General features: G+C 54.6%; 1 long non-coding RNA gene across 1 annotated transcript; it reads left to right on the top strand.

The window, feature by feature from the left end:
- Positions 1-6,284: 6,284 nt before the first annotated feature.
- On the top strand, positions 6,285-16,232 carry LOC118476194 (uncharacterized). The gene is made up of 3 exons (XR_004855669.1): positions 6,285-6,753; positions 8,875-13,991; positions 16,054-16,232. It is a non-coding gene; the product is annotated as an uncharacterized lncRNA (long non-coding RNA).
- Positions 16,233-67,058: the final 50,826 nt, after the last annotated feature.

The raw sequence follows: 67,058 nt of genomic DNA on the forward strand, positions 1-67,058 counted from the left end.
TCCAGTTAGGATATCCAGCGAGTGCTCGACGACATCCCTCGGTATGCAGGCATGTCTGAGGGACTCCACGCAAAAACTTCGGCGTTTGCACGGAGAAAGTCGATGAGCACTGCTTCCTATTTGGGGTCGAGCTCGGAGCCGATCCGGACTTGCTTGGAGGCGTCGTTGCTGGGGTCGAGAGGGACGGACTTAACCGCCTCTACTGGCTCGAAGTTGCCGGCGTGGCGCTTCGCATCTGGCGCCTCCTTGGAGAGGCTCTCCAGGTCGGCGATGAGGGCCTTGGATTCGGCGAGGGCCTCAGCGTACTCCACGCACTCCACGTCGCATTCATACGCGTGTCGGTACGTGGAGCCGACGGTGATGACCCCGTTGGGGCCCGACATCTTGAGCTTGAGGTAGGTGTAGTTGGGGACGGCCATGAACTTGGCGTAGCATGGTCTCCCCAGCAATGCGTGGTAGGTTCCTCGGAACCCGACCACCTCGAACGTGAGGGTTTCCTTTCGGAAGTTGGAGGGAGTCCTGAAGCAGACGTGCAGATCGAGTTGCCCAAGGGGCTGGACGCGCTTCCCAGGGATGATCCCGTGAAAGGGCACCGCGCCGACCCGGATCGTGGACAGATCGATCTGTAGGAGCCCGAGGGTCTCGGCGTAGATGCTGTTGAGGCTGCTGCCTCCGTCCATGAGGACCTTGGTAAGCCTGACGTTGCCGATGACGGGGTCGACAACGAGCGGGTACTTCCTCGGGCTCGGCACGCGATCGGGGTGGTCGCCCTGGTCGAAGGTGATGGGCTTGTCGGACCAGTCTGGGTAGACTGGTGCCGCCACCTTCACCGAGCAGACCTCCAGGCGCTCTTGCTTGCGGTGTCGAGTCGAGGCGTTCGCCACTTGCCCACCGTAGATCTTGAAGCAGTCGTGGACCTCGGGGAATTCCTCTGCCTTGTGATCCTCCTTCTTGTCATTGTTGTGGGCTCTGCCACCTTTCGCCGGGGGCCCGACCTTGTGGAAGTAGCGTCGAAGCATGACACACTCCTCAAGGGTGTGCTCGACGGGACCCTGATGATAGGGGCACGACTCCTTGAGCATCTTGTCGAACAGGTTGGCGCCTCCAGGAGGCTTCCGAGGGTTCCTGTGCTAGGCGGCGGCGACAAGGTCTACGTCGGCGGCGTCGCGTTTCGCTTGCGACTTCTTCTTGCCCTTCTTCCTCGCGCCGCGCTGAGCAGACGCCTCGGGGGCGTCTTCCGGCTGGCGCCCCTGGGGCTATCTGTCCTTCCGGAAGATGGCCTCGATCGCCTCCTGACCAGAGGCAAACTTGGTGGCGATGTCCATCAGCTCGCTCGCCCTGGTGGGAGTCTTGTGACCCAGCTTGCTCACCAGGTCACGACAAGTGGTACCGGCGAGGAACGCGCCGATGACATCTGAGTCGGTGATGTTGGGTAGCTCGGTGCGCTACTTCGAAAATCGCCAGATGTAGTCCCGCATGGACTCTACCGGCAGCTGGCGGCAGCTTCGGAGATCCCAGGAGTTCCCAGGGCGCACGTATGTGCCCTGGAAGTTGCCGGCGAAGGCTTTGACCAGGTCGTCCCAGTTGGAGATCTGTGCAGGAGGCAGATATTCCAGCCAGGCTCGGGCGGCGTCGGAGAGGAACAGGGGAAGGTTGCGGATGATGAGGTTGTCATCGTCTATTTGACCCAGCTGGCAGGCCAGCCGGTAGTCCGCGAGCCATAGTTCCGGCCTTGTCTCCCCCGAGTACTTGGTGATGGTTGTCGGGGTTCGGAACCGGGTCGGGAACGGCGCCCGTCGTATGGCCCAGCTGAAAGCTTGCGGACCGGGTGGTTCGGGCGAGGGGCTCCGATCCTCCCCGCTATCGTAGCGTCCCCCACGCCTGGGGTGGTAGCCTCGGCGCACCTTCTCGTTGAGGTGGGCTCGACGATCGCGGCGGTGGTGCTCGTTGCCGCGGCGACCCGGGGCCGCAGGCGCTGTGTCCCGCGTGCGCCCGGTGTGGACCGAGGCTTCCCGCATGAATCGGGAAGTCGCGTCGCGATGCTCCGGGGGGTACCCCTGCCTTCGGGAGGTAGAGCTTTCGGCCCGTCGGACCGCGACATCTTCCAGGAGATTCTTGAGCTCTCCCTAGATACGCCGCCCCTCGGTGGTGGATGGTTCCGACATCGCTCGGAGTAGTATTGCTGCTGCTGCCAGGTTCTGGCCGACCCCACATGGAAGCCGGGGGCAGCCTTGCCCTGGCATCGTCGTCGATGCGGTGCTGGACGTCCTGGGCCAGATGACGCGCTTCTCCGGCCGGTGCTCGGCCTGCCCACTCCTGCCCGATATTTTGCCAGAGCTACAGAAGTGGTCCCGTTTCCTCGTCGAGCCTGGCCTGCATCTCGCGGATTTGCTCGAGCTGTGCGTCCTGACCCCCCGCAGGGACTGGGACCACAGCTAGCTCCCGAAGGATGTCAACGCGAGGCGCAGGCCTAGGGGGATCGCCGTTCTCCGGCATACCAAAGTGGTTGCCTTCGCCGAGACCCCCTAGATCGACGTGGAAACATTCGCGACTTGGGCCACAGTCCTCGTCGCCGAGGCTGTGGCTACCATCGGAGCAATCGAAGAGGCAGTAGTCACATGCGGTCATGAAGTCCCGCATGGCACTGGGGTTATCGAGCCCAGAGAAATCCCAACCATAGCCGGGCTCGTCATCTTCCTCGGAACCCGGGGGCCCGTAGGTCGAGACGGCCGTCAGTCGGTCCCAGGTTGACCACATATGATACCCCGGAAGGTTCGGATATGCCTTTATGAAAGCATCCACCGAAGCGGGGTCGCTTGGTGGGTCGAAGCTGAATCTAAAAGGCACAGGATGAAAAACGGACGGTACCTCTTGATCGACGGATGGTGATGAAGTCGCGTCGGGGACGGACTGCACCGTCATCTCAGGTATGAGGCTAACGCCCAGCAAGTCCTTCGCGAGCGTGCTGGCGTCATCCGTCTGCTTGGGGTTGGCGTGTTGCGGGGAAACGACGCTCGTCTTCGTCTCAGACGCGAGGTCAACGCCCGACGTGTCCCCCGTTGGGGCGCCGGCGCCGTTGACTCGCTCGACAGCCGACGAGGTGCCGCCTCCTGCTTGGCCATGGTTGCCCCGCCTTCTCCTCCGTCGGTGGGGAGAGTGACGGGACAGACCCGAATGTTGCTCTTCCGCCACGTGGGGAAGACGTCGTCGATTCCGCCACCGGCGGGCGGGCTGACGGCTGCCATTGTCATTGTCGCGCGGCGGAGGAAGGAGTACATTGTCGTAGCTGCCGTCGAGGGACATGAACTCAAGACTCCCGAAACGGAGCATCGTCCCGGGTTGGAGAGGTTGCTGGAGACTACCCATCTGGAGCTTGACGGGAAGCTGTTCGTCAACACGCAGTAGTCCCCTACCTGGCGCGCCAACTGTCGGCGTTTCGACCCCGGGGGGTCCCTGGACCGACGAGTAAATTGTTGCTGCGTTTCCCAGCCCAGATGGGTCGGCGCGAGACGGAACACAAGGGGGGGAAACAGTAAGGGGAAACTGCGGCCTCGTGTTGTCTTTCGCCCAGGGCGGATGCACTTGCAGTAGGGGGTTACAAGCATTCGCGTGGGAGAGAGAGAGAGCGAGAGCCTTGTGAGTCGGCCCGTTCTCCCGCGCGGCCACCTTCTCGTACGAGAGCCCTGGACCTTCCTTTTATAGATGAAAGGAGGGGGCCCAGGTGTACAATGGGGGGTGTAGCAATGTGCTAACGTGTCTAGCAAAGGGGAGCCAGAGCCCTATGTACATGCCGTCGTGGCTGTCAGAGAGGTGTTGCTGCCCTGTTCATGTGATGTCGTGGCCATCAGAGGAGCGCTTGAGCCCTGTGGAAGTACAGCTGTCGGGGCTGTCGGATCCTTGCTGACGTCTCCTTGCTTCCGTAAGGGGCTGAGAACCGCCGTCGTCATGGAGCACGTAAGGTGCCATCATTACCTGTTTTACCGGGGCGAGCCAGATGAGACGCCGGTCTTGTTCCCCTTAGCCTGAGCTAGCTAGGGGTAGGGTAATGATGGCCCCCCTGTGACGTGGTCGGTCCAAGCCCGAGGTCGGGCGAGGCAGTGACTCCTCCGAGGTCGAGGCTGAGTCCGAGCCCTGGGGTCGGGCGAGGCGGAGACCGTCTTCTGAGGTCGAGGTGGAGTTCGAGCCCTGGGGGCGGGCGAGGCGGAGTTCGTCATCCGAGGTCGAGGTTGAGTCTGAGCCCTGGGGTCGGGCGAGGCGGAGACCGTCTTCCGAGGTCGAGGTTGAGTCCGAGCCCGGGGGTCGGGCGAGGCGGAGACCATCTTCCGAGGTTGAGGTCGAGTCCGAGCCCTGGGGTCGGGTGAGGCGGAGTTCATCTTCCGAGGTCGAGGTTGAGTCCGAGCCCTGGGGTCGGGCGAGGCGGAGTCCGTCGTCCGAGGTCGAGGCGGGGGCCGAGCCCTGGGGTCGGGCGAGGCGGAGATTCCTATGGCGCCCGAGGCTGGACTTAGCTGCTGTCGGCCTCACTCTGGCGAGTGGCACAGCAGTCGGAGCAGGGCAGGCGGTGCTGTTTCCTGTCAGGTCGGTCAGTGGAGCGACGAAGTGACTGCGGTCACTTCGGCCTTGTCGACTTAGGAGCGTGCGTCAGGATAAGGTGTCAGGCGATCCTTGCATTGGATGCTCCTGCGATACGGTCGGTTGGCGTGGCGATCTGGCCAAGGTTGCTTCTCCGCGAAGCCTGCCCGAGCTGGGCCTCGGGCGAGTCGAAGGGAGTGTTACCATCAGGCCTTTGCAGCTTTGTGCTGATGGGGGTTACCAGCTGAGATTAGGAGTCTTGGGGGTACCCCTAATTATGGTCCCCGACAGTAGCCCCCGAGCCTCGAAGGGAGTGTTAGTACTCGCTTGGAGGCTTTTGTCGCACTTTTTTGCAAGGGGACCGGCCTTTCTCGGTTGCATTTCGTTCCGGTGGGTGCGCGCGAGCGCACCGCCGGGTGTAGCCCCCGAGGCCTCGGAGAAGTGGTTTGACTCCTTCGAGGTCTTAATGCCTTTCGTGATGCCTCAACCGGTCTGGTTGTTCCCTCATGCGAACTGGTCGTTGCCCGGGTGCATAGTCAGGTTCCAAGTTCTCGGGCTGGTATGTTGACGCTGTCAACGGTTTGGCCGGAGCCGAGTTTGCGAGAGCAGCCCCCGAGCCTCTACATAGAGCGAGAGGACGGTCGAGGACTGACTCGGCTTTTATCATACGCCCCTTCGTCGCCTGTCCGCAAGGAGGAGGGGGGAGAGCGCCATGTTGCCCTCGGAGGGCGCCGAACATGGTGTCTCCAGTGAGTTGCTAACGGGTGATCCGAGTGGACGCCCGTGCCCCGTTCGATAAGGGTCGGCTAGTGGCCCAGAGGCGCGCTCCAAAAGTACCTGTAGGTGATTTGCCAGACCCGGTCCCGTTCGATAAGGCTCGGGCGAGGCAAGATCGTGTCCCTTGAGTGGACGGAGCCTTGACCGGAATCACGCCCATCAGGCCTTTGCAGCTTTGTGCTGATGGGGGTTACCAGCTGAGATTAGGAGTCTTGGGGGTACCCCTAATTATGGTCCCCGACAAATATGTATTGGTACAACACGGTCAATGAAGTGAGCGATTAGAAAAGAGTTCACAATGAATGACTGAACGAACGAAGATTATAAAATGAGATAATTCCACCATACAGAGGTCAAATAAGAGAAAATTTGTGAGTTCAAGTTTCTAAAATAAGTCACGTAAACTCAAACTTATAAAAAAGATATATCAAAATATAGAGTGATTGCTAAAGTCAAGCATCAATAAAAACTGCATGCGCTCCATATAAATTATGCTACTTCGTAGCAATTACTAACGTTTAAAATCAACAAATAACCTTTCATTTTACTGTTAGTGTGACAAATCATTGTTGCTCCATCCAATTCAGCAACCTCAAACACCATGGAGACCATTGCTGTAACACCCTGATTTTAGGGGTATAAAATTTCTTTTTAAATATCCACCAAATTCATGTGTTACTCTCTCAGCTCTTCGCTCTTCTTCTCTTTTTCCTAAAAGTGGAGAATTATTTTGTTTAGGCATTAACTCAGTGAAATAAAAGCCTAGCTAGAGAAGCTTTGATTGTTGTATTCATGTCGTTGCATATTGTTTATGGGTGTAAAAGGTTTTCGAAACATAAAAAGATTATCTCGATAGTGTTTTTAGGGATTGCTGGGACTTTCGAAATGTTTCTCCGAGTATTAAAATATAAATTTTTAGTCTTTCTAATATTAATTAAATACCAAAAATGTAGTAGTTGCAAAAACTATAAGTTTTTTTGGAAACTCGATAATATGTATATATATTTCTCTTCCTCTCGTCGATCCGTTCCCGATCTCGTGCTCTTTTTCATGAGATCATCGAACTGCTTCTTCTCGCGAACGGCATGCTGCTCGCGTCATCGACATAATCCTTGTCTATCCCCGTCTACCCCTTCGCCTTCCACCCGTCATCTCGGATCCGCGAGCCAGCTCTAACCATTTTCGTCTAATTTTATCTAACCCTTTCTACCATCCGTCTGACTCAGCCTCCGTCGTACACTGTATCGCGCAACTCGTCGCGTGACCATCTTTTTTCGCTCGGCCATGACGCGGCATGCGACAAATTTTACAACCGTCTTCCACATCCTCTCTCTTCTATAAATACATCCCTAGCCGTCAGAAAGCTCCTCGTCTCACCCCAGATCCATGAAGGGCAGCGGTTACCAGGTACGCAGGACCCTCTCCTTCTCCCTCTCTTCCTCGTAGACCCCTAAGCTCGCGGTAGCGACGACCTGCGCGCGCAGATTAGGCCACCAGCATGCGCGGCACCTCCGTCATGCTCCTCATCGCGACGCGTTACCTTCCTAGAGCCGAGCGCGTGTGAATCCTGGCCGGAACCCCCGCTCGACTTCTTGACCAGGACGCGAAAACACCTCCAGGCAAACGACCGCGTCGCGGCAAGGCAAGGCGATGCCCCTGCGCGTGCTATAGCTTGGCCGGCCAGGAGGCCATGGCGCGCGGCAGCCGGCGCGGCGGCCTGACGGCCAGCCAGCGCGGCACGCGGCCAGCCCGGCGTTCCTGCAAGCAGCACAGCACCCTGTGACCCGCCCTGACGCGGCCATGGCTAGAGGCCAGTTCTCCTCTTCAGCGGCCGAGCTCGCTCCTGCCCAAGTGTTTTTCGGGTGCGGCAACCATGCGCGCGGCCAGCCGCCGCGAGATCCACCCTGGCCAGCGAGCCACCATCGCTCGGAGTCTCTGCGCTCCGCGTTTCGCGTAGAAGAAACCACCGTGTGCGTTTTCAGCCAAGGAAGAAAGTAGAAATGACGTGGGGTCCACTCTACATGGCCGCATGCACGCAAATCCCACCACCGTACACACATCGTGCAACAACCGCATGCATGAGCCCCTTGCATGTGATGCAAACGACACCTCCGTATGTGCTTGCAAATTGCCTGGCCCCACCCACATGCATCCACGAGATCCTAGAAACCAGCCCTCACAATGGATCCCACATCTTCTATGACCGTTTTTCATGTGGTCCATCGTATGGTTAGCCTTCCACCAATAGAATCGTGCCACGTAGTCTAAATTCAAGAAACACTAGTTATTCAATATATATGTTGCGCTGCGAGTCCGTCTCGACTCGTTTCAGTCGTAGCAACTTCGTAATAACCTCAACTACATGTTAGTAATATTATTTGGTCGTAACGCATGTTTTCGTTAATTAGGTAGTTAAACTGAGGTTTATTTGAACTTAAAATTAAGGTATAGTTTTAAATGGTGATTTTATAGATGCAAATTAATGTGGTTAATGCCGACTCAGATGTTTTCAACTAATATTTGTTTAATGTAAATGTAACGTCTGTTTAGCTTTTCTCGCGTATCGCGCGTGTCGTTCGCGCGTGTCGTGCGTGCTGTTTCACACGTGTTGTCCGCACGTATCGCGTGTGAGGATCGTGCGTGTTCGCACGTCGTCGCGCATTGTTCGCGCACTATCGCTTTGCTCGCACGTTGCCGCGCGAGTGTTCGCGTGTCATTCGCGCGCTGTTTGCGCGTCGTTGTCACTTCCTTCGCGCGTTCGTGTCGCACGTCTAGTTCGTGTGTCGCGCGGCGTCTGCGCGTAATAAATTGTTGTCACTTGTAAACGCTCATGTTAATAACGTTAATTCGTCAGGTCACATATTTTGGATAATTAACTTAAAGTCTGCTCGACTAATATGTATTAGATTAATATTCTAATTAGATTAAATATGTAGTGTTCAACTCGTGCTTGTAGAATAAACATTAACATGGATAATATTAACTTAACTACTTATTAAATAATTATTTAGTATAAACGCGTCACGTATTTAGTCTTTCTCGCCTGTTGCACGAGTTGTTCCGCACGTGGTGTCGTGCTGATTCGCGCGTCGTTCGCGCTGGTCGCACACACTGTTTCGTGTGTCGTCAGTGTGCTATGGCGCACGTGTCCGCGTGTCGTTCGCACGCTGCCGTGATGTTTCGCTCATCGTAAATTCGCCTCGCTTAGAATCTCTCGTTTTAATTAAATTATTGGTTTAATTGATAGCTGCTAGTGTAGCAGGTTAAGCGAAACTAAATATTAGATATAACTTATATTGGGTAATATCGAATTAAATGTTATAATTGATATTGATTTAGCGTAAACACGATATCTTCCCGACCGTAGCTTCGAGTTCGATAATTCTTTTTTCCTCGCGTGACCGTAGTAACGCACTCTATTTCGTTTTGCATATTTTATTATGTTCTTATTTTAATGGTGTAATGTTCTTATGCATATATATATATGTTTGTTTGTACCTGTTTGTATTCGTTGTGCGTCGCGAATAGATTGCGATCCGTTTCTGAGCTTTGAGGGATCAAAGATCAAGAGTTGGCGACCAAGTGATCTGGTTCTTCGAGTTCTACGAGATTCAAGACCCTGAGCATCTGTTTGGTGAAGACAAGTGTCCTCTGACCCATTATGTCTCATTTACTTTATAATACACTGTCCCGCATACTATGAACAACCTAAGGATTTACTAGCTTTCTATTTACCTTGTCCTTGATTTACCTTTTGGGTTAGTATGGTTAGCTACATGCTAGCGCTTTACTTTAATCAATGAACATGATGAGATACAATGATGATACTATGATTTTATTCTGGATATGATGATATACTTGTGGCATTTAAGGGGACTAAGGCTGTTTCCCGAGTACCTCTCCGTAAGGACCTGTTCGTTGAGAGACCACCTGGGATAACAGTGCAATCATGAGGGTGAAATGGGATGCCCTTAGCTAATTAATTAGAGGAACTAGAGGTGTAGTTGCTTCGCCGTCGTGCCGTCAATGGGGTCCAGGCACAGTGCTTGCTCTACCGAGGCTGAGTGCCGAGGTTCTTTCGTTTTGCTTTTGTTAGTCACCCTCCTGCGGGGAGAGGTACTGTGTTTATCAAACTGGAGAAACCTAACGGGCGGCTATGACCTCTAGTGAATCTTTGTAAAAGCTACGTAGTGATACCCTGCCGGACCACCTAGGAAGTGATCAATGGGGAGTCATGATCCCCGGGCAAAACGGGAATCACGGCTCATGGGTAAAGTGTGCGACCTCTGCAGAGGATTAGAAACTGATATATCAGTCGTGCTCACGGTTATGAGCGGCCTTGGGATCCTCTTTGATTAGAGATACATATGATCGAGATACAATGGTTCTATTTATGGTTTTGGTCCGATGATGATAATGATGCTTCCTCGATGAGGAAATGGTTCACGGGTTGGTTATGTGATAAAACTTGGCTTCCACTAATAATAAACACCTGGCCAACTAAAAGCAACTGCTTGAGCTTAACTCCACATAAAGCTAGTCCACCTCAGCCAAACAGGACATTTGCTGAGTACGTTGATGTGTACTCACCCTTGCTTTCACAAAACACCAGGATGCCTTTGGTGCAATCTATGCACAGGTAAAGAAGAAGGCGTCGAGGCGGTTCTCCAGGAGTTCCAGGACTTCGACGAGTTCGAGGATTAGGCTAGCGACCTCCCCCAGTCAGCTGCCTGTGGTGGGTTTATTTACATTGGCTACGTTTCGATTCTGTGTACTTTGATTCATATTATGTAAATGACTCTAGTCTTTAATATCATTATTTATTCTTTATTGTTATTCGAAGCATTGTGCTATGATGAGTCATTTATGTAATCGCTGTGTACGTGAATTTCTGATCCTGGCACGTACATGGTTCGCATTCGGTTTACCTTCCAAAACCGGGTGTGACATAAGTGGTATCAAAGCCAGGCTGACTATAGGACCGCTGACCTAGAGTAACATTGACCGTTTTAAGGACTTATTGACTTTTACTTCACCCCATCCTTGATGCTGCTTCAAAATATTAGTCACCTCGACTAATTCTATGTTATGCTTCTATATATCACCTTGCCAAATGTATTTTGTTCTAATATTGTCTATGCTTCACCTATTCATTCTATTAGATCTGATCTCACTCTTGTGCTTGCGACATCTTTGTAGATGCCCCCTGATCATAACCTTCTTGTCTTTTGGGATTCTTTTTGTCTTCCATTATTAAATTGCTACCATTTGACCATATCTATTCCATTGGTATTGACTTGCTGCATCTTTTGGATTCTTCCATACCCTTATCCCTTAATTCAAATACTTAACCCTGAAAACTCTGTTGCCCATATAAACATTCTAGTTTATATTTTCATGCCCTTCCTGTCTTTTGAGATCCCTTTCTATTCTGTTGTTAAGTCATTATCTTTCGATAATTTCTATGCCCTTGGTCTTAGTATGCTCGTATCCTTGGAGTCTTACATACTCTTATATTCTTATGTATGCTTATTTTCATACCCCAATAACTGTTCAAGACATTTCAGTTAACATGTCCTTGACCACCCCTGTTTCTTAACGGTCCATGAGCGATCATTTTATGTTGCCCATCCTTGGTGATCTCATTGTTCCTTTATAACTTCTCTCGATAATGAATTCTTACTTCAACCATTCTATTGCACCCTCACCTATCTTACCTTGATTATTTTGTCCACTTCGCCATTTCGCGAGTCTTGCCTTAACTCTATCCTTTGTTATGCCTTTCATTATTATCACATTCATCTTTGACACCTCTATACCTTACCTTGATGCCTATCTTATACCTGCGCTCCAAAACCTTCTCTCTTTCGTCACAATTTTAAACATTGAAGGTTACCTATTTTCCCTCAGTTTGTATCCTATTCCTTGTCGCTTGCGAGTTTTTAACTCCATCCTTTGTTATCTGTTACTACCTTTACCTTCGCCGTCTCTCCATCTTACCTTGATGACTATCTTATGTCTGTTATTTAAAGTTCCCTCTCTCATCTCAATTCGAGGGAAGTGTTTTACTTATCCTGCCCTTGGTCGGAACCTCGTCTTCGCTAGGTGTGAGTCTTATCTTAACTCCATTCTTTGTTGTACTCATACCACTGGCTCTTTTATGCCTTCATCTTTTCTCATATACCCTTGTCTGTTATCGCCTTTGACCCTTGCGATATCTATGTCTTCTACCTAAATGCTTACCTCGAGCTTATCTTTTAAAAGCCTCCCCTTTCCTTCAGCCCAGTTTGAGAGTTGTGGGTTACCTATCTCTCCCTTGATTTCTTTTCACTTCTTGTCGCCTTACGAGTTTTGCCTTAATTCCATCCTTTGCTATGTGTTTTATTTGCTATCACCATCTCCTTGTCATCCATCGATCTTGCCTTGATACTCATCTTTATGCTGGCTCTTTAAAATCTCCTCTCTTCCACCTCAATTGGAGAGTGGCAATTTACCTATCTGGCCCCTGGACGTACCCTCTCCTTTTCCATTCGCATGTCTTGTCTTAACTCCATCCTTTGTGGTATTTATATTCTTGGTTCTTATGCACATTTACCTCCTCTCCTACATCCTTGCCCGTTATCACCTTTAAACCCTCGTGGTACCTATGCCCTTGCCCACATGCTTATCTTGAACCTACCCTTTAAAGCCACCTCTTTTTCATCGCTGTCGGAGGATAATACCTCACCCACTTCACCATTGATTGCTTTCCCTTCTTTGATGCCTCACAGGTTTTTTTTCTATATACATCATTTGTTGTGTGTTTGTCCGTTATCACCTTAACCCATGTCATCCTTCGATCATTACTTTGATGCTTGTCATGTACCTGCATTTTAAAGCCGCCTCCCCCATTTCATTTCAAGAGTGTTGTCATACCCCTCCCCGCTCTTGTTCGTTCCCTATTCCTATGTCGCGTTGCAAGTCTTAGCTTTTGTTTGATGTCGCCCTTACCTTCCTAATATCTAGATCTTTCCATGATGCTTCTCCTATGCCTACCTTTTGAAACATCACCTTTCCCATCTCGATTTGAGAATGGTGTTTACCTACCCTGCCCTTGGTTGCATTTTCTCCCTTGTAACTATGATCCTTGCTTTAGCTCCATCCTTTATTATGCTCATGCCCCTCCATGTCTTATTATTCCCCTTGCCTTTTATTGGCCTTAGAGTAGTTTCCCTTTTTAAGGAAAGACCACCATTTAATTAAAAGTTACGTATAGCAATGAGATGTTTGTTGTTGTATGCTTGTGCTGTTTGTCTTTGTGTTATGACTGATTTGCTTCTTTGTGATGAGTGTTGGTGTGTTGTGGCCCTGGGTCCGCAATGACATCAGTTTACCAGGTAAGTGCCATATAGTTAATTAGTTGGGTTCTCCCCCTACTCTCTCTAATCCGTCTATACTTACCTTTTCTCGCTACCCTTTCCTCTTGCACCTGTCCGGTCGGCATCCTCCAACTCCTTCAAATCAGTCAAGATCAGAGTCGGTAGCATCTTCATCAAGTGTGTATCAACGCTCCTGTTAAGGGGGTTAGCCGCTAACCCCAATGAAGACAATGTGATCCACGTCAACCAACAAGATCAGAGTGGCGCAACGAAAGCGTGTGTGGGTCCAACCCACAGGTCAAAGAGATCTTCATGAATTGCATCAATCGGTCTCAAGCACCTGAAGGTCAAAGCAACCAGTCCGCAAGTTAAAGCTGACAGAGTCAAAGCTGGGTTAGAAGAAGCTATGAAACACTAATAAACCAATCTCATTTTCTTGCTAGCCTCTTCTTGAATCTCGAGGACGAGATTCTGTTAAGGGGGTTTGATCTGTAACACCCTGATTTTAGGGGTATAAAATTTCTTTTTAAATATCCACCAAATTCAGGTGTTACTCTCTCAGCTCTTCGCTCTTCTTCTCTTTTTCCTAAAAGTGGAGAATTATTTTGTTTTATATAGGCATTAACTTAGTGAAATAAAAGCCTAGCTAGAGAAGCTTTGATTGTTGTATTCATGTCGTTGCATATTGTTTATGGGTGTAAAAGGTTTTTGAAACATAAAAAGATTATCTCGACAGTGTTTTTAGGGATTGCTGGGACTTTCGAAATGTTTCTCCGAGTATTAAAATATGAATTTTTAGTCTTTCTAATATTAATTAAATACCAAAAATGTAGTAGTTGCAAAAACTATAAGTTTTTTTGGAAACTCGATAATATGTATATATATTTCTCTTCCTCTCGTCGATCCGTTCCCGATCTCGTGCTCTTTTTCATGAGATCATCGAACTGCTTCTTCTCGCGAACGGCATGCTGCTCGCGTCATCGACATAATCCTTGTCTATCCCCGTCTACCCCTTCGCCTTCCACCCGTCATCTCGGATCCGCGAGCCAGCTCTAACCATTTTCGTCTAATTTTATCTAACCCTTTCTACCATCCGTCTGACTCAGCCTCCGTCGTACACTGTATCGCGCAACTCGTCGCGTGACCATCTTTTTTCGCTCGGCCATGACGCGGCATGCGACAAATTTTACAACCGTCTTCCACATCCTCTCTCTTCTATAAATACATCCCTAGCCGTCAGAAAGCTCCTCGTCTCACCCCAGATCCATGAAGGGCAGCGGTTACCAGGTACGCAGGACCCTCTCCTTCTCCCTCTCTTCCTCGTAGACCCCTAAGCTCGCGGTAGCGACGACCTGCGCGCGCAGATTAGGCCACCAGCATGCGCGGCACCTCCGTCATGCTCCTCATCGCGACGCGTTACCTTCCTAGAGCCGAGCGCGTGTGAATCCTGGCCGGAACCCCCGCTCGACTTCTTGACCAGGACGCGAAAACACCTCCAGGCAAACGACCGCGTCGCGGCAAGGCAAGGCGATGCCCCTGCGCGTGCTATAGCTTGGCCGGCCAGGAGGCCATGGCGCGCGGCCAGCCCGGCGTTCCTACAAGCAGCACAGCACCCTGTGACCCGCCCTGACGCGGCCATGGCTAGAGGCCAGTTCTCCTCTTCAGCGGCCGAGCTCGCTCCTGCCCAGGTGTTTTTCGGGTGCGGCAACCATGCGCGCGGCCAGCCGCCGCGAGATCCACCCCTGCCAGCGAGCCACCATCGCTCGGAGTCTCTGCGCGTCCACGTTTCGCGTAGAAGAAACCACCGTGTGCGTTTTCAGCCAAGGAAGAAAGTAGAAATGATGTGGGGTCCACTCTGCATGGCCGCATGCACGCAAATCCCACCACCGTACACACATCGTGCAACAACCGCATGTGTGAGCCCCTTGCATGCGATGCAAACGACACCTCCGTATGTGCTTGCAAATTGCCTGGCCCCACCCACATGCATCCACGAGATCCTAGAAACCAGCCCTCACAATGGATCCCACATCTTCTATGACCGTTTTTCATGTGGTCCATCGTATGGTTAGCCTTCCACCAATAGAATCGTGCCACGTAGTCTAAATTCGAGAAACACTAGTTATTCAATTTATATGTCGCGTTGCGAGTCCGTCTCGACTCGTTTCAGTCGTAGCAACTTCGTAATAACCTCAACTACATGTTAGTAATATTATTTGGTCGTAACACATGTTTTCGTTAATTAGGTAGTTAAACTGAGGTTTATTTGAACTTAAAATTAAGGTATAGTTTTAAATGGTGATTTTATAGATGCAAATTAATGTGGTTAATGCCGACTCAGATGTTTTCAACTAATATTTGTTTAATGTAAATGTAACGTCTGTTTAGCTTTTCTCGCGTATCGCGCGTGTCGTTCGCGCGTGTCGTGCGTGCTGTTTCACACGTGTTGTCCGCACGTATCGCGCGTGAGGATCGTGCGTGTTCGCACGTCGTCGCGCATTGTTCGCGCACTATCGCTTTGCTCGCATGTTGCCGCGCGAGTGTTCGCGTGTCATTCGCGCACTGTTTGCGCGTCGTCGTCACTTCCTTCGCGCGTCTGGTTCGTGTGTCGCGCGGCGTCTGCGCGTAATAAATTGTTGTCACTTGTAAACGCTCATGTTAATAACGTTAATTCGTCAGGTCACATATTTTAGATAATTAACTTAAAGTCTGCTCGACTAATATGTATTAGATTAATATTCTAATTAGATTAAATGTGTAGTGTTCAACTCGTGCTTGTAGAATAAACATTAACATGGATAATATTAACTTAACTACTTATTAAATAATTATTTAGTATAAACGCGTCACATATTTAGTCTTTCTCGCCTGTTGCACGAGTTGTTCCGCACGTGGTGTCGTGCTGATTCGCGCGTCGTTCGCGCTGGTCGCACACACTGTTTCGTGTGTCGTCAGTGTGCTATGGCGCACATGTCCGCGTGTCGTTCGCACGCTGTCGTGATGTTTCGCTCATCGTAAATTCGCCTCGCTTAGAATCTCTCGTTTTAATTAAATTATTGGTTTAATTGATAGCGGCTAGTGTAGCAGGTTAAGCGAAACTAAATATTAGATATAACTTATATTTGGTAATATCGAATTAAATGTTATAGTTGATATTGATTTAGCGTAAACACGATATCTTCCCGACCGTAGCTTCGAGTTCGATAATTCTTTTTTCCTCGCGTGACCGTAGTAACGCACTCTATTTCGTTTTGCATATTTTATTATGTTCTTATTTTAATGGTGTAATGTTCTTATGCATATATATGTTTGTTTGTACCTGTTTGTATTCGTTGTGCGTCGCGAATAGATTGCGATCCGTTTCCGAGCTTTGAGGGATCAAAGATCAAGAGTTGGCGACCAAGTGATCCGGTTCTTCGAGTTCTACGAGATTGAAGACCCAAAGCATCTGTTTGGTGAAGGCAAGTGTCCTCTGACCCATTATGTCTCATTTACTTTATAATACACTGTCCCGCATACTATGAACAACCTAAGGATTTACTAGCTTTCTATTTACCTTGTCCTTGATTTACCTTTTGGGTTACTATGGTTAGCTACATGCTAGCGCTTTACTTTAATCAATGAACATGATGAGATACAATGATGATACTATGATTTTATTCTAGATATGGTGATATACTTGTGGCATTTAAGGGGACTCGGGTTGTTTCCCGAGTACCTCTCCGTAAGGACCTGTTCGTTGAGAGACCACCCGGGATAACAGTGCAACCATGAGGGTGAAATGGGATGCCCTTAGCTAATTAATTAGAGGAACTAGAGGTGTAGTTGCTTCGTCGTCGTGCCGTCAATGGGGTCCAGGCACAGTGCTAGCTCTGCCGAGGCTGAGTGTCGAGGTTCTTTCGTTTTGCTTTTGTTAGTCACCCTCCTGCGGGGAGAGGTACTGTGTTTATCAAACTGGAGAAACCTAACGGGCGGCTATGGCCTCTAGGGAATCTTTGTAAAAGCTACGTAGTGATACCCTGCCGGACCACCTAGGAAGTGATCAATGGGGAGTCATGATCTCCGGGCAAAACGGGAATCACGGCTCATGGGTAAAGTGTGCGACCTCTGCAGAGGATTAGAAACTGATATATCAGTCGTGCTCACGGTTTTGAGCGGCCTTGGGATCCTCTTTGATTAGAGATACATATGATCGAGATACAATGGTTCTATTTATGGTTTTGGTCCGATGATGATAATGATGCTTCCTCGATGAGGAAATGGTTCACGGGTTGGTTATATGATAAAACTTGGCTTCCACTAATAATAAACACCTGGCCAACTAAAAGCAACTGCTTGAGCTTAACTCCACATAAAGCTAGTCCACCTCAGCCAAACAGGACATTTGCTGAGTACGTTGATGTGTACTCACCCTTGCTTTCACAAAACACCAGGTTGCCTTTGGTGCAATCTATGCACAGGTAAAGAAGAAGGCGTCGAAGCGGTTCTCCAGGAGTTCCAGGACTTCGACGAGTTCGAGGATTAGGCTAGCGACCTCCCCCAGTCAGCTGCCTATGGTGGGTTTATTTACATTGGCTACGTTTCGATTCTGTGTACTTTGATTCATATTATGTAAATGACTCTAGTCTTTAATATCATTATTTATTCTTTATTGTTATTAGAAGCATTGTGCTATGATGAGTCATTTATGTAATCGATGTGTACGTGAATTTCTGATCCTGGCACGTACATGGTTCGCATTCGGTTTACCTTCCAAAACCGGGTGTGACAATTGCGCCAATGTGGTCTCAGAAACGACCTAATGCTTGCAATAGCCAAGAACGTCGTGCCATGTTTGGGCTGTAGCCTCAGCCCGTAGTGCTAGCCCGGCCCGACAAAAAAACGTATATACAACTTCACCCAATGTATCCCGCCCTTCTTCCATCAGAGCGGTTTGAACCCCACCTCCTGCACTGTTTTTTAACATTTTACGCTAATTTAATCAAATGGACTGAGGGGCTAGCGGGCGTCTGGCCCGTGTCGGGCCGCCGTTTGGCCATGTATAGGCGTGCAGCGGATTAATTCAAAATATTTGTGAGAGGTTATTTGTAAAAAGATAACACGGGACGACCGTTGAAACTGATGCTTTAAATATAGTAAAGATAATAGTTTTGAATGTAATAGAGCTAATAATTAGTTGTTAAAATTAGCTAAAGACACTCAAACAATTTAGCTAATAGTTTAAATATTAGCTATTTTTTAGCAAATGAGCTAATGGTTAGCTAACTAATTGCACTAGAATTTTTAGCTATCTAACTATTAACTCTGTTACATTCAAACGTCCCTCAACAGAGATTATAGATGCGGGATGATTATATAGTGGATAGATAAGTTATATATATAAAAACAATGAAGACAATAAAAGATAACGTACTTACATTTATTTATTAAAGGTTGGTTTGGAATGCTTGAGAAAAAGATATAATCCAAACTCCAAACCCTACCGGCCCCGCCGCTGCCATCCCCGTCGCGCGCTGCTTTGGCCATCCACCTATAGGTGTACATTTGTGCTGTGCCTAATAAATCGGCCCAAAGCACATAATTTTTGGCACGATACAGATCTGGCACGGCCCAACCTAATTGTGGGCCTGGTCGGCACGACCCAATATGTGGGCCGTGCCTGGGCCTCAAGTCAAGCCCATGGGCCGGCCTGGCACGACCCATTTAACTAAGGCCCATCGAGACCCACTAAATATAGACTTAGTATTTAACTAAGGCTTGTTAAAGCCTACATGACTAGCACAATTTGGAGAATCTAGAGCTTCAATAGGCCTTCGGAGAACTAATACCTATATGGGGATAGTAAATAGTGATGATGATCATTGTATATGTATTCTGTATGGTTGTATAGTACATAGTTAAACACTGAAAGAGAACTGAATATTATTTCTAAGCTAGTTGTAATATTTTTTCTTTCTGACCAAAGGTTTTTAATATGCATCCACAAAACATCTTAGTTTTATTTTGGTCATATATATTCTATACGTTTTGTTTTTATATTACTGTTGTATGTATATTGTCGGCGTTTCGACCCGGGGGTCCCTGAACCGACGAGTAAATTGTCGCTGCGTGTCCCAGCCCAGATGGGTCGGCACGAGATGGAACACAAGGGGGGAAAAGGGAACCGTGGCTCGTGTTATCCTGCGCCCAGGGCGGATGCGCTTGCAGTAGGGGGTTACAAGCGTTCGCGAGAGAGGGAGAGAGCCTGTTCGTCAGCCCATCCTCCCGCGCGGCCACCTTCTCGTACGAGGGCCCTAGACCTTCCTTTTATAGATGTAAGGAGAGGGTCCAGGTGTACAATGGGGGGTGTAGCAATATGCTAACGTGTCTGGCAAAGAGGAGCCAGAGCCCTATGTACATGCCGACGTGGCTGTCGGAGAGGTGCTAGTGCCCTATGCATGTGATGTCGTGGCCATCGGAGGAGCGCTTAAGCACTGTAGAAGCACAGCTGTCGGGGCTGTCGGGACCTTGCTGAAATCTCCTTGCTTCCGTAGGGGGCTGAGAACCGCCGTCGTCATGGGAGCACGTGGGGTGCCATCATTACTTATTTACCGGGGCGAGCCAGATGGGACGCCGGTCTTGTTCCCCGTAGCCTGAGCTAGCTAGGGGTAGGGTAATGATGTACCCCCCTGTAGCGTGGTTGGTCCGAGCCCTGGGGTCGGGCGAGGCGGAGATTCCTCCAAGGTCGAGGTTAAGGCCGAGCTCTAGGGTCGGGCGAGGCGGAGACCATCTTCCGAGGTTCAGGTCGAGGCCGAGCCCTAGGGTCGGGCGAGGCGGAGACCGTCTTCCGAGGTCGAGGTTGAGGTCGAGCCCTGGGGTCGGGCGAGGCGGAGACCGTCTTCCGAGGTCGAGGCGGGGGGCGAGCCCTGGGGTCGGGCGAGGCGGAGCTTCCTATGGCGCCTGAGGCTGGACTCGGCTGCTATCAGCCTCACCCCGGCGGGTGCCACAACAGTCGGAGCAGGGCAGGCGACACTATTTTTCCTTTCAGGTCAGTCAGTGGAGGGGCGAAGTGACTGCGGTCACTTCGGCCCTGCCGATTGAGGAACGCGCGTCAGGATAAGGTGTCAGGCGATCCTTGCATTGAATGCTCCTGCGATACGGTCAGTTGGCGAGGCGATCTGGCAAGGTTGCTTCACTGCGAAGCCTGCCCGAGCTGGGCCTCGGGCGAGTCAAAGGTGTGCCCGTTGCTTGAGGAGGCCCTCGGGCGAGGCGTTAATCCGCATGGGTCTACTGTTCCTGCCCGAGGCTGGGCTCGGGCGAGGCGAGATCGTGTCCCTTGAGTGGACGGAGCCTTGACCTGAATTGCACCCATCAGGCTTTTGCAGCTTGTGCTGATGGTGATTACCAACCGAGTTTAGGAGTCTCGGGGTACCCCCCTAATTATGGTCCCCGACAGTAGCCCCCGAGCCTCAAAGGGAGTGTTGGTACTCGCTTGGAGGCTTTGTCGCACTTTTTTTGCAAGGGGACCGGCCTTTCTCGGTTACATTTTGCTCCGGTGGGTGCGCGCGAGCGCACCCGCCGGGTGTAGCCCCCGAGGCCTCGGAGGAGTGGTTTGACTCCTCCGAGGTCTTAATGCCTTTCGTGGTGCCTCGGTCGGTCTGGTTGTTCCCTCATGCGATCTGATCGTAGCCCGGGTGCATGGTCAGGTTCCGAGTTCTCGGGCTGGTATGTTGACACTGTCAACGGTTTGGCCGGAGCCGGGTTTGCGAGAGCAGCCCCCGAGCCTCTGCACAGAGCGAGAGGACGGTCAAGGACTGACTCGGCTTTTATCATACGCCCCTTCGTCGCCTTTCCGCAAGGAGGAGGGGGGAGAGTGCCATGTTGCCCTCGGAGGGCGCCGAACATGGTGTTTCCAGTGAGTTGCTAACGGGTGATCCGAGTGGACGCCCGTGCCCCGTTCGATAAGGGTCGGCTAGTGGCCCAGAGGCGCGCTCCAAAAGTACCTGCAGGTGATTTGCCGGACCCGGTCCCGTTTGATAGGGTCCGAGGGCTCGATGCCTCCCTCTGATGGGATTCCGTTATAGAATCGTTCATGCCGGTCTCGGAAATGTCCTAGGGTACCTCGGGAGCGTAGCCCGAGCCTCGATCATGTATCAGACGTACCTAGAGTCATCCCTCGCTCTGCGCGTTCTGGGGCGGCTGTCGAACCCTTTGGGGGCCAGCCTGCGAACCCCTGATCAGTAGTGGACGCGGAGCCCGAGTGGTCTGAGGCGACTGTCGAACCCTTCCGAGGGGCCAACCTTCGAACCTCTGATTAGTAATGAGCCTGAAGCCCGAATGCTCTAGGGCGACTGTCGAACCCTTCCGAGGGGCCAGCCTTCGAACCCCTGATCAGTAGGGGGGCTCGGGGCTCGCTTCCTTCGCGGAGAAGGATCCCTTTTGAAGTATCCCCTTTTCGGTCCCTGTAGCAAGAGAGAGAAAGGGGAAGAGGAAACGTATACGAAATTAAATGATGTGGCGCACCTTTTTTGACGCGGTCATCATGGCAGAGGTGAAACGTCGCCCGCTTCATCTGCCAAAGGTGTCGCCTGCCCTACCGCGAAGTTAATGCGACGGGACGGATGGTTCGTGGTGCAGCCGTTGTGCGTGCGCGAGTCGTTCGAGGAACGGGCGTTTCGCCTTCGAGTTTGAATTTCACGGTGGGTTCGGGCGAAGTGTTGAACGGGTCTTGCCCGGGCCTTTATATATCCGGAAGAGGGACCGGTGGCGGTTCTTTACTCTGCTGCTCGCCTCCTGCTTTGGTTTCCGCATCCCAAGGGAATAGCCAGAGAAAGAAAACCACGCACCTTGTCCGCTCCGCCGCCACCCCCTTCGCTTGGCGATGGCCGACCGGGTAACCGTCGTTCCGCCGCGCGACCCGTGGCCTTTCTCCACCGTCACGGTGGACGATCTGGAGGCCCTTGTCGCTGATGGCTTGCTCTATCCCCTTTCCGGTGACCCGCAGCCGGAGTGGATGGTCCCTCTGAGCAGGGCCGGCCCGACCCCGCCGCCTGCATGCGGTTTCATGCGGGCGCTCCTGCATTACTACGGGGTGGAGCTGCACAATCTCAACCCCAACTCCATCGCGCAAGCGGCCATCTTCGCGGTGGTTTGCGAAGGCTTTCTGGGGATTGACCCCCACTGGGATCTGTGGACCCATCTCTTCTCCATGGAGCCTTTTGCCTTGACGACGGGGGAAAAGAAGGTCCACATGGCGGTGCGGGCCGGTGGCTGCATCCTCCAATTGAGGCAGGCGCGCGCGCAACAGTACATCCCCGCCATCCTTGTGTCTTCGAACAAGGGGTGGCAGCGTCGCTGGTTTTACCTCCGGAATGACGATGGGAGGCTCCCGTCGTTTTCTCAACGAGTGGTGACTGCCGCCGGCAGCAACTGGCGCTATGGGGCCGCGCGCGAGAAACACGAGAAACTCGAGCCCCTTCTGGAGGCCTTGCAGGAGCTGCGAGATGGAGGGCTTACCGCCACGGGGGTGGTTGCCGCCATCCATCGCCGGAGGGTGCTTCCCTTGACAGAGCGGCGGTTGCCGCTTTCGGAGATGATGCCGGGGGTCGACTTGGAGGGTTCACAGATGTCCTCGGTCCCCCTCTCCGCCGATGACCTCCGCAAGCGGGTAGCGGGCACGGTAGGGAGGCTGGACGCCGACGCCCTTGCCCAGCCCTTGATGCGTCCCGAGCGTGGGTGCATGTCCCTGGTGAGTGTCTGCTCCTTCTTCTTTCTTGTGTTAGATTGCCCTTGGTTCTCACAGTCGGGATTTCCGTCCGTCTCCAGGAGTTGGGGTGTTACAAGCCTTCCCTGCCACCAGTCCCAGAGGACGCGGTGGACCGAGCCGCGCGGATCTGATGACAAAGACGACGATGATGACGAAGACGACGACATGACGGCCCGCCTTGGCCTCAGCCCGGATCTGAGGCTGGGCCAGGGGTCATCGAGCCAGCCCCTGAGTGGGCTGGCGCCGTCGGTATCTGGGGCCGGGACATCAGGGTCCCAGTCCAAAGAACAGGGGCAGGCTGAGGGGGTACTTGACCCCTTGGCCGAGGTAGTTGAGGTGACCCCGGGGAGTCAGGTCGACCCGTCTGTCCCCCAAGAGCAGTCGCCCGTGCCGGCCGCACAGGAGGTCGATCCTCGGGTCGTCGTGACTACGCCTGGGCGGACCGTCCCTTCGGTGCCCCGGGCGCCCGAGGCGGGGACGGTGCCGAAGCCGGCAACGGGGCAAACTTCGGTAGTGCCTGCGGGGACCGAGGCCCGAGGGGCCTCCCCGCAGGCACGATTGGCCTTGGTCCGGAGCGGGTAAGTATCTGAGGATACCTCTGTCCTGGCTCCTTCTTCGTGTGTCCTGATCCTGCTTTTCCTTTTCCTCCCAGCAAACGGAGGCACGGTTCGGCTGGTCTGGCCCCCCGGAAGGCCCTTAAGACGGTGCTGGCTTCTGCAGCTAGTGTCGCACCGTGCCACGTCGGTCGGCTGGCCTCCACACAAGATGCCCCCAAGCGGGGGGCTCAGGCGGCACGAGTTGCCATGGGGCGAGCTCCCCAGGCTAACCCCTCCGTCGAGGCGGCCGTCGTGCCGGGGGAGACTGCTGGCGCGGCCGCGGCCTTGAGCCCACCTGACGTGTTGCTGGCGCCGGCACCAGCTTCTGCCGAGGCTGTTGCCGTTCTGCCCGTGGAGCCACACGCCGCCGCCGATGCTGAGATGGCTGAGGCGCCGCTACTCGAGGTCGGTGATCGGAAGTGTGCCTCCTTAGCCGAGGAGGTACCCGATGCGTCGACTGCAGGGGGTCCCAACGCCTTGGAGGAGGAGGGGCGCAGAACCGCGGCCCGTCCTGGGGAGCGGCGACCTCATCCCCGCGCGGCGCGATCCCAATGAGCGGTGAAAGGGATTTAGGCTTACACCTATTTCCTAATTGATTTTGGTGGTTGAATTGCCCAACACAAATAATTGGACTAACTAGTTTGCTCTAGTCTATAAGTTACACAAGTGCCAAAGGTTCACAAAAAGCCAATAAAAAGATCAAGAAAAGGGTTCAACAAAAAGGAGCATGGGATAACCGAAGTGCTCCCTGGTCTGGCGCACCGGACTGTCCGGTGTGCCACCGGATAGTGTCCGGTGCACCAGGGAACTCCAAGCTGAATTCAACACCTTCGCGAATTCTCAGAGGCGCTTCGCTATAATTCACCGGACTATCCGGTGCACCACCGGACAGTGTCCGGTGCCCCAAGGAAGAGCGACTCTGAACTCGCCAGCTTCGGAAATCCGCTCCGCTATAATTCACCGGACATGTCCGGTGCACACCGGACTGTCCGGTGAGCCAGCGGAGCAACGACTACTTCGCGTGCAACGGTCGACTGCAGCGCATTAAATGCGCGCCTGCGCGCGCAGAGGACAGAGCACGCGCGGGTGGCACACCGGACAGTCTACAGGACTTGTCCGGTGCACCACCGACAGCCAGGCGGGCCCACATGTCAGAGCTCCAACGGTCGGAACCCAACAGCCTGGTGACGTGGCTGGCGCACCGGACAGTGTCCGGTGGCGCACCGGACTGTCCGGTGCGCCATGCGACAGTAGCCTCCACCAAACGACTAGTTTGGTGGTTGGGGCTATAAATACCCCAACCATCCCTGCATTCAAGTCATCCAAGTTTTCCACCTTCCAACTACTTACAAGAGCTAAGCATTCAATACAAGACACACCCAGGTGATCAAATCCTCTCCCAATTCCACACAAGGCTTTAGTGATTAGTGAGAGAGATTTGTTGTGTTCTTTTGAGCTCTTGCGCTTGGATTGCTTCCTTCTTTCATTCTTTCTTGCGAACAACTCAATTGTAACCAAGGCAAGAGACACCAATTGTGTGGTGGTCCTTGCGGGGAAGTTTTGTTCCCGTTTGATTGAGAAGAGAAACTCACTCGGTCCGAGGGACCGTTTGAGAGAGGGAAAGGGTTGAAAGAGACCCGGTCTTTGTGACCACCTCAATGGGGAGTAGGTTTGCGAGAACTGAACCTCGGTAAAACAAATCCGCGTGTCACACTCCTTATTTGCTTGCGATTTGTTTTGCACCCTCTCTCTCGGACTCAATTATATTTCTAACGCTAACCCGGCTTGTAGTTGTGATTTAGTTTGTAAATTTCAGATTCGCCCTATTCACCCCCCTCTAGGCGACTTTCAATTGGTATCAGAGCCGGTGCTTCATTAGAGCCTAACCGCTCGAAGTGATGTCGGGAGATCACGCCAAGAAGGAGATGGAGACCGACGACAAGCCCACTACAAGCCACGGGAAAGCTTCATCGGAAGAATCCCACAACAAGGGGAAGGGGAAGGAGAAGAAATCTTCTTCCCACAAGTCGCATCGGAGTGGCGACAAGAAAAAGAAGATGAGGAAGGTGGTCTACTACGAGACCGATACTTCACACCTTCCACCTACGGCTCCGACGTGCCATCCGTCACTTCTAAGCGCCATGAGCGCAAGAAGTTTAGTAAGATCCCCTTACGCTATCCTCGCATTCCTAAACATACACCTTTACTTTCCGTCCCATTAGGCAAACCACCAACTTTTGATGGTGATGATTATGCTAGGTGGAGTGATTTGATGTGATTTCATCTAACCTCACTCCACAAAAGTATATGGGATGTTGTTGAGTTTGGTGTACAGGTACCATCCGTAGGGGATGAAGATTATGATGAGGACGAAGTGGCCCAAATCCAACACTTCAACTCCCAAGCCTCAACTATACTTCTCGCCTCTCTAAGTCAAGAGGAGTATAATAAGGTGCAAGGATTGAAAGGTGCTAAGGAGATTTGGCACACGCTAAAGACCGCGCACGAAGGAGACGAGGTGACCAAAATCACCAAGCGGGAAACGATCGAGGGGGAGCTCGGTCGCTTCCGGCTTCGCCAAGGGGAGGAGCCACAAGACATGTACAACCGGCTCAAAACCTTGGTGAACTATTGGGGCGAAGGCGAAGACGCTACCCTTTGCTCGACGCCTTCGTCAGTCTCGCTGCACCAACGAAGACGACGACCGGCAGTCTTCGCTCTTCGTCCGGCATGCCGAAGGATGAAGACCTATGGCGAGGTCGCCCCGTCCCGCGGCGTCGCCCGGCACTGGATCCCACGCGCAATCTGGCCCGTCATAACGGGCCCCGCGCTATCACTGCGCAGTACGGGCCTAATTTGTAAAGGTTCTCCTGTTATTATAGTCTGTAACCCTGCTTTAATGAGAATATTCCAGTGGGAACCTAGGCACCTGAGGGCACATGTGTCCTTAATCCTTGACGCTGGGCACTCAGACACCTATAAATACCCCCGCACAGTGCCCTTGAGAGGCCAGATTAACAGAGCTTTTGCCATCTCGAATTGAAACCTTGTTTACGTTGCTCTCACTCCCCCGTTGGATCAATTTGCTCGGGAGAGCAAGTTCCAACATTTGGCGCCCACCGTTCGTGGTACGAAAAAACCACCCACGATGGCACCCAAGAGAGCTACCTCGAAGGCTGACGAGGCTGCGAAGGCAGCACTACTGGCCGAGAAAAAGGGCAAGGCCCTTGTCGACACCACCCACCAAGAGGCCCGCGAAGACGACGCACTCAGCAAGAGGCAGCGCAATGAGCAACCCACTCCCGAAGGCAGTCTTCGCACCTGTAGCTCTGGAGGACAACCACAACTTCCCCCTAGGCTTCGCTCCACCAGAGGGCGCGGACGCCACCGAGGACGGCGAAGTCATCGGCGTTTCGGCAGAAGAACAGCTACAACTGCGCGCATTGCGCATCAAGAACCGCAACCTCCAGAAGCAAAAAGAGATCCTCGAGGCCAAGCGCCAACGCGTGTCCGCACAAGCCAAGGTGCGACAGATGATACGCGACGAAGAGTAGAAGGCTCAGGAGCTTGAACAAGAGATCACCCTCATGTAGAGCGAGGGCCAACTCGGCCTGCAACACGACCCACCCCTCCAACAACGCGCACAAATCGAAGACCTGTTCATCCCTCAGCGCGGACACGCCATCCCACATGTCGCGGCATTCCAAGGCGTCAATTATCTTGACGAGCGAAGTCCCCTGGCGCCTCACCTGCAGGTGTCACCATGGCCTGCCAACTTCAGGGCAGGGACCTATCCCAAGTACAACGGCAGCACTGACCCAGCACAGTACATCATGAGCTATCAGGTCGCCGTTGCATCATCCGGAGGGGACGACGCCACGATGGCCAAGTCATTTATCATTGCCCTCGAAGGCCCAGCCCTCACCTGGTACACCAGGTTGCCGCCATTGTCCATCGACTCCTGGAGAAGTCTCCGGGACAAATTCTTGCTCAACTTCCAAGGGTACCGCCCAGACATCGACGCCTTGGCCGAACTTTCACTCTGCAAGCAGCTGGAAAAAGAGACTCTGCGGGAATACTATCGCAAGTTTCTGACCCTCAAGTCACAACTGCCTTCGGTCGATGACCAAATCGCCATCCACTACGCCATCAGTGGCCTACGGGCCGGCGTCCTTTACAGCCACTGCATCAGGGATCCGCCCAAGAACCTCCAGGAGTTGTATCGGCTATTTGAAAAATATGCCAGATCCGAAGAGCTCCACCAGCGCAAAGTCGAGTCTCAGAGGAAACCCAAAGACACTCCACAGTCCAGCCGCACATGGACGCGGCCTTCGTAGCCAGACTCCGGTCGGGACGGCCGCAATCAGCAGCAGGTGCACAACATTGCCAACCAGCACCCCGCTGGCGAGGCCCCTCGCCGCCAGGAGTATCCCCCCCAGGGCCGCGGGAACGGAACTCGTGGTCGGGGCCAGGGACGCGTGCAGCAGCCGCGCAGATTTTACTGCCTGTTCCACGGCGAAGACTGCGCCCACCCTACCAGAGACTGCCCCGAGACGAAGGCCACCAGAGACAGGATGGCACGGGCGCAGCCAGCCGACAACCCTAGAGTTGTCGCGCACACATATCAGCAACCCCTCCGCCATACATCCACGGCCCCGCTCCGCATCCACCGCACCACGCATACCAGCACCACCAGGAGGTACAAATCGTACCTCCCCACCCCCACCTCCACAACAGCAACAACAAAACATCCACCACCCCCACGCCCCAAAGCAAGAGGACTTCGCCGATCAGCCGTATCGCGGAGTCATTCATATGATCACTGGGGGTCCAGCGCTGACTTCAACACAAAGCGGCAGAAGAGGGACCATTACCGCAATGTCAACCACGTCGCCGTCACAGGCCCAGTCGTGCAGACAAAGTGGTCCCACGTGCCACTAACCTTCGATGCCCGAGACATCGATCTGCGCAGCGCACCCCACATCGACGCCATGGTTATCAACTGCAGCGTGGCAGGCTGGGACCTGCATAAAGTCTTAGTCGACAATGGCAGCCAGGCGGATATCATCTTCCTCCACGCCTTCAATCGCATGGGCATAAGCCACAGCCTGCTCAAGCCTTCAGACAACCCGCTGTACGGTTTCGGCGGCAAGGGCACCTTTCCTGTCGGCAAAATAGAGTTACCTCTCTCCTTCGGTGTAGCACCCAATGCCCGAAGTGAGCAAGTCACATTCGACATAGTCGACATGGTGTATCCGTACAACGCCATAATGGGTCGGGGCTCCATCAACAAGTTTGAGGCAGCCATTCACGGACTTTACCTGTGCATGAAGATACCAGGTCCGCAAGGCGCCATCACGGTCTACGGCAACTAGCAGGCTGCACGTAACATAGAACGAGACTTCGTCCCCGGACAAAGAAACGTGCACTGCCTCACGGCCCAGCGCGAGGTCCCCGCGTCTGCTAGCCCAACTGACAAAGAACACGACAAGGCACAGCTACAGAGCAACGATGAGACCAAGACTGTTCCCCTCGACCAGGCCGCGCCCAAGCAGACGGTCACCATCAGCGAAGACCTCACTTCGCATGATGAGGAGAGACTCCTCTGTTGCTTGTCCAAGAATAAAGACGTCTTCGCCTGGTCCGCCCTCGACCTAGTCGGAGTCAGTCGCTCCATCATCGAGCACAGTTTAGGAATCGACCCTTCGGTGAGGCCGAAGAAACAGCGGCTGCGTAAGATGTCTGACGAGAAGACAGAAGCCGCCAAGGCCGAGGTACATCGCCTGCTTGAGGCCAAATTTATCGTGCCAATCGCCTACCCCACATGGCTCACCAACGTAGTAATGGTGCAGAAGAAGAGCGGCAAGTGGCGGATGTGCATCGACTTTACCAGTCTTAACAAGGCCTGGCCCAAGGACAACTTCCCGCTGCCTCGGATCGACAAAATGTCGATAGCGCAGTCGGGTGCGAGGTCATGTCACTCCTTGATTGCTTTTCTGGCTACCATCAAATATATATGAAGGAGGAGGACAAGGCCAGCACCAGCTTCATAACACCCTTCGGCACGTATTGCTTCATCAGAATGCCGGAGGGACTAAAGAACGTTGGGTCCACTTTCTCTCGGCTCACCAAAACGGTGCTCGAGGGACAAGTCGGCAGAAATATATTCACGTATGTGGACGACATCGTCGTCGCCAGCAGAAGCAAGGAGGACCATCTTGCTGACCTCGCCGAAACGTTTGCGAACATGCGGGACGCACGCCTTCGCCTAAACCCCGAAAAGTGCGTCTTCGGCGTTCGCCAGGGGAAGATATTGGGCTACCTGGTGTCACACCGCGGAATCGAGGCCAATCCAACCAAAATTCAGGCCATCATCAACATGACGCCCCCGCAATCAGCCAGAGACGTCCAACGCCTGATAGGCAGATTGGCCGCCCTCAACAGATTCATCTCCAAATCCGCAGAGCGAAGTCTCCCTTTCCTCAAAACTCTCCGCGGTGCAAAAGACTTCGCTTGGGGACCAGAGTAGGCGTCGGCCTTTGCCTCATTGAAACAGTACCTATCGGAATTGGCAATTCTTACAAGCCCCGACTCTTCGCTACCCCTGTTGCTCTATGTTGCGGCTTCGCCACATGCGGTCAGCGCAGCACTGGTTCAAGAGCAGACCGTAGAGGGCATGATCAGGTAATGTCCATTTTATTACGTCTCCGAAGTGCTCACACCATCAAAATGTAATATGACGGAACTAGAAAAGATTGCCTATGCAGTCGTTATGGCTTCGCGCAAATTGCGCCACTATTCGAGGCATTCAAGGTCCGGGTCACCTCAGATAGGGGACTCGGCGAACTGTTTAGAAACCTGGAGGCATCAGTACGGATCGCCAAATGGGCAGCCAAACTTTCTGGCTACCACATCACATTTGAACCCAGGACAGCCATCAAGTCACAAGTCCTGGCAGACTTCGTTGTCGACTGGACTGGGCCAACAACACAGCCGGACCCGTCGACAGAAAAAGTATGGACAATCCATTGCGACGACGCATGGTGCCATGCGGGGGCAGGCGCCGCTGCAGTCATTACTTCACCCACAGGGGTCAAGCACAGATACGCAGCACGCCTCAGCTTTGCTTTAGAGTCTGACAGATGCACTAACAACATAGCAGAATATGAAGCTGTCATCCTCGGCCTTCGCAAGCTCAGGGCCCTTGGTGTCACCACCTGCATCATCAGAACGGACTCCAAGGTAGTCGCCGACCAAGTCGAGAAAGACTACGCAGCGAAGGACCCCGCACTTATGTAGTATCTCGCAGCTATCCGTAGCCTCGAGAGGCAATTCAAAGGTTTCACCTTACAACATGTGGACCGTGCTAAGAATGAGGAGGCTGACGCGTTGGCCAAGGCAGCCGCTCGAGGCGAGGCCCTGCCCTCCGATGTATTCTACCATGTCATCGGCACGCCAGCCGTCCGCAGCCCAGAAGGGCTCCAAATAACCAATGACAGCGAAGGCCACCGCATAGTCAACCTTATCATGACCGAAGACTGGCGGGCACCAATAACCCTGTTCCTGCAGGGGTACTATCATCCAACCGACATCAATGAGGCCAAGCGCCTCAAACATCGAAGCCGGGACTTGACACTAATTGAAGGACAGCTTTACAAGAAGGGGATCAGTCAACCCATGCTTAAATGTGTCACAGAGACCGAAGGCGTCCAAATTTTGCGCGAAGTACACAGCGGGACTTGCGGCTCTCACGTAGGGCCCAGGGCACTAGCCGCAAAGGTAATCCGTCAAGGTTTCTACTGGCCCGCCATGATCTGCGCCGCAAATCGAGTCATAAGGTCCTGCGAAGCCTGCCAGAAATTTTCTCCATGATCGGGAAGCCCTTCGCAGTCCACGAAGCTGATCGCCCACACATGGCCTCTTCAGCGCTAGGGCCCGGACATCGTCGGGCCCCTACCCACGGCCCAGGGAAACCTCAAGTTCACCTTCGTCGCTGTCGAATATTTTACCAAATGGATCGAGGCGAGGGCTGTATCCACAATAACATCGAAGACTGCCCAGAAAATCTTCTAGCAAAACATTGTTTGCCGCTTCAGAGTCCCGTCCGAACTCACAGTTGACAATGGCAAGCAATTTGACAGCCAAGACTTCAAGGATTTCTGCTTCTCCATTGGCACCAAGCTTGCCTTCGCCTCAGTATACCACCCGCAGTCCAACGGAGTTGTGGAACGCGCAAATGGCAAAATTTTCACAGCTGTCAAGAAGATGCTACTCGACGATAAAAAGGGCAAGTGGGTCGATTTGTTACCTGAAGCGGTCTGGGCATTAAACACGACTGAGTGCAGGGCGACTGGGTTCACCCCTTTCTGCCTTCTATATGGATTGGAGGCCATGACCCCGCAAGAAATAAAACATGGGTCCCCACAGACAGTCCCGTCAGCTGTCCCCGACGTGGACGAGCCCACTTCGAAGGACCTCATCCATGGAGAACCCGTCTTCGCCTTACAGGCTCTAAACAAATACCAGGTCCAAACAAAAGCATGGCGTGACCACACAGTCATCCCGAGGGAATTCAGCGAAGGAGACCTCGTACTCGTCCGGACAGCTCGGACAGAATCCCGGGGCAAGCTGGAGCCCAAGTGGGAGGGCCCTTTCATCGTCAAGACAAAGGCGTCCCCCAGCGCGTACAGGCTCGCAACGCCATCTGGAGAGGACTTGGAGCATTCCTGGAACATTGATAATCTCTGCAAATTTTTTGTTTGACTCCTCAGGGCCAGCTCGCCCTTGTAATTCGCAAAACAATTTTCTTCTGGCCCGCACTCTTTTCCTCCCGGGGGGTGAGGTTTTTAACGAGGCGGAGCCATGTAATATACAAGCAAAAAATCCCCCGCAAAAATCTACGTCGAAAAAAAACCGCGTCGACGGTCTTCGACATTCGACCAATACAAAGTCACCACGAGGGGCAACGCTAGCTACCCTCGCGTGCGACACTCCGCTCAAAAGTCGCCTAAGGGTGCAGCCGGACTAGCACAACAAGTGCGCAAACTCGAAGTCTTCTTCAAAAGACTATCCGTGCAAAAGTCGCCTAAGGGTGCAGCCGGACTAGCACAACAAGTGCGCAAAATTGAAGTCTTCCTCAAAAGACTATCCGTGCAAAAGTCGCCTAAGGGTGCAGCTGGACTAGCACAACAAGTGCGCAAAATCGAAGTCTTCCTCAAAAGACTATCCGTGCAAAAGTCGCCTAAGGGTGCAGCCGGACTAGCTCAACAAACGCGCCAAAACGCAAGCGCATTACATCAGTGCAAAAGTCTACACCAAGAAACCGTCCGCGCACAGACCAACTACAGGCGCAGCCGGACCAACATAATAAATGTGTCAGACCAAGCGCGCAACGCCCCTATGGACATAGCCAGATGCGCGAAGGCGCACAACCTCATCATACAAACTATAGTTACACACGTACAAGCGAGGGCATCACACCTTACATTGGTTCAACCTTCGGAATGATTCCCATCTCCCTATAGTTAAATAGCATTATCCTGAGCTCCTCACCCTCAAAAAGACTTCGCAACTCCCCCTCACCTACACTTGCCCCAACCGGCGAGGACAACAATTCCCGCTTGCCAGCCCTGCCCACATGAAGCCGACCGCCATCCACCTCACTCACTCTATGCTTCGCCACCGTCCTTCGCCGCCTACGCCCAGCACTCGGACTAGGCAAAATTTCAGCATCCACAACACGCGGAGAAGCCTCCGCCGCAGCCACATCCAAAGCCGCAAAGTAATCCAAGTCCTCATCCGAAGACTCTTCCGTCCACTCAACCGAACTCCCAGAGTCACCAAAATCAGAAAACTTAGACGCAAACTCATCTGATTCATTCCCAGCATCCACGGTCGAAGCCGCCACAAAATTACCATTAGCGGTTGCGTGCGCAGGCCCAAAATCTTGAACCTGCGCAGCAACCAAGGTTCAGCAACATAGACAAAATTCTCTAACTACCCCCACACCCACTAAGCCACCTGTGAAGACCCAACCGCCGCCGTGGGATCCTCCGCTGCCGGCTCCGTCGCCGTCTTCGGGGGATCCTCCACCCTCGGCATAGCGGTTGGCGACGAGCCTCCACCGGACACAGTAGCCGCAGGAGCAGCGAGGGAACCTTCACCGGTTTCTGGGGGCGGCACCGGGTCGACCTCAACCTCGGCCACCACCGGGTTGGCCTCCGCTTCGGGCCGCACGCTGTTCAGGGGTCCGAAGTCCTCCACGACCTCGGCACGCGCTGCCTACAACACAGCACACCGATTCAGCAAGCCCACGCATACCCCACATTCAACAACACTAAACAAAAGACAAACTTTACCTGATCCCTCGCCCGGTCGGACCGCTCCCTCACCACCTCCCGACCGTGGGGGCCCCACATCCGGTCAAAGAGGGCACCCGCGGAGTCCTTCACCATAGGGTCTTCGACCTTGAAAATCTCGCGCCCAAAATCTTCATCAGATCGGTCGAAGACCTCATAGTGACTGCACCCCTCGCGGGACAGCGCGTTCATCGCCCCTTCGCGGGTGACGAGGGAGGCAAAGGACATAAATCCCTCCACAATGGTCGGGAGCGCCAATAGTTCCTCTTGCAGCCACTCGAGGAAGCGGTCGGGCACTTCGAAGTCAGCAGTCCGCGCGCCCAGCTCGCGGTATGAGTCCACGAGCTGTTTGCGCGTCCGCTCAACTTCCGAGCACGTAGAGGCCTCGGCCCTCTCCATGCGGGCCTATAGAGCGTTAAACCGCACCTCCCATTCCTCGGCGCGCTGGTTGGCGAGACTACCCTCCACCCGCGCCAAATTGGCCTCCGTCTGCGCCGCCTGCGCCTTGGCAATGGCCTGGTTAGCCTACCTCCTCTCCTCCACCAGCTGGCGCCGGAGGTCCGTCCTCTCGCCCTCCAGGGCAGCCACCTTCTCCGCCAGCTTGCGGCACTTGCTGTCCGCGGCCGACTTTTCCCGGATGACGTCAGCATGGTGCGCCCGAAGTCTCTCGACTTCGGCAGACACGTCTGCAGTAAGGGCCCCCGACGCCACGCGGTCGGCGAAGTCGGCCGCCTAACAGACACACATGAGACCACAATCCCCATGAAAGCGGTAAACACCGAAGTCTAGCTCAACTTACTTGACTCAGCCGCTGCGACGCCTCCCTCAGCCGGCGGGACACAGTGCCCGCTTCGTCCTTGACGGCAGTGAGCGCCGAAATCTCACCGCCAGCGCTGAGAGCGCTACCCTTCACCCCAGGCACCGCGGCAGACACCGTGGTCGCCACCGCAGGCGGAACAACAACAAGTTGCCCCTCGCCCGATCCTGCAACGTATCACCAGTCAAAAAAAACTTACCAATGAGATAATCGTCCACACTAATATCGGTGCCGAAGTCGGCAACGCGTTTTCCCGGCGAAGGCAATTCTCGGGCCTTCGCGGCTCCGGCCGAGGCAGACTTGGTCCCGCCGGCGCCGGCCGCCTTCACGCCCTCCGGCACCTTGCTGGACCCAGGGGCGCCCTCTTCGGCCTAGCCTCGGGAAGCCTGATGACCGCCCGACGCTTCTGCGCAGCTTCCTGGCGATCCTTGTTCATCACTGCCGACACAATAGCAGCAATATTCCGTCCGTAAGGAAACACTCTCAAGTCACGAGCCATGCGAGATGTAAAGAAGTCTTCGCCGGCCGTGCGGGGGATAGGAACGTTCTTAGGCCATCGACCCCCGGTAACCTCCAGCATCCGCGCCGAAGACTCCCGGAGCTCGGGCGAAGACATCCTTCCCCCGGGGGCTGCGCATGTCCCCATCAATTCCATAGCAAAACTATCGGAGACCCCCCAGTTCTCCCATCGCAGTACCTAGCCTCCTCTTCTTAGTGGATGGGGCAGCCTCCGGTGCGGGGTCGTCTTCAGTCTCAGCCGCCGGGTTTTTCCCGCGGCGGTCGACAGCGTCTTGCCCGGGATAACCGCCATACGGCAAACAGTTCAACTCGAAGACCCTATTCAGGCGGTCGTTGGATCCGCGTATATCCCAACTCCGCTGGGCCTCCGTCTTTGGCACGTAGCGACCAACAATCCGCACCGCCCCATCCTCCGCCTAACGCACGAATGCAGCGGGATCTCGGCCATGCAAATCTAGTGCGAAGGTAGGACTCCGCACCAGCATCCCGCCGCGGGAAGGCATCTGGCGAGGGCATACTTCGCCCAGCGCCCAGCCACGCGCCAAGGGCCATACCCCATACCCGATAAACTCCTCAACCAGATCGTGTCCGCTACTCATGCGGGCCACACACCGAAGGGCCTCCTCATTTTTATCCTCCTCCGCTACCTCAAACTGCGGGTACGCTGAGTAATAATGCGAACACATCTCGGCCACTGGGAGCCCCGGATGGTCTTCGACTGTACCTTCGGCAACATAGAACCAAAATTCCCACCAGTTGCCCCATTTATTGCGGGCGCAGGGAACCAACTCAACGACTTCCATCGAAGTCTTGTCGGTCTTCGACGTAAATGTGCAAGATCCAAATTGAGCAATCTTATTTCCGATTTTCCTTTTCTGCCAATGCAGACAATAATACTTCGTGAAGACTTTGACCGAGGGCTGCCCGCCATACGAAGTCGTTGCCCAGACATATTTTGCCAGGGCCACCACGGCATTCGGCGTCAGCTGGTGGACCTGGACGTCGAACCTACGTAGAACTTCTCCCACAAATCGATGCGCGGGCAGACGAAGACCAGCGGCGAAAAAAGCCTCGAAGACAACCAACTCGCCTTCCGGCTCGGGGACCTCCTCTGTCCCCGGGACACGTGCCACCCCGCCGCCGAAATACCCAAGCTGTTGCATGTCTTGCACACGGACCGAGGACATCGGCGACACGCCGAACTCCACTGTGTCACCGGCGCACAACTCCTCCGCCGCCACATTGCTCAGCGTCTTCTCGGACGACGCGTCGGCCGGTGGTGTATCGACAGCAGAAGAGGAAGAGGACGACATCGCTATGTACCGTCGGCGGCGGCGGGCGGTCTGCTTCACACGGGCCAGATCTCCGACGAGCAAGAGCAAGGAGGGCAGACGAGCAGCGAGCGGTTTGAGAAGGAAGTTAGGGTTTTTGCGGAGCGCGGCAAGATAAGGTTCAAAACGCACCGCCCCCCGCCCCCTTTTATACACAGGGCGCGACGCTTCGGGAAACCCGCAATTCAACAGTACTGTCACACCCGGTTTTGGAAGGCAAACCGAATGCGAACTATGTACGTGCCAGGATCAGAACTCACGTACACAGCGATTACATAAATGAACATCATCGCACAATGCTCGAATAATAACATAAAAGAGTATTAACTTATTACATCACAGAGTCATAGACATCCACATAGTCATTGTCTTAACAGGTAAATCAAAGTACTAGCGAAACGTAGTAAAGACAAGGCCTCCACAGGCAGCTGACTGGGGGTTTCCGCCAACCCACACCTAGAATTCGTCGTAATCTTGGAACTCCTGGAAGTCTCCTTCCACAGCTTCACCTTCTCCTGAGCAGTGGTTACAATGCGGACAACCTGGTGTTTTGTGGTAAAGCAAGGATGAGTACACATCAACGTACTCAGCAAATGTCCCGTTTGGCTGAAGTGGACTAGCTTTATGTGGGGTTAGGCTCAAGCAGTTGCTTTTAGTTGGTCAGGTATTTATCATTAGTAGAAGCCAGATTTTAGCATTAACCAACCCGTAAACCATTTCCTCATCGAGGAACAACATCATCATATTCGAACCAAAACCATAACATAATCCTTGCATCTCGAACCATCTGTATCTCTAATCAAAGAGGATCCCAAGGCTGCTCTTAACCGTGAGCACGGCTGATATACCAGTTTCACTACCCTCTGCAGAGGTTGCACACTTTACCCATGAGTCATGATTCCCTTTCTACCCGGGGAGAGCTAATCCCCATTGACCACTACCTAGGTGGTCCGGCAGGGCATCACTACGTAGCTTTTACAAAGATTCCCCAGAGATCATAGCTGCCCGTTAGGTTTCTCCAGTTTGATAAACACAGTACCCCTCCCCGCAGGAGAGTGACTAACAAAGAGCAAAACGAAAGAACCTCGGCACTCAGCCTCGGCAGAGCAAGCACTGTGCCTGGACCCCATTGACGGCACGACGGCTAAGCAACTACACCTCTAGTTCATCCAATTAATCAGCTAAGGGCATCCCATTTCACCCTCATGGTTGCACTGTTATCCCGGGTGGTCTCTCAACGAACAAGTCCTTACGGAGAGGTACTCAGGAAACAGCCTGAGCCCCCTAGAGTATCACAAGATCATCAACATCGTCAGGATAACAGTATCATAAATAGTCACATCATGTTCATTGATTAAGTTAAGGCAATAGCAGAGTGCTAACCATAACAGCCCATAAGGTCATCAAGGATAAAGTAAAGTGTAAAACTAGTCAATCCTTAGGTTTCAAGTAAGTAATGCGGGGTAGTAAGTTATAAATGAATAGGACATAATGGGACAGAGGACACTTGCCTTCACCAAACTGCTGATCAGGGACTTCCTCTACAACTTCCTCGGGAAACACAGACTGCTCGTTGTCTACGTAAAGTAATCATTCACACTATGCACTTGGGAAAATAACAAACAGAAAGCAACATACCAAACATATGCAGCAGAGAGAGATCACAAGTTCATAGCAGAAAAGGATGGGCACTCTGGTGTTCCCTAGGTCTGGGGTAGAGGACTATACAAAGTGATTCATTATCCACTAATCAGGTTTAAGTCAGGGGTGGGATTAAATCATTACATGGTTTTAAGTTCCTAAACCTAAGTGTTTAAGTCCATAAACTTAAGTACTCTAACTTTTATTAAAGTCTACCAACTTCTAATTATCTCAAATAGGGTTCCAATAACCTTAATCCTATCCTAATGATTAACCATTAGTTGGTACATGGAAACAGCAGGGAAACATTGTTTAAATAGATAGACAAAAACATCATGAGCATTTTGCAATTTGAAGCACCTAATTTGGAGTTCATATGACAAAGTTATGAATTTTACAAGTTTGGGGATTAAAAATATACCCTAAATACCTATTTTGAATTAAATAAAAGGCCCAGGGACCTAACTGAGAGAAACCAGGGACGGCGGGTTCAAATTCCAGAAAACCGGGGGTCTCTTTAAGAAAACGCGCGGGCGAAGGGGTATCGGGCTACTACGGCCGTCAGATCTAAAGCGAACGGCCGGGATTAGATCCTGCGGGCGGGCGCGCGAGCGCGCGGCGACCGGAGCGGCTGACAGGCGGGGCCGGGCGGGCAGCGCGAGCACGCGGCTGACAGGCGGGGCCCAAACGGCAGCGCGGGCACGGGCGGGCTGACAGGCGGGACCGGCGGGCAGCGCGAGCGCGCGGGCGGGCTGACAGGCGGGGCCCAACTGGCAGGGAGGCGGGGTGTGGGGTAAGCGGGCCTGGGCCGCTGGATCTCCGGCGGACGGCCGGGATTAGGCTCGGCCTAATTAAAACGGGACCGCCCGATCTGGGACGGACGGTGGGGATCGGGTGGCCGGCCTGGGCTTCTTCTACGGCTAGCTGGGGCGGCGGCGCTCGTCCCCGCGGCGGAGGACTCGCCGGAGACGAGGGGCGCGGGCGCTTGACGGGCCTCCGAGGCGACCTGAGCGGCCGGGAAGGTTGGGGAGGGCACGGGGAATCCTCTGGTGGGGTCTGGGTCGGGGCAGGGACACTGGAGGGGGGCGGTTCATGGTGGAGCGGCTCGGCGGCGGCATGAAACAACTCCGGCGAGGAATTAAACGCAGCAGAAGGCAATACACGGGTCGATAGGGGCGGGAGAGGTTCTTTACCTCAAGGCGGGCTCCGGGGACTCCTCGGCGACGGCAATGGCGCGACGGTGGCCCGGGGCGGCGGTGGCGGACCTCCGCGGCTGCACGGGGAACGGCGGGTGAGCGCGGGCAGAGAGAAATAGGGTGGGGGAGAGGGAATTGGGGCACGTCCCGGGTTGCGGACGCCGGGGCGAAGCTCACCGTGGCAACGGACACGGCGGAGCTCCAACGGCGGCCGGGAAACGAGCTCGGGACGGCGGGGATTTGTGGCGGCGGCGCTCTAGCGTGCGCGCAGCGAGGGAGAGGTGGAAGAGGGGTCTGCTGGAGCGCAAATGGGGGAGGGGGAGAGGGCGAGTGGGGCTCGGGGCTCAAGTGGCCAGGGGCGGGGCGGTTGCGAGCTCCACGCGCGACGTGGGCGCGGAGAAGGCGGGCGCGCGCAGCTCGGGCGGCGGTTACGCGAGGACGACGGGGCTGACAAGCCGGGCCCGCGAGCAGAGAGAGAGGGGAGAGCGGGGGCGGGCGCGCGGAAGGCGGCTGCGCTGACGGGCGGGCCCGCCAGGGCAGAGAGAGCGGGGGGGGGAGGCGCGCGCGGGATTGGGCCGACTGGGCCGAAAGGCCGAGGAGGGCGGGGGAGTGGGCTTCTTTTCCTTTTCTTTTTATTCTGGAATTTGTTTTTCTTTTTCTTTTTATTTTCTCTATTTGATTCAAATCCAAAAAAGCCACAAATTCAAATTAGACTTTCCAAGAATTATGCACCAAGCAAAAGTGAAATCTAGGGTTCAACATGATGCAACAACTCATACTCCCTTAGGGTTTAACCATATTAAACTATAATTACAAATGAAATAAGCACTTTTCTCCTATAGAAATGAGAAAGAAAAGAATGAGGAAGGATGAGAAAAGGGAAGTAACACCTGAATTTGTGAATATGAGCAAAGAAATTTTATACCCCCAAATTCAGGGTGTTACAAGTACGGCGTCAATCAACGGTCATGTCAAAAACCCCCGCGGAACCACTTCGAGCGAGGGCAGCGTCTCCACCATCTAGCGACGCCTTCGGCACCAGATGACTTGGTCGAACTAGTCCCTCAGAGGGAAAATGTTGGGGCGAAGGCAAAGATGCTACCCTTCGCTCGATGCCTTCGCCAGTCTCGCTGTGCCAACAAAGACGACGACCGGTAGTCTTCGCTCTTCGTCCGGCACGCCGAAGGACGAAGACCTATGGCGAGGTCGCCTCGTCCCGCGGCGTCGCCCGGCACTGGAGCCCACACGCAATCCGGCCCGTCATAACAGGCCCCGCGCTATCACTGCGCAGTACGGGCCTAATTTGTAAAGGTTCTCCTGTTATTACAGTCTGTAACCCTACTTTAATGAGAATATTCCAGGGGGAACCTAGGCACCTGAGGGCACATGCGTCCTTAATCCTTGACGCTGGGCACTCAGACACCTATAAATACCCCCGCACAGTGCCCTTGAGAGGCCAGATTAATAGAGCTTTTGCCATCTCGAATTGAAACCTTGTTTACGTTGCTCTCACTCCCCCGTTGGATCAATTTGCTCGGGAGAGCAAGTTCCAACATGAACCAAGTGTGCAACCTCGGGAGCAAAAAATGGGATGACCACGAAATGGTTAAGGTTATTCTAAGATCACTTGTTTTCCTTAACCCAACTCATGTTCAATTAATTCGTGGCAATCCTAGATATACACTAATGACTCCCGAGGAAGTAATCGGGAATTTTGTGAGCTTTGAATTGATGATCAAAGGCTCAAAGAAGATCAACGAGCTTGATGGCCCCTCCACGTCCGAAGCACAATCGGTCGCATTTAAGGCGACGGAGGAGAAGAATGAGGAGTCTACATCGAGTAGAACACCCATCGACGCCTCCAAGCTCGACAACGAGGAAATGACGCTCGTCATCAAGAGCTTCCGCCAAATCCTCAAGCAAAGGAGGGGGAAAGATTACAAGCCCCGCTCCAAGAAAGTTTGCTACAAATGTGGTAAGCCCGGTCATTTTATTGCAAAATGTCCATTATCTAGTGATAGTGACAGGGGCGACGACAAGAAGGGGAGAAGAAAGGAGAAGAAGAAGTACTACAAGAGGAAGGGCGGCGATGCCCATGTTTGCTGGGAATGGGACTCCGACGAGAGCTCCACCGACTCTTCCTCCAACGAGGACGCCGCAAACATCGCCATCACCAAGGGACTTCTCTTCCCAAACGTCGGCCACAAGTGCCTCATGGCAAAGGACGACAAAAGGAAGAAGGTAAAATCAAGATCCTCCACTAAATATGAAACCTCTAGTGATGAGGATAATGCTAGCAATGAGGAGGATAACTTACGCATTCTTTTTGCCAACCTAAACATGCAACAAAAGGAAAAATTAAATGAATTGATTTGTGCTATTCATGAGAATGATGATCTCTTGGACACCCAAGAGGACTTCCTTATTAAAGAAAATAAGAAGCATGTTAAGGTTAAAAATGCTTATTCTCTAGAAGTAGAAAAATGTGAAAAACTATCTAGTGAGCTAAGCACTTGCCATGAGACTATTGACAACCTTAGAAATGACAATGCTAAACTTATTGCTAAGGTTGATTCAAATGCTTGTAATGTTTCAATTCCCAATCCTAGAAATGACAATGTTGATTTGCTTGCTAAGATTGAAGAATTGAACATTTCTCTTGCTAGCTTAGGGATGAAATTGAAAAATTGCTTGCTAAGGCTAAAGAACTAGATGTTTGCAATGTTACAATTTCCGATCTTAGAGATAAAAATGATATATTGCGTGCTAAGATTGTTGAGCTTAATTCTTGCAAACCCTCTACATCTACCACTGAGCATGTCACTATTTGCACTAGATGTAGAGATGTTGATGTTAATGCTATACATGATCACCTTTCCATGATTAAACAACAAAATGATCATATAGCTAAATTAGATGCTAAAATTGCCGAGCATGAACTAGAAAATGAAAAATTTAAGTTTGCTCGTAGTATGCTTTATAATTGGAGACGCCCTGGCATTAAGGATGGCATTGGCTTCCAACAAGGAGGCAATGTCAAACTTAATGCCCCTCCTAAGAAATTGTCCAACTTTGTTAAGGGCAAGGCTCCCATGCCTCAGGATAACGAGGGTTACATTTTGTACCCTGCCGGTTATCCTGAGAGAAAAATTAGGAGAATTCATTCTAGGAAGTCTCACTCTGCCCCTAACCATGCTTTTCATTCTAGTGAGACATCTAGTTCTAGGCAATCAACCCATGCTAAGTTGCCTAAGAAGAAAACTCCTAGTGCATCAAATGACCATAGCATTTCATTTAAAACTTTTGATGCCTCTTATGTTTTAACTAACAAATCCGGCAAGGTAGTTGCCAAATATGTAGGGGGCAAGCACAAGGGGTCAAAGACTTGTGTTTGGGTACCCAAAGTTCTTGTGTCTAATGCCAAAGGACCCAAAACCATTTGGGTACCTAAAGTCAAGAACTAAACTTGTTTTGTAGGTTTATGCATCCGGGGGCTCAAGTTGGATCATCGATAGCGGGTGCACAAACCACATGACAGGGGAGAAGATGTTCTCCTCCTATGAGAAAAACCAAGATCCCCAACGAGCTATCACATTCGGGGATGGAAACCAAGGTTTGGTCAAAGGTTTGGGTAAAATTGCTATTTCACCTAACCATTTCATTTCCAATGTTTTTCTTGTAGATTCTGTAGATTACAATTTGCTTTCTGTTTCATAGTTATGTCAAATGGGCTACAACTGTCTTTTTACTGATGTAGGTGTCACTGTCTTTAGAAGAAGTGATGATTCAATAGCATTTAAGGGAGTGTTAGAGGGTCAGCTATACTTGGTAGATTTTGATAGAGCTGAACTCGACACTTGCTTAATTGCTAAGACTAACATGGGTTGGCTCTGGCATCGCCGACTAGCCCATGTTGGGATGAAGAATCTTCATAAGCTTCTAAAGGGAGAGCACATTTTAGGATTAACAAATGTTCATTTTGAGAAAGACAGGATTTGTAGCGCATGCCAAGCAGGGAAGCAAGTTGGTGTTCATCATCCACACAAGAACATCATGACAACTGACAGGCCACTGGAGCTCCTACACATGGACCTATTCGGCCCGATAGCTTATATAAGCATCGACGGGAGTAAGTACTGTCTAGTTATAGTGGATGATTATTCTCGCTTCACTTGGGTGTTCTTTTTGCAGGAAAAATCTCATACCCAAGAGACCTTAAAGGGATTCTTGAGACGGGCTCAAAACGAGTTCGGCTTAAGGATCAAGAAAATTAGAAGCGACAACGGGACGGAGTTCAAGAACTCTCAAACTGAAGGCTTCCTTGAGGAGGAGGGCATCAAGCATGAGTTCTCTTCTCCCTACACCCCACAACAAAATGGTGTAGTGGAGAGGAAGAATAGAACTCTATTGGACATGGCAAGAACCATGCTTGATGAGTACAAGACTTCAGATCGGTTTTGGGCCGAGGCGGTCAACACCGCCTGCTACGCCATCAACCGGTTATATCTACACCGAATCCTCAAGAAGACATCATATGAACTCCTAACCAGTAAAAAGCCCAATATTTCATATTTTAGAGTCTTTGGTAGCAAATGTTTTATTCTTGTTAAAAGAGGTAGAAAATCTAAATTTGCTCCTAAGACTGTAGAAGGCTTTTTACTAGGATATGAATCAAACCCAAGGGCATATAGAGTCTTTAACAAGTCCACTGGACAAGTTGAAGTTTCTTGTGACGTTGTGTTTGATGAGACTAACGGCTCTCAAGTAGAGCAAGTTGATCTTGATGAGATAGGTGATGAAGAGGCTCTGTGCATCGCTCTAAGGAACATGTCCATTGGGGATGTGTGTCCTAAGGAATCCAAAGAACCTCCAAATGCACAAGATCAACCATCCTCCTCCACGCAAGCCTCTCCACCAACTCAAAATGAGGATAAGGCTCAAGTTGATGAAGGAGAAGATCAACAAGATGAGCCGCCTCAAGATGACGACAATGATCAAGGGGGAGATGCAAATGATCAAGACAAGGAGGATGAAGAAGCAAGGCCGCCACACCCAAGAGTCCACCAAGCAATCCAACGAGATCACCCCGTCGACACCATCCTCGGCGACATTCATAAGGGGGTAACCACTAGATCTCGTGTTGCACATTTTTGTGAGCATTACTCGTTTGTTTCCTCTATTGAGCCACACAGGGTAGAGGAAGCACTTCAAGATTCGGATTGGGTGGTGGCGATGCAAGAGGAGCTCAACAACTTCACTAGGAACGAGGTATGGCATTTGGTTCCACGTCCTAATCAAAATGTTGTAGGAACCAAGTGGGTTTTCCGCAACAAGCAAGATGAGCATGGTGTGGTGACAAGGAACAAAGCCCGACTTGTGGCCAAGGGATACTCCCAAGTCGAAGGTTTGGATTTCGGTGAAACCTATGCACCCGTAGCTAGGCTTGAGTCAATTCGTCTATTATTAGCCTATGCTACTTACCATGGCTTCAAGCTTTACCAAATGGACGTGAAGAGTGCCTTTCTCAATGGACCGATCAAGGAAGAGGTCTATGTTGAGCAACCTCCCAGCTTTGAAGATAGTGAGTACCCTAACCATGTTTACAAACTCTCTAAGGCGCTTTATGGGCTCAAGCAAGCCCCAAGAGCATGGTATGAATGCCTTAGAGATTTCCTTATCACTAATGGATTCAAAGTCGGAAAAGCCGATCCTACTTTATTTACTAAAACTCTTGACAATGATTTGTTCGTATACCAAATTTATGTTGATGATATTATATTTGGGTCTACTAACGAATCTACTTGTGAAGAATTTAGTAGGATCATGACACAAAAATTCGAGATGTCTATGATGGGGGAGTTGAAGTATTTCTTAGGATTTCAAGTGAAGCAACTCCAAGAGGGCACCTTCATTAGCCAAACGAAGTATACTCAAGACATTCTAAACAAGTTTGGGTTGAAGGATGCCAAGCCCATCAAGACACCCATGGGAGCCAATGGGCATCTCGACCTCGACACGGAAGGTAAATCCGTAGATCAAAAGGTATATCGGTCGATGATAGGTTCTTTACTCTATTTATGTGCTTCTCGACCGGACATTATGCTTTCCGTATGCATGTGTGCAAGATTCCAACCAACCCTAAGGAAGCTCACCTTACGGCCGTAAAACGTAAAACGAATCTTGAGATATTTAGTTTATACTCCTAAGTTTGGGCTTTGGTATCCTAGGGGATCCACATTTGATTTAATTGGTTATTCGGATGCCGATTGGGCGGGGTGTAAAATTAATAGAAAGTGCACATCGGGGACTTGCCAGTTCTTGGGAAGATCCTTGGTGTCTTTGGCTTCAAAGAAGCAAAATTCCGTAGCTCTTTCTTCCGCCGAAGCCGAGTACATTGCCGCAGGTCATTGTTGCGCGCAACTACTTTGGATGAGGCAAACCCTTAGGGACTACGGTTACAAATTAACCAAAGTTCCTCTTCTATGTGATAATGAGAGTGCAATCCGCATGGCGGATAATCCCATTGAGCATAGTCGCACTAAACACATAGCCATTCGGTATCATTTTCTAAGGGATCACCAACAAAAGGGAGATATCGAGATTGCATATATCAACACTAAAGATCAATTAGCCGATATCTTTACCAAGCCACTTGATGAACAAACCTTTAACAAACTTAGGCATGAGCTAAATATTCTTGATTCTAGAAATTTCTTTTGATATATTGCATACATAGCTCATAAATATACTTGTGATCATATCTCTTTTATATGCTATGACTAATGTGCTATCAAGTGAATTTCAAACCAAGTCATAGGTATATTGAAAGGGAATTGGAGTCTTCGGCGAAGACAAAGGCTTCCACTCTGTAACTCATCCTTCGCCGTCGCTCCGGGCAACTCTCCATCTTTGGTATAATCTTCACTCATGTTTTATTTGCCAAAGGGGAGAAAGTAGTTCGAAAGGGCTATAATGATTCCGTTTTTGGCGATTTATGCCAAAGGGGGAGAGAGCATGAGCCCAAAGCAAAAGGACCGCACCACCACCAATTTCAAAAATTCTAGTCTTTCAATTTGGTTTTAAAGAAGTATTTTCAAATTAGTATCTTATGTGTGATATAATTTCAAATTGGTATACCCTCTTCAAAATTAACATCAAAACCCTCTTGAACTCTAAGAGGAGGATTTCATTAAGGGGGAGTTTTGTTTAGTCAAAGGAAAAGCATTTGAAACAGGGGGAGAAAATTTCAAATCTTGAAAATGCTTCTCAAAATCTTATTCATTCACCTTTGACTATATTGCAAAAGGACTTTGAAAAGGATTTACAAAAGAATTTGCAAAAACAAAACAAGTGGTGCAAGCGTGGTCCAAAATGTTAAAAACAAAGGAACAATCCATGCATATCCTATGAGTATTGGCTCAATTCTAAGTAACCTTTGCACTTACAATTATGCAAACTAGTTCAATTATGCACTTCTATACTTGCTTTGGTTTGTGTTGGCATCAATCACCAAAAAGGGGGAGATTGAAAGGGAATTAGGCTTACACTTATTTCCTAATTGATTTTGGTGGTTGAATTGCCCAACACAAATAATTGGACTAACTAGTTTGCTCTAGTCTATAAGTTACACAGGTGCTAAAGGTTCACAAAAAGCCAATAAAAAGATCAAGAAAAGGGTTCAACAAAAAGGAGCAAGGGATAACCGAAGTGCTCCCTGGTCTGGCGCACCGGACTGTCCGGTGTGCCACCGGACAATGTCCGGTGCACCAATGAACTCCAAGCTAAATTCAACACCTTCGGGAATTCTGAGAGGCGCTTCGCTATAATTCACCGGAATGTCCGGTGCACCACCGGACTGTCCCGTGCACCACCGGACAGTGTCCGGTGCCCCAAGGAAGAGCGACTCTGAACTCGCCAGCTTCGGGAATCCGCTCCGCTATAATTCACCGGACATGTCCGGTGAGCCAGCGGAGCAACGGCTACTTCGCGCGCAACGATCGACTGCAACGCATTAAATGCGCGCCTGCGCGCGCAGAGGACAGAGCACGCGCGGGTGGCACACCGGACAGTCTACAGGACTTGTCCGGTGCACCACCAGACAGCCAGGCTGGCCCACATGTCAGAGCTCCAACGGTCGGAACCCAACGGCCTGGTGACGTGGCTGGCGCACCGGACAGTGTCCGGTGGCGCACCGGACTGTCCGATGCGCCATGCGACAGCAGCCTCCACCAAACGGCTAGTTTGGTGGTTGGGGCTATAAATACCCCAACCATCCCCACATTCAAGTCATCCAAGTTTTCCACCTTCCAACTACTTACAAGAGCTAAGCATTCAATACAAGACACACCCAAGTGATCAAATCCTCTCCCAATTCCACACAAGGCTTTAGTGATTAGTGAGAGAGATTTGTTGTGTTCTTTTGAGCTCTTGCGCTTGGATTGCTTCCTTCTTTCATTCTTTCTTGCGAACAACTCAATTGTAACCAAGGCAAGAGACACCAATTGTGTGGTGGTCCTTGCGGGGAAGTTTTGTTCCCGTTTGATTGAGAAGAGAAGCTCACTCGGTCCGAGGGACCGTTTGAGAGAGGGAAAGGGTTGAAAGAGACCCGGTCTTTGTGACCACCTCAACGGGGAGTAGGTTTGCGAGAACTGAACCTCGGTAAAACAAATCCGCGTGTCACACTCCTTATTTGCTTGAAATTTGTTTTGCACCCTCTCTCTCTCAGACTCGATTATATTTCTAACGCTAACCCGGCTTGTAGTTGTGATTTAGTTTGTAAATTTCAGATTCGCCCTATTCACCCCCCTCTAAGCGACTTTCAAGCGGCGTGGATAGGCGCTCCGGTTCTGGACCCGCGGCGCCTCGAAGCCCCTCTTCGTCCTTAATGACGAGCGGGAGGAGCAGTCTCGGGATGAGCTCCGTGAGTGTGCCAAGGCAGTGATGGGGTCGCTTCGGTCGACCATGGAGGTCCTTTCCAGAAACGTTCCCAGGATCCTCCAGGTAAGGATTTCAGGCATACCTTTCGCGTGACCAGGGCATTATTTGTGACGCCCTGCTTTCATTCCTCAGGATCTAACGGATCTGAGCACCGCCAAGTTGTCGTTCATCCGCCGCAAGGCCGACGTCTGGGGTTCGCTGCGGTTCCTGAGGGCCGCGCTTACCGAGGCTACTGAGCGCCTCTCCCAACGGAGCGCCGAGGCGGTGGACCTTCGGTTGCTCTGTGATGAGCTGGGGGTGGATGCAGCGGCGGCACGCGCAGAGGCGCAACAGCGGCAGTTGGAGCTTGGCCAGGTCATTGGCGAGCGGGACCAATCTCGGAACCAGGCCGCCGAGGCTGAAAGCCAGGCTGAGGCCCTTGGGGGCCAGCTAGCCGAGGTGTCTGCTCGGGTCAGAGCCCTTGCGGAGGACCTAGTCGTGGCCGTCGGGTCTGCCAAGTCCGCCCAAGCCGTAGCCTCGGAGCAGCGTGCCCAGGCTGAAGGTATGTCTTGGCCGTTTTAAGACTTCGATTCAGCTTCATTCTTCAACTCGTGTCTGAAGAATTCTGTTTTGGCTGTTTGCAGAGTTCGAGTCAGCCCTCAACGAGTCCGCCAAGGCACTTGCCTAGGCGGCTGAGCAGAAGGAGGTCGACCGCATGGCCATGTCCGAAGCTATCTCGTCCTTCTGCCAGGTCTTTGGTCTTGACGACGTCCCCTCGGGAAGCTCCCCCCAGAGTCGCCTGCAGGTCTTGGGCGGCCATGTGCGCGGCAGACTCCGCGAGGCGCTGCATCACGACGTTAGGCGGGCCTTCGCCGTGCTCGCTTCCCACTACAATGTGGATCTAGAGCGGGTCAGCGAGGGGTACTGTCTTCCCAACGAAGATGAAGCTGCTCTGGCCGAAGTTCAGAGGCTTGACACGGCCGTCGCGGGCCCAAGCGCGGTGCTGGCGACCTCCTTCGAGGTGGAGATCCTTCCGCTTGCGTCGCCGTCCAAGGCCGGGGCGGATCTCGCCGAGGGTGGAAACAGCGCTGAGGGTGGAGACTAAGCCGAGGGCGCTGCTCCTCCCCCGGGTGATGCCTGATTCTGCCGAAGCAGTTTGTTTTGAACATGCATGTGTCTTTTGCGGCCGCTGAGGCCTGAACACTTTGTCATCGTATCATAAAGTTGCGTTTCTTTTCCTCCTGTTTCGAGTATCCGGACTTGTTCGCCAGTAGCAGAATCGCTTATCCGAGTAAGAGTTATTTTTCACGGAAGGTGACGAGTGAGGTATCCATATCCCGAAGGCGTAGGAGTCCCTCGGCTTGGTCGGCCTTGCCGCTTACATGCGCTCTTATTTGTTTCGCGGGGTTTTGTTACTGATATAGTAGGGAAACACGAAAATCGTTTTGGCAGAAAAGTTTTCGAGCGTTAAGACTTGTTCGGTCAGCAGAATCGCTTATCCGAGCGTGAGTTACTTATCGCAGAAGGTGATGAGTGAGGTATCCGTATCCCGGAGGCGTAGGAGTCCCTCGGCTCGGTCGACCTTGCCGCTTACGTGTACTCTGTCGTTTTCAGGATCCCGCTATCGAAGCAGTCAAAAAGCGCGAAAGATGTTCTGGCAGAAAGACTTTTTCCGAGGAAAATTTTGACGCAGAGGGGGTTCCCCCCTTCTAGCCCCCGAGGGAGGGTCGGGCTTTGCCAAGGCAAGGCTGACCCTTCCTTGATGGTTAGACTCTATTCGTGTATGTAAAGAGAACAAGGTATATGAACGACTTGAAAACATCTTAAGGGTAAAAGCGACGTAGCTGTCGGATGTTCCAAGCGTTGTTGTAGACCTCGCCTTGACTGTTGGCCAGCTTGTATGTTCCGGGCTTCAAAATCTTGGCGATGATGAATGGCTCTTCCCAGGGAGGAGTGAGCTTGTGGCGCCCTCGGGGGTCTTGTCGTAGCCGAAGTACCAAGTCCCCCACCTGGAGGTCTCGGGACCGAACCCCTCGGGTGTGGTAGCGTCGCAGAGACTGCTGATACCGTGCCAAGTGTAGTAAGGCCATGTCCCGAGCCTCTTCCAGCTGGTCCAGCAAGTCTTCTCGGCTGGTCTGGTTGCTTCGGTCGTCGTACGCCCTTGTCCTTGGGGAACCTTATTCTAAGTCTATGGGCAAGATAGCCACGACCCCATAGACTAGGAAAAACAGCGTGAAGCCCATGGCTCGGCTTGGCGTCGTCCTCAGACTCCAAACCACTGAGGGGAGTTCCTTCATCCATCGCTTGCCGAACTTGTTGAGGTCGTTGTAGATCCTCGGCTTTAGTCCTTATAGGAGCATACCGTTGGCACGCTCTACCTGCCCATTCGTCATAGGGTGAGCTACGGCGGCCCAGTCCACCCGGATGTGGTGGTCCTCGCAGAAGTCCAGGAACTTCCTGCCAGTGAATTGGGTGCCGTTGTCGGTGATGATGGAGTTCGGGAGCGATGGATGATGTTGGTGAAGAACGCCACCGCCTGCTCGGACCTAATGCTGTTTAGGGGTCGGACCTCGATCCACTTGGAGAATTTGTTGATAGCGACCAGCAGGTGCGTGAAGCCCCCGGGTGCCTTCTGCAAGGGACCGACGAGGTCCAGACCCTACACAACAAACAGCCAGGTGATGGGTATCGTCTGCAGGGCATGAGCGGGCAGGTGTGTCTGCCTTGCGTAGAATTGACACCCTTGGCAGGTGCGTACAATCCTAGTGGCGTCGGCCACCACGGTCGGCCAGTAGAAACCTTGTCGGAAGGCGTTTCCAACGAGGGCTCGAGGTGCTGCGTGATGACCGCAAGCCCTCGAGTGTATTTCTTGCAATAGCTCCTGACCTTCGGTGATGCATATGCATCGTTGGAGAATGCCTGAGGGGCTACGGTGGTAGAGCTCCTTTTCTTCACCCAGTAAGACGAATGACTTGGCGCGCCGCGCCAGTCGCCGAGCTTCGGCTCTGTTGAGGGGTAGCTCTCCTCGGTGGAGATATTGCAGGTATGGGGTCTGCCAGTTTTGATTAGGCGTGACCCCATTCCGCTCTTCCTCGACGCGCAGTGCCTCACCCTCGGCGGCCAAGGGTGCCTCGGGCTGGGCCAAGGCCTCCTCGGGCTGGGCCGAGGCCTCCTTAGGCTCGGGCGTGTCGTCGGTCTTGACAGAGGGTTGATGTAGGTCTCGGGAGAAGACGTCCGGGGGAACCGTTGTCCGTCCCGAGGCTATCTTAGCTAGCTCGTCCGCAGTCTCGTTGTAGCGTCGGGCGACGTGGTTGAGCTCGAGCCCGTAGAACTTATCTTCCAGGCGCTGAACCTCGTCGCAGTAGGCCTCCATCTTCGAGTCGCAGCTGTGGGAGTTCTTCATGACTTGGTTGATGACAAGTTGCGAGTCGCCACGAGCATCGAGGCGCCGAACCCCTAGTTCGATGGCGATGCGCAACCCGTTAACTAGAGCCTCGTACTCGGCCACGTTGTTTGACGCCGGGAAATGGAGGCGCAGCACGTAGCGGAGGTGCTTCCCGAGGGGTGAGATGAAGAGCAGGCCCGCACCCGCTCCTGTTTTCATCAGCGACCCGTCGAAATACATGGTCCAGAGTTCCGGTTGGATCGGAGCTGCTGGAAGCTGGGTGTCGATCCATTCAGCCACAAAGTCCGCCAAGACTTGGGACTTGATGGCCTTCCGAGGAGCGAACGAGTATGTCTCGCCCATGATCTCCACCGCCCATTTTGCAATCCTACCCAAGGCCTCTCGGCACTGGATGATCTCCCCCAGGGGGAAGGATGACACCACAGTCACCGGATGAGACTCGAAGTAGTGTCGCAACTTTCGCCGCGTCATAATTACCACGCATAGTAGCTTCTGAATTTGCGGGTAGCGGATTTTGGTCTCAGACAGTACTTCACTGATGAAGTAGACCGGACTCTGGACGAGCAATGCATGCCCTTCTTCTCGTTTCTCGACCATGATCGCGGCGCTGACCACCTGAGTGGTTGCGGCTACATAGATCAAGAGGGCTTCTCCTGCAGCGTGGGGCACCAAGATGGGCGCGCTTGTGAGGAGCGCCTTTAAGTTCCCGAGGGCTTCCTCGACCTCAGGGGTCCAAGTGAAGCGCTCGGTCTTCCTTAAGAGGCGTTACAGGGGTAGGCCTCTTTCGCCGAGGCGCGAGATGAAGCGGCTCAGAGCTGCAAGGCATCCCATGACCCTCTGTACTCCTTTCAAGTCCTTGATAGGCCCCATGTTGGTGACGGCCGCGATTTTCTCTGGGTTGGCCTTGATGCCCCGCTCGGAGACGATGAACCCCAGGAGCATGTCTCGGGGGACTCCGAAGACACACTCCTCGGGATTGAGTTTCACGCCCTTCGCTCTCAGACACTTGAATGTCGTTTCTAGGTCAGAGAGGAGGTCGGAGGCTCTCCTCGTCTTGACTACGATGTCATCGACGTAAGCCTCGATCGTTCGACTAATGTGCTATCCGAACACGTGGTTCATGCACCTTTGGTATGTCGTGCCTGCATTCCTTAAACCGAATGTCATAGTAATATAGCAGTACATGCCAAAAGGTGTGATGAAAGAAGTCGCGAGCTGATCGGACTCTTTCATCCTGATTTGGTGATACCCTGAATAGGCATCGATGAATGATAGGGTTTCGCACCCAGTAGTGGAATCCACGATTTGATCGATGCGAGGCAGAGGGTAGGGAACCTTCGGACATGCTTTGTTTAGACCAGTGTAGTCTACACACATCCTCCATTTCCCACCTTTCTTTTTCACAAGCACAGGGTTGGCTAGCCATTCGAGATGGAATACCTCTTTGATGAACCCTGCAGCCATCAGCTTGTGGATCTCCTCGCCTATGGCTCTGCGCTTTTCTTCGTCGAATCGGCGCAGAGGCTGCTTCACGGGTCGGGCTCCAGCTCGGATATCCAGCGACTGCTCGGCGACATCCCTCGGTATGCCAGGCATGTCCGAGGGACTCCACGCAAAAACCTCGGCGTTCACGCGGAGAAAGTCGACGAGCACTGCTTCCTATTTGGGGTCGAGCTCGGAGCCGATCCGGACTTGCTTAGAGGCGTCGTTGCTAGGGTCGAGAGGGACGGACTTAACCGCCTCTGCTGGTTCGAAGTTGCCGGCGTGGCGCTTCGCATCTGGCACCTCCTTGGAGAGGCACTCCAGGTCGGCGATGAGGGCCTCGGACTCGGCGAGGGCCTCAGCGTACTCCACACACTCCACGTCGCATTCGTACGCGTGTTGGTATGTGGATCCGACGGTGATGACCCCGTTGGGGGCCGGCATCTTGAGCTTGAGGTAGTTGTAGTTGGGGACGACCATGAACTTGGCGTAGCATGGTCTCCCCAGCACTGCGTGATAGGTTCCTCGGAACCCGACCACCTCGAACGTGAGGGTTTCATTTCGGAAGTTGGAGGGAGTCCTGAAGCAGACGGATAGATCGAGTTATCCAAGGGGCTGGACGCGCTTCCCGGGGATGATCCCATGAAAGGGCGCCGCACCCGCCCGGATCGTGGATAGATCGATCTGCAAGAGCCCGAGGGTCTCGGCGTAGATAATGTTGAGGCTGCTGCCTCCGTCCATGAGGACCTTGGTAAGCCTGACATTGCCGATGACGGGATCGACAACGAGCGGGTACTTCCCTGGGCTCGGCACGCGGTCGGGGTGGTCACCTTGGTCGAAGGTGATGGGCTTGTTGGACCAGTCTAGGTAGATTGGCGTCGCCACCTTCACCGAGCAGACCTCCCGGCGCTCCTGCTTGCGGTGCCGAGCCGAGGCGTTCGCCACTTGCCCACCATAGATCATGAAGCAGTCGTGGACCTCGGGGAACTCCTCTGCTTTGTTGCCCTCCTTCTTGTCGTTGTCATGGCCTTTGCCACCTTCCGCCGGGGGCCTGGCCTTGTGGAAGTAGCGCCGAAGCATGACGCATTCCTCAAGGGTGTGCTTGACGGGACCCTGATGATAGGGGCACGACTCCTTGAGCATCTTGTCGAACAGGTTGGCCCCTCCGGGAGGCTTCCGAGGGTTCCTGTGCTCGGCGGCGGCGACAAGATCTGCGTCGGCGGCGTCACGTTTCGCTTGCGACCTCTTCTTGCCCTTCTTCTTCGTGCCACGCTGAGCGAACGCCTCGGGGACGTCTTCCTGCTGGCGTCCCTGAGGCTGCTTGTCCTTCCGGAAGATGGCCTCGACCGCCTCCTGACCAGAGGCGAACTTGGTGGCGATGTCCATCAGCTCGCTCGCCCTGGTGGGAGTCTTGCGACCCAGCTTGCTCACCAGGTCGCGACAAGTGGTGCCGGCGAGGAACGCGCCGATGACATCTGAGTCGGTGATGTTGGGTAGCTCGGTGCGCTGCTTCGAAAATCGCCGGATGTAGTCCCGTAGGGATTCCCCTGGCTGTTGGCGGCAGCTTCGGAGATCCCAAGAGTTCCCAGGGCACACGTATGTGCCCTGGAAGTTTCCAGTGAAGGCTTTGACCAGGTCGTCCCAGTTGGAGATCTGCGCAGGAGGCAGATGCTCCAGCCAGGCCCGGGCGGCGTCGGAGAGGAACAGGGGAGGTTGCGGATGATGAGTGTCGGCGTTTCGAGACAGGGGGGTCCCAAAGCCGACGAGTGAGTGTGCTGCGTGCCCCAGCCCAGATGGGTCGAGCGCGTGGGCGAGCGCGAAGGGGGGAGAGGCGAGGTGGCCGGAGTCGAGCGTGAGAGAGGTGGAAGTCCCGCGGCCTTCGTGTTCGTCCCGCGCCCAGGTCGGGTGCGCTTGCAGTAGGGGGGTTACAAGCGTCCACGCGGGTGAGGGAAGCGAGCGGCCCCAAGAGAGCGCATGTCCCGTCCTCGGTCCCGCGCGGCCAACCTTCTTCAAGAAGGCCCTGGTCCTCCCTTTTATAGTCGTAAGGAGAGGATCCAGGTGTACAATGGGGGGTGTAGCAGAGTGCTACGTGTCTAGCGGAGAGAGAGCTAGCGCCCTAGGTACATGCCAATGTGGCAGCCGGAGAGGTCTTGGCACCTTGCTGGCGTGATGTCGTGGCTGTCGGAGGTGCGACGGAGCCTGGCGGAGGGACAGCTGTTGGAGCGGTCCAGTCCTTGCTGACGTCGCCCTGCTTCCGTAAGAGAGCTGGGGGCCGCCGTCGTCACAGAGCTTGTGGAGCGCCATCATTGCCCATCCGGCGGAGCTGGCCGGATGGGACGCCGGTCTTGTTCTCCGTGACCCGAGTCGATTCGGGGTAGGACGATGATGGCGCTTCCTGTTGACGTGGCGGGTCTGTGCCCTAGGCAGGGTGACGTGGGGGCTCCTCCGAAGCCGAGGTTGAGTCTGTCTTCTGTTGCCGAGGCCGAGTCCGAGCCATGGGGTCGGGCGAGGCGGAGGTCGTTCGGCCGAGGCCAGGGCGGAGTCCGAGCCCTGGGGTCGGGCGAGGCGGAGTTTCGTCGTCTTCCGGGTCTTAGCCCGAGTCCGAGCCCTGGGGTCGGGCGGAGCGGAGTTCGCCGTCTTCCGGGTCTTAGCCCGAGTCCGAGCCCTGGGGTCGGGCGGAGCGGAGTTCGCCGTCTTCCGGGTCTTAGCCCGAGTCCGAGCCCTGGGGTCGGGCGGAGCGGAGTTCGCCGTCTTCCGGGTCTTAGCCCGAGTCCGAGCCCTGGGGTCGGGCGGAGCGGAGTTCGCCGTCTTCCGGGTCTTAGCCCGAGTCCGAGCCCTGGGGTCGGGCGGAGCGGAGTTCGCCGTGGCGCCTTTGGCAAGGCCTGACTGTCTGTCAGACTCACTCTGTCGAGTGGCACCGCAGTCGGAGTGGCGCAGGCGGCGCTGTCCTTCTGTCAGACTGGTCAGTGGAGCGGTGGAGTGACGGCGGTCACGTCGGCTCTGCCGGGGGGGCGCGTGTCAGGATAAAGGTGTCAGGCCACCTTTGCGTTAAATGCTCCTGCAACTCGGTCAGTCGGTGTGGCGATTTAGTCAGGGTTGCTTCTGAGCGAAGCCAAGGCCTCGGGCGAGCCGGTGATGTGTCCGCCGTAAAAAGGGGGGCCTCGAGCGAGACAGAAGTCTCTCGAGGTCGGCTGCCCTTGGCCGAGGCTAGGCTCGGGTGAAGCGTGATCGAGTCACTCGTGTGGACTGATCCCTGACTTAATCGTACCCATCAGGCCTTTGCAGCTTTATGCTGATGGGGGTTACCAGCTGAGAATTAGGCGTCTTGAGGGTACCCCTAATTATGGTCCCCAACAGTAGCCCCCGAGCCTCGAAGGGAGTGTTAGCACTCGCTTGGAGGCTTTCGTCGCACGCAAGGGGACCAGCCTTTCTCGGTTGCATTTTGTTCCGGTGGGTGCGCGCGAGCGCACCCGCCGGGTGTAGCCCCCGAGGCCTCGGAGGAGTGGTTACACTCCTTTGAGGTCTTAATACCTTGCGTAATGCTTCGGCTGGTCTGGTCGTTCCCTCATGCGAACTGGCCGTAGCCCGGGTGCACGGTCGGGGCCCAAGCTCTCGGGCTGGTATGTTGACGCTGTCAACGGTTTGGCCGGAGCCGGTTTTTGCGAGAGCAGCCCCCGAGCCTCTGCACAGGGCGAGAGGACGATCAGGGACAGACTCGACTTTTTACATACGCCCCTACGTCGCCTTTCCGCAAGGAGGAGGGGGGGAGTGCGCCATGTTACCCTCGATGGGCACCGAACATGGTGTCTCCGGTGAGCTGCAAGCGGGTAATCCGAGTGGGCGTCCGTGCCCCGTTCGTTGGGGGTCGGCTAGGGGCCCAGAGGCACGCCCAAAAGTACCTGTGGGTGATTTGCCGGACCCGGTCCCCTGGCGACGGGGTCCGAGGGCTCGATGCCTCCCTCCGATGGGATTCCGTTACAAGATCGTTCCCGCTGGTCTCGGAAATGTCCTAGGGTACCTCGGGAGCGCAGCCCGAGCCTCGGTTATGTATCGAACGTACCCCTGGTCATCCCTCGCTCGGTGTCTGAGGCGACTGTGAACCCTTCGGGAGCCAGCCTTCGAACCCCTGATCAGTAATGGGCGCGGAGCCCGAGTAGCCTGAGGCGGCCATGGAACCCTTCGGGGGGCTGGCCTTCGAACCCCTGACCAGTAGTGGGTGTCGGGCCCACGCGATCTGAGGCGACTGTTGAACCCTCCGGAGGGCCAGTCTTCGAACCCCTGATCAGTAGGGGGGGCTCGGAGCCCGGTTCCTTCGCGGAGAAGGATCCTTTTCGGGGTATCCCCCTTTCCCGGTCCCTGTTGCAAGAGATAGAGAAAGAGGAAAAAGGAAAAGGAAACGAAATCGAACGACGTGGCGTACCTCTTTTTGACGCGGTTATTACGGCGAAGGCGAAGCGTCGCGCGCTTCTCCCGCCAGAGGCGCCGCGTGTCCCGCCGCGGAGTTAATGCGACGGGGCGAGTGGTTGGCGGGGCGGCCGTTGCGCATGCGCGATCCGTTCGAGGAACGGGTCACGGGTGCACCGTCTTCACGCCGTGGGAGGAGGCTCTCTTGCTGTCCCAGGATGAGACGTGAGCCTGGCTGACGACGTGTCTGCTGCGCCCGCCCGCCTGCCACCGCCATTACTGTCGGCCCACTTTCGGTCGCTTTGACCAACGCGCCAGGCTGGCGCTGCTGGGTCGCGCGCCGGGTCGCCTCGAGTCGCGGCATAGGCTCCGCAACCGAAGAGGCGCGACGGTGGCACAAGTGGCGGTGCGGTCGCTTGCATGCAGCAACTGGCGCGCCGGTTGCTTGACGCGTGGGCCTGGGCTTCCAAGCTGGCGTGTCAGAAGTCGGAGAAGCGCGTCCACCTGGCGCGGTTGCATGCCGCCTGCATGGCTGCCCACCCCTTCCGCCCGTTGGTCTGGGCAGAAGTGGGGGGTCACTCGTAACCGCTGGGCGGTCGTGCGCACCACGCGCGGCGGTTTGGCTTCTTCTGCCCTGAGCTGGTTTGCATGACATGCGGGACCCAGCCCCCGAGTCGCAGGGGAGGGCCTTGGAGCGCGTTGGAGATGACTCAGCCCGTGGCGTCTGGGGGCGCACGTAGGGAGAGTTGCCTTTAAAAGGAGGGAGACTCCTTTCAGAAGGCAACCATGTCTTCTTCCTCCCTTATGCGTCGTGTCTTTCCATCTTCCAAGCCCCCGGATGGGGGGTATCCGCCGCCTTTCTGCCTCCTCGTTGGAGGAATGCAACTCCATGGGAGTTGGTACCTCTCAGCCATCGTTCGGCTTCAAGGATTTTCATCACGCAGCCTGGCCACACCCCGCCACCGGCGGTCACCCAAAATGGTGACCTCCAGTTCGACGGTGGGGAAAGCGGGCCAGGCCGCGACCTCTACTCCTCCCTCGGCCTCAAGGATTTTCGTCATCCAGGCCAAGATGGAAGATGAGGCGAGTCGAGGGGCCGCCCCCGCGTGGGTCGGCTGCCTTTTTCTTCCCCCCGCGCCTGGGGGAGAATGGCGTCCTCGAGTCCCACGGGGACTTCCTCCAGCCATGCCGGGATAGGTAGGGCGCCAGTGGTCCTGGGTCTTCGTCTCCCTGCCTGAATGGCTGGTTCTCGTCCTCAGCGGGGGAGAGCCCTCCTGTCGTGACACCTGCCCCAAAGCTGCTGCCTAAGCCGCTTCGCTGCCCAGGGCGGGGGTGGTTGTCGTCGTGGTTAGAACGGGCGGCGGCGAGCCGCTCGTCAATCTTCTGTTGCTCCGCAGGCCTTCCCCATGGAGTGGGGTCGTTCGTACCTGCGGAGGGGGAACCGGAGTTCCGTTCGTAATGGCATCTTGAACGCCGGTGGGTTTGTTCATTGTGGTTGTCGAGGCCTGAACATATATGTAATTTCGGCACGGAGCCGTGTTTTTTCTTCATTTTCGAGCACTAAGTCTCGTCTGTTGATTATCTGAACCGCTTTACCAAGCATGAGTCGCCCCGTGTCAAGGTGACGAGTGAGGTATCCGTATCCCGGAGGCGTAGGAATCCCTTGGCCCGATCGGCCTTGTTGTCTGGGGCTCCTCTAGCTTAGTTAAAGAGACCCCTCGGCCGCCCTTCGATGAGCCGAGGTCAGGGGTAGCGATATCAGTATGAACAGAGGCGGAGTTGGCTCGAGAATGGGAACCTGGTTGGCCGGAGCCTAGCCGTGTTGTCCGTCAGCGGAGCCGACGCCAAAGTCGATCAGCCGAGGCCTCGGGTCGGGCTGGCGCCCTTGGAAGCCGGTTGGCCGAGGCCCCAGGGGTAACCAGCCGAGCCGCCTGCTCGGGCCGGATTCCCGGAGGAGTCCCTAGACCGCGTCGCCGTCCGAGGCTGGGTCGGACTTTGCTGAAGACGTCGTCGATGCCGAGGGTGCTACGGCTCCCTTCAGCGTGAAGACCCGAGCCTGCAGGATCAGATCGTCTTGTAGCATGTGCCTTCTGCGGCCACCGAGGCCAGAAAACACACCCTCGCCGTGCTTGCGAAGCTGCGTCTTTTTTCCTCTTGTTTCGAGCATCTGGACTCTGTCGGTAACAGGGATGTTTGTGTGAGCGAGAGTTGCTTCTCGCGGAAGGGACGAGTGAGGTATCCGTATCCTAGAGGCGTGGGAATCCCTCGGCTCGGTCGGCCTTGCCGCTTACGCGTACTTTCACCCGTTCATGAGGCCCTGTCCCCGACTTAGTCGAGAAAGCTTGAAGGACTGCTTCGGCAGGAGAGCTTCCGAACGTGAAGACTTGTTCGGTCCACAGAGTCGCTTTATCCGAGCGCGAGTTACTTATCGCAGAAGGTGATGAGTGAGGTATCCGTATCCCGGAGGCGTAGGAGTCCCTCGGCTCGGTCAGCCTTGGCTGCTTACGTGTACTCCGTCGTTTCCAGGATCCGCTTTCCGAAGTAGTCAAGAAGCACGAAAGTAATCCTGCTAAAAAGATATCCTTTTTCGAGGAAAAATTCGACGCAGAGGGGGTCTCCCCCCTTTTAGCCCCCGAGGGAGGGTCGGGCTTTGCCGAGGCTAGGCCGACCCTTCCTTGACGACTAAACTTTGCGTAGGTGCGAGGTATATGAACAACTTGGAAACATCTTAAGGGTAGAAGCGACGTAGCTGTTTGATGTTCCAAGCGTTGCCGTAGATCTCGCCTTGATTGTTGGCCAGCTTGTATGTTCCGGGCTTCAGAATTTTGGCGATGACGAATGGCCCTTCCCAGGGGGGCGTGAGCTTGTGCCTCCCTCGGGCGTCTTGCCGCAGCCGAAGCACCAGATCGCCCACCTGGAGGTCTCGGGACCGGACCCCTCGGGCGTGGTAGCGTCGCAGGGACTGCTGGTACCGCGCCGAGTGTAGTAAGGCCCTATCCCAAGCCTCCTCCAGCTGGTCCAGCGATTCTTCTCGGCTAGCTTGGTTGCTTTGATCGGTGTAGGCCCTCGTCCTCGGGGAGCCGTATTCCAGGTCAGTGGGCAAGATAGCTTCAGCCCCGTAGACCAGGAAAAACGGCGTGAAACCCGTGGCACGACTCGGCGTCGTCCTTAGGCTCCAGACCACCAAGGGGAGTTCCTTCATCCACCGCTTGCCGAACTTGTTGAGGTCGTTGTAGATCCGAGGCTTGAGCCCTTGTAGAATCATGCCGTTGGCACGCTCTACTTGCCCATTCGACATGGGATGAGCCACGGCGGCCCAGTCCACCCGGATATGGTGATCCTCGCAAAAATCCAAGAATTTTTTGCCGGTGAACTGGGTGCCGTTGTCGGTGATGATGGAGTTCGGGACCCCGAAGCGATGGATGATGTTGTTGAAGAACGCCACCGCCTGCTCGGACCTGATGCTGTTCAGAGGTCGGACCTCGATCCACTTGGAGAATTTGTCGATGGCGACCAGCAGGTGCGTGTAGCCCCCGGGCGCCTTCTGCAAGGGACCGACGAGGTCCAGACCCCATACAGCGAAGGGCCAGGTGATGGGTATTGTCTGTAGAGCCTGAGCGGGCAGGTGGGTCTGCTTTGCATAGAATTGGCACCCTTCGCAGGTGCGGACAATTCTAGTGGCGTCATCCACCACCGTTGGCCAGTAGAAGCCTTGCCGGAAAGCATTCCCGACAAGGGCTCGGGGCGCTGCGTGGTGGCCACAAGCCCCCGAGTGTATTTCTTGCAGCAGTTCCCGACCTTCGGCGATGGAGATGCATCGCTGGAGGATGCCCGAGGGGCTGCGATGGTAGAGCTCCTCTTCATCGCCCAGCAAGACGAACGACTTGGCGCGTCGCGCTACCCGCCGAGCCTCGACTTGGTCGGGGGGTAGCTCTCCTCGACGGAGATATTGCAGGTACGAGGCCTGCCAATCTCAATCAGGCGTGGCCCCGCTCTGCTCTTCCTCGACGTCCAGTGCCTCGCCCTCGGGGGCCGAGGGTACCTCGGGCTGAGCCGAGGGTACCTCGGGCTGAGCCGAGGGTGCCTCGGGCCGAGCTGAGGGCGCCTCGGCTTGAGCCGAAGGTGCCTCGGGCTCGGGCGCGTCGTCGATCTTGACAGAGGGTCGATGCAGATCCCGGGAGAAGACGTCCGGGGGGACCGTCGTTCGCCCCGAGGCTATTTTAGCCAGCTCGTCTGCGGTTTCGTTGTAGCGCCGAGCGATGTGGTTGAGCTCGAGCCCGAAGAACTTGTCTTCCAGGCGCCGAACGTCGTCGCAGTAGGCCTCCATCTTCGGGTCGCGGCAGTGGGAGTTCTTCATGACTTGGTCGATGACGAGCTGCGAATCGCCGCGGGCGTCGAGGCGTCTGACCCCTAGCTCGATGGCGATCCGCAACCCGTTGACCAGAGCTTCGTACTCGGCCACATTGTTGGACGCCAAGAAATGGAGGCGCAGCACGTAGCGCAGGTGCTTTCCAAGGGGCGAGATGAAGAGCAGGCCCGCGCCGGCTCCTGTCTTCATCAGCGACCCGTCGAAAAACATGGTCCAGAGCTCCGGTTGGATCGGAGCCGTCGGCAACTGGGTGTCAACCCATTCGGCCACGAAGTCCGCCAACACCTGGGACTTGATGGCCTTCCGAGGGGCGAACGAGATCGTTTCGCCCATGATTTCCACCGCCCACTTTGCGATCCTACCCGAGGCCTCTCGGCACTGGATGATCTCCCCCAGGGGGAAGGATGACACCACAGTTACCGGATGAGACTCGAAGTAGTGTCGCAGCTTCTGCCTTGTCAGGATCACAGCATATAGCAGCTTTTGAACTTGTGGGTAGCGGATCTTGGTCCCGGACAGCACTTCGCTGACGAAGTAGACCGGCCTCTGAACGGGCAATGCATGCCCTTCCTCTTGCCTCTCGACCACAATCGCGGCGCTAACCACCTGAGTGGTCGCGGCGACGTAGACCAAGAGGGCTTCTCCATCCGCCGGGGGCACCAAGACAGGCGCCTTCGTAAGGAGCGCCTTCAGGTTGCCGAGGGCTTCCTCGGCCTCAGGGGTCCAAGCGAAACACTCGGCCTTCCTTAAGAGGCGGTACAGAGGCAGACCTCTTTCGCCGAGGCGTGAGATGAAGCGGCTCAGGGCCACGAGGCATCCCATGACCCTCTGTACACCTTTTAAGTCCTTGATGGGCCCCATGCTGGTGATGGCCGCGATCTTCTTCGGGTTGGCTTCAATGCCTCGCTCGGAGACGATGAACCCTAGGAGCATGCCTCGGGGCACCCCGAAGACACACTTCTCAGGATTGAGCTTGACTCCTTTCGCCTTGAGACATCGGAATGTCACTTCAAGGTTGGAGAGGAGGTCGGAAGCCTTCCTTGTCTTGACTACGATGTCATCGACGTAGGCCTCGACTGTGCGACCGATGTGTTCGCCGAACACATGGTTCATGCACCGCTGGTACGTCGCGCCCACATTCCTCAAACCGAACGGCATGGTGACATAGCAGTACATGCCGAACGGCGTGATGAAAGAAGTCGCGAGCTGGTCGGACTCTTTCATCCTGATTTGGTGATACCCTGAGTAGGCATCGAGGAAGGACAGGGTTTCGCACCCAGCGGTGGAATCCACGATTTGATCGATGCGAGGCAGAGGGTAGGGAACCTTCAGACATGCTTTGTTGAGACCAGTGTAGTCTACACACATCCGCCATTTCCCCCCTTTCTTCCTCACAAGCACAGGGTTGGCAAGCCATTCGGGATGAAATACCTCTTTGATGAACCCTGCTGCCATTAGCTTGTGGATCTCTTCGCCAATCACTCTGCGCTTCTCCTCGTCGAATCGGCGCAGAGACTGCCTGACGGGTCGGGCTTCGGCCCGAATATCCAGCGAGTGCTCGGCGACATCCCTCGGTATGTCGGGCATGTCCGAGGGACTCCACGCAAAGACGTCGGCGTTTGCGCGGAGAAAGTCGACGAGCACTGCTTCCTATTTGGGGTCGAGCCCGGAACCGATCCGGACCTGCTTGGTGGTGTCGCCACTGGGGTCAAGAGGGACGGCCTTAACCGTCTCTGCTGGCTCGAAGTTGCCGGCATGGCGCTTCACGTCTGGCACCTCCTTGGAGAGGTTCTCCAGGTCGGCGATGAGGGCCTCGAACTCGGCGAGGGCCTCGGCGTACTCCACGCACTCCACGTCGCATTCGAACGCGTGTTTGTACGTGGGGCCGACGGTGATGACCTCGTTGGGGCCCGGCATCTTGAGCTTCAGGTAGGTGTAGTTGGGGACGGCCATGAACTTCGCGTAGCATGGCCTCCCTTAGTACGGCGTGGTAGGTTCCTCGGTACCTGACCACCTCGAACGTCAGGGTCTCCCTTCGGAAGTTGGAGGGCGTCCCGAAGCAGACGGGGAGGTCGAGTCGCCCGAGGGGCTGGACGCGCTTCCCAGGGATGATCCCGTGGAAGGGCGCAGCGCCTGCTTGGACGGAGGACAGATCGACGCGCAGGAGCTTGAGGGTCTCGGCGTAGATGATGTTGAGGCAGCTGCCCCCATCCATCAGGACCTTGGTGAGCCTGACATTGCCGACAACGGGGTCGACGACGAGCGGGTATTTCCCCGGGCTCGGCACATGGTCGGGGTGGTCGGCCTGGTCGAAGGTGATGGGCTTGTCGGACCAGTCTAGGTAGACTGGCGCCGCCACCTTCACCGAGCAGACCTCCCGGCGCTCTTGCTTGCGATGCCGAGCCGAGGCATTCGCCGCATGCCCTCCATAGATCATGAAGCAGTCGCGGACCTCGGGGAACTCTCCTGCTTGGTGATCTTCGTTCTTGTCGTCGTCGCGGGCCCTGCCACCCTCGGCGGGTGGCCCGGCCCTGTGGAAGTGACGCCGAAGCATAACGCACTCCTCGAGGGTGCGCTTGACGGGCCCCTGATGGTAGGGGCACGGCTCCTTGAGCATCTTGTCGAAGGGGTTTGCACCTCCGGGGGGCTTCCGAGGGTTCTTGTACTCGGCGGCGGCGACAAGGTCCGCGTCAGCGGCGTCGCGTTTCGATTGCGACTTCTTCTTGCCTTTCTTCTTGGCGCCGCGCGGAGCAGACGCCTCGGGAGCCTCTTCCGATGGGCGGCCCTGGGGCTGCTTGTCCTTTCGGAAGATAGCCTCGACCGCCTCCTGGCCAGAGGCGAACTTGGTGGCGATGTCCATCAGCTCGCTCGCCCTGGTGGGGGTCTTGCGACCCAGCTTGCTCACCAGGTCGCGGCAAGTGGTGCCGGCGAGGAACGCGCCGATGACATCCGAGTCGGTGATGTTGGGCAGCTCGGTGCGCTGCTTCGAGAATCGCCGGATGTAGTCCCGGAGCGACTCCCCCGGCTGTTGCCGGCAGCTTCGAAGGTCCCAGGAATTCCCGGGGCGCACGTATGTGCCCTGGAAATTGCCAGCGAAGGCTTGGACCAAGTCGTCCCAGTTGGAGATCTGCCCCGGAGGCAGGTGCTCCAACCAGGCGCGAGCAGTGTCGGAGAGGAACAGGGGGAGGTTACGGATGATGAGGTTGTCGTCGTCCGTCCCACCCAGTTGGCAGGCAAGGCGGTAGTCCGCGAGCCACAGTTCCGGTCTCGTTTCCCCCGAGTACTTCGTGATAGTAGTCAGGGTCGGAACCGGGTCGGGAATGGCGCCCGTCGGATGGCCCGACTGAAGGCCTGCGAACCAGGTGGTTCGGGCGAGGGATTCCGATCCTCCCCGCTGTCGTAGCGCCCCGCACGCCTGGGGTGGTAGCCTCGGCGCACCCTTTCGTCGAGGTGGGCCCGACGGTCGCGTCGATGGTGCTCGTTACCGAGGTGGCCCGGGGCCGCAGGCGCGGTGTTGCGCGTGCGCCCGGTGTAGACCGAGGCTTCCCGCATGAATCGGGAAGCCGCGGCATGAGGATCCGAGGGATATCCTTGCCTTCGGGAGGCAGTGCTCTCGGCCCGTTGGGCCGCAGCGCCTTCCAGGAGATTCTTGAGCTCTCCCTGGATTCGCCGACCCTCGGTGGTTGATGGCTCCGGCATCGCGCGGAGGAGCATCGCTGCGGCTGCCAGGTTCTGACCAACCCCGCTAGATGCGGGCGGCGGCCTGACCCTGACATCGTTGGCGACGCGGTGCTGGAGACCTTGGGGCAGGTGACGTATTTCTCCGGCCAGGGGTTGGCCCGCCCATACCTGCCCGACGTCCCGACGGATCGGCTCAAGCGCTCCTGTTCCCTCGTTGAGCCTGGCCTGTGCCTCGCGGACTTGCTCGAGTTGTGGGTCGTAACCCCCCGCCGGAGCGGGGACCACAGCTAGCTCCCGTGGGATGTCGGCGCGAGGCACCGGCCTAGGAAGATCACCGTCCTCCGGCATGCCGAGATGGTTGCCTTCGGAGGGATCCCCTAGCTCGATGTGGAAACATTCGCGGCTTGGGCCGCAGCTCTCGTCGCCAAGGCTGCGGCTTCCGTCGGAACAGTCGGATAGGCTGTAGTCACATGCGGTCATGAAGTCCCGCATGGCACTGGGGTTGCCAAGTCCGGAGAAATCCCAACAGACGCTGGGAATCGTCATCTTCCTCGGACCCAGAGGGCCCGTAGGTCGAGACGTCCGTCAGCCGGTCCCAAGGCGACCGTATACGAAACCCCAGTGGGGTTGCACTCGCCTCAATGAGAGCGCCCGCCAAAGTGAGGTCGTTTGGCGGGTTGAGGCCGAGTCGAAATGACGTAAGATGGGAGTTAGTCGGTACCTTTTGGTCGACGAGGAGCGACGTAGTCACATCGGGGACTGGTTGCACCGTCAACTCAGGTACGAGGGCGACGTCCTGCAGGCTTTCCGCGAGCGCGCCGGCGTCGTCTTCTTGCTCGGGGTCAGCGTGTCGCGGGGGGACGGCGCTTGCCTTCGTCTTGAACGCGAGGTCGACGTCCGGCGTGCCTTCCGTCGGGGCGCCGGGGGCGTCGATTCGTTCGACGGCCAAAGAAGCGCGGCCTCCCGCCTGGCCTTGATGGCCCCGCCACCTCCTCCGTTGGCGAGGGAGAGAACGGAGCGAGCTCGAATGTTGCTCTTCCACCACGCGGGGAAGATGTCGTCGATTCCACCGCCGGCGGGCGGGTTGTCGGCCGCCATTGTCGTTGTCGCGCGGCGGTGGAAGAAGTATCATGTCGTAGCTGCCGTCGAAGGACATGAACTCAAGAGTCCCGAAACGAAGCACCGCCCCGGGCCGGAGAGGTTGCTGGAGACTGCCCATCTGGAGCTTGACGGGGAGCTGTTCGTCAGCACGCAGCAGGCCCCTACCTGGCGCGCCAACTGTCGGCGTTTCGAGACAGGGGGGTCCCAAAGCCGACGAGTGAGTGTGCTGCGTGCCCCAGCCCAGATGGGTCGAGCGCGTGGGCGAGCGCGAAGGGGGGAGAGGCGAGGTGGCCGGAGTCGAGCGTGAGAGAGGTGGAAGTCCCGCGGCCTTCGTGTTCGTCCCGTGCCCAGGTTGGGTGCGCTTGCAGTAGGGGGGTTACAAGCGTCCACGCGGGTGAGGGAAGCGAGCGGCCCCAAGAGAGCGCCTGTCCCGTCCTCGGTCCCGCGCGGCCAACCTTCTTCAAGAAGGCCCTGGTCCTCCCTTTTATAGTCGTAAGGAGAGGATCCAGGTGTACAATGGGGGGTGTAGCAGAGTGCTACGTGTCTAGCGGAGAGAGAGCTAGCGCCCTAGGTACATGCCAATGTGGCAGCCGGAGAGGTCTTGGCACCTTGCTGGCGTGATGTCGTGGCTGTCGGAGGTGCGACGGAGCCTGGCGGAGGGACAGCTGTTGGAGCGGTCGAGTCCTTGCTGACGTCGCCCTGCTTCCGTAAGAGAGCTGGGGGCCGCCGTCGTCACAGAGCTTGTGGAGCGCCATCATTGCCCATCCGGCGGAGCTGGCCGGATGGGACGCC

Source organism: Zea mays, chromosome 1 (genome assembly GCF_902167145.1).
Source record: "Zea mays cultivar B73 chromosome 1, Zm-B73-REFERENCE-NAM-5.0, whole genome shotgun sequence".
NCBI lineage: Eukaryota > Viridiplantae > Streptophyta > Magnoliopsida > Poales > Poaceae > Zea > Zea mays.